At 31.1% G+C, this 61328-nt stretch overlaps 3 protein-coding genes, 1 long non-coding RNA gene and 1 pseudogene across 6 annotated transcripts; 3 read left to right on the top strand and 2 right to left on the bottom strand.

The window, feature by feature from the left end:
* Positions 1-4290: 4290 nt before the first annotated feature.
* On the bottom strand, positions 4291-6147 carry LOC115707084 (uncharacterized). Of its 2 annotated transcripts, XR_004009690.2 has the most exons (3): positions 5303-6147; positions 4772-4834; positions 4291-4632 (listed from the first exon to the last, which is right to left on the bottom strand). It is a non-coding gene; the product is annotated as an uncharacterized LOC115707084 (long non-coding RNA). The 2 variants fall into 2 exon arrangements; XR_009686872.1 differs by having other exon boundaries at positions 4772-6147.
* A 721-nt stretch (positions 6148-6868) lies between these two features.
* On the top strand, positions 6869-11654 carry LOC115711027 (rhamnogalacturonate lyase B-like). Its single transcript, XM_061112609.1, has 16 exons — positions 6869-7002; positions 7545-7635; positions 7766-7890; positions 8005-8064; positions 8162-8275; positions 8386-8505; positions 8589-8724; positions 9462-9632; positions 9726-9884; positions 9973-10079; positions 10198-10288; positions 10369-10510; positions 10594-10753; positions 10857-10973; positions 11066-11192; positions 11277-11654. Exons 1-16 carry the CDS (start codon positions 6869-6871, stop codon positions 11514-11516), a joined length of 2094 nt encoding a protein of 697 aa, XP_060968592.1. The 3' UTR covers positions 11517-11654.
* Positions 11655-15891: 4237 nt separating this feature from the next.
* Positions 15892-20314, top strand: LOC115710611 (uncharacterized). Its single transcript, XM_030638969.2, has 3 exons — positions 15892-16941; positions 19794-19844; positions 19950-20314. The coding sequence occupies exons 1-3, from the start codon at positions 16122-16124 to the stop codon at positions 19988-19990; spliced, it is 912 nt and encodes a 303-aa protein (XP_030494829.2). The 5' UTR covers positions 15892-16121; the 3' UTR covers positions 19991-20314.
* LOC115709912 (anthranilate phosphoribosyltransferase, chloroplastic) lies at positions 20183-23335 on the bottom strand. Of its 2 annotated transcripts, XM_030638168.2 has the most exons (10): positions 22707-23335; positions 22443-22586; positions 22020-22181; positions 21847-21930; positions 21495-21683; positions 21194-21284; positions 20994-21053; positions 20749-20867; positions 20529-20663; positions 20183-20436 (listed from the first exon to the last, which is right to left on the bottom strand). In XM_030638168.2, the coding sequence occupies exons 1-10, from the start codon at positions 22920-22922 to the stop codon at positions 20422-20424; spliced, it is 1215 nt and encodes a 404-aa protein (XP_030494028.2). In that variant the 5' UTR covers positions 22923-23335; the 3' UTR covers positions 20183-20421. The 2 variants fall into 2 exon arrangements, with proteins under 2 accessions (XP_030494028.2, XP_060967979.1); XM_061111996.1 differs by having other exon boundaries at positions 20183-20663; positions 22707-23334.
* Positions 23336-24223: 888 nt separating this feature from the next.
* On the top strand, positions 24224-26683 carry LOC133036117 (vesicle-associated membrane protein 722-like; annotated as a pseudogene).
* Positions 26684-61328: the final 34645 nt, after the last annotated feature.

Below are 61328 nucleotides of genomic sequence, written 5' to 3'. Positions count from 1 at the left end.
TCTTGTGCTTTGGATCCTATTTTTAAGAATTAGGCACTTTATGTGGCAATGTACTTAAGCGAATAAACCCTAAACCTTATGTTTATTCAGGTCCTCTAAAATTTTCTCAAATGTAAAATTAAGATGCGCATAAATATGAGAAAATAATAAAATAAGAGTTTCATTAATAATAACTTTATTTGTACAAATTACATAAGGGAACCAAGTCCCAAGTTCTCTACATGATCTTTGAATTTATAAGGTGGCAAGCCTTTTATCATAGGATCGACAATCATCAATTCAATGCTAATGTGTTGAATAACAACTTTATTTTCTTTAACACGTTCTCTAATAGCTAAGTACTTAATGTCGATGTGCTTGCTTCGACTTTCACTTTTGTTGTTCTTAGCCATGAAAATAGCAGTTGAATTGTCACAAAATATCTTTAACGACCTTGCTATAGAATCAACAACTCTAAGGCCTGAAATGAAACTCTTTAGCCATACACCATGTGATGTAGCCTCAAAACAAGAAACGAACTCGACCTCCATAGTAGAAGTAGCAGTCAAAGTTTCTTTGTTACTCCTCTAGGACACAGCTTCACCAACAAACATAAACACGTAACCAGATGTTGATTTACGTGAATCAATACAATTAGCGAAATCTGAATGAGTAGCCAACTACTTCTAGATTTCCAGTTCATTTAAACATCAGTTTGTAATCCTTAGTACCCTGTAGATACCTCATTACTTTCTTTGCAGCTTTCTAGTTGTCTATCCCCGGGTTACTCTGAAATCTTCCTAACACTCTGACGGAATAAGCAATGTCGGTTCTTGTGCACACCTGAGCATACATTAGGCTTCCAACAGCAAAATCATAAGGAATGTTCTTCTCTTTCAAAATTATTCTTTGGACACTGGCTCAAATTCAATTTATCACCCTTCACAATTGGAGCAATGATAGGTGAATAATCTTTCATCTGAAATCTTTCTAAACTCTATTGATGTAGGCTTCTTGAGATAAAACTAAGATACCTCGGTATCTATCTCTATGAATCTTAATACCTATGACATAGGATGCTTCACCCATGTCTTTCATCTCAAAGTTCTTTGAAAGAAATTATTTCACTTCACGTAGCATCCCTTTATCATTGGATGCAAGAAGAATATCGTCCACATATAAAACAAGAAAACAAATCTTACTCCCACTTTCCTTTAGGTATATGCATTGATCCATGATATTCTCTTCAAATCTAAAGGAAGAGATGACATATATGAAATTTTAAATACCATTAGCGGGATACTTATTTTAATCCATAGATGGACTTCTTGAGCTTGCATACCAAATCCTGACCTTCACTAGAGGAGAATCCTTCTGGTTGTTTTATGTATACCTCCTCCTCCAGATCACCATTCAGAAAAGAAGTTTTTACATCCATCTGCTCCAGCTCTAAATTAAAATGAGCAACTAATGCCAAGATGGCTCTAAGGGATTCTTTCTTTGATACAGGAGAAAAAGTCTTTGTATAGTCAATTCCTTCTTCTTGAGTGAATTCTTTAGCAACAAGTCTCGCTTTGTATCTCTCAGTGTTGTCTAACAAGTCTTTTTTAGTTTTATAGACCCATCTACATCCAATGGCTCTCACCCCATTAGGCAACTTTACAAGTTCCCAGACTTTGTTACACTTCGTAGAATTCATTTCATCATCCATGTCATTGTACCACAATTTTGATTCTCTACTGTTCATAGCTTATAAAAATATTTCTGGATAATTTCCAATTCCAACATCATCTTATAATAAATACACAACATAGCCTTTGTAAATCTTTAGTTTGACAGGTCTAGTAGATCTTCTTAAGACTTCACCAACAGGCTCTTGGGGAGCAGCAGCTGGTTCAGCAAGTTCAACAGTTGTAAGAAACTCTTGAATATCTTGATCTACTATATTATCATTACCACCTTGTGGATCTTCAATGATTGGTAATGGTTGTTCAACATCTGTTTGAACTACAGGAGTGTTGACCATTATCAATCTTGCTCTTGAGGTGGAAGGTTTTGAAGGATCTTTCTCGGGACCTAAGTCCTTTGATTGATCACTCCCACTAATCAAGGTATTTTTAAGAAATTTTGCATTCTTTGATTCCACAATTCTTGTGCTATGAGATGGACAATAAAACTTGTAACCTTTAGACTTTTTAGCGTACCCTATAAAGAATCCGCTTATGGTCCTTGGATCCAATTTCTTCTCTTGTGGATTATATATTCTGACTTCAGATGGACATCTCCAAATGCGTACATTGTTTAAACTTGATTTCCAACCTTTCTATAATTCAGAAGGAGTTTTTTGAGATTACCTTTGTTGGAACTCGGTTTAATATGTACACGGATATACTTAAAGCTTCAGTCCACAAGGATTTAGGAAAATTAGAGTTGCTACTAACATATTCTGCGCCATGTCCATTAATGTTCGGTTTTTCTTTTTTGCAACACTATTTTGCTCAGGTGTACTGGGCAAGGTGTAATGGGCAACAACCCTATTTTTATCAAGAAACTTCGCAAATGGACCAGGTGCTTGTCCATCTTTTGTGTATCTACCATAATACTCACATTCTCTATCTGATCTCACTATCTTAATTTGCTTGTTGTATTGTTTCTCTATTTCAGCTTTAAATATTTTAAAGACATCTTATGCTTCACTTTTATTGTGAAGTAAATAGATATACATGTACATCTATGAATAAGATAAAGTATTTTCAAGGATAAAAAAAATGAAATAAAGATATGCACTTTTTTTTTTTGGTTTTATATGATAATTTCCTATTGACGGGGTTTTTTCTATTTTGGGTTAAAATTATCTTAAATATACATTTATACTACCATAAGCAAAAATAAACATTTATATTGTTTATTAATTTCAAATATATTATTTTCAAAGTTTCTTATTTACAAAAATACACTTAAAAACTCCCCAAGATGCGCAAGGAGATGTGTGGCACACATGTGGCTATGTGGGCGAGTGAGACTCACACGCGAGTGAGGGACAAAGCATTCAGACTTGCCTGACGCTCACAAACTGTAGCGTCAGAACGCAGCAGTGGTTGCCACATGGCGAATTCTGACAAAATGAATTTTAACGTATAAGGCTTCTTTTCTCAGTGCAAAACAACTAAACAACAACACAAAAACAACTAGAAAACAACTTAATCATAGCATATAAATCAATTAAAGTTTATCATATTATGCAAACAAAAATAAATTTATAAGATAAAAACTTCAAAAAATACAATACTGAAATAACTTAATAGCAACGAATAAACAACACGATAACAATTTTATTTTAATATAAAAATTAATTGAGCATCAACATTTACGCCAACTTAAAAAATAAAATAAAAACAACACACAAATAAAAAAAATATATATACATTTATTTCTCTTAGTTGAACAACTAAATAACAACAAAAAAATAACTGCATAAACTCCACTACAATATGCAAATTACATAGGCATAAAAATAACTCTAAAAAAGTAAAAAACATCACTAATGTATAAAATAAAATAAACATGTGTATATATTCATTTTTATTTGGTTGAATAACTAAATAACAACAAATAAATAACTGCATAACAACTTACTATAATATGCAAGTTAAATAGGCATGAAAACAACTTCATAAATTACATAAGATCTAAGAAAAAAATACACAAATAATCTATAAAATAAATTTAAAAACAACTACATAACACTTGTACACCAACTTAAAAATATATCTACACATTAAAAAAATAAATATATACTCATTTTTCTTTTTGTTAAACAACTTAATAGCAACGAATAAACAACACAGTAATAATTCTATTTTAACATAAAAATCAATTGTACATCAACTAATATTGTATAAAATATGAAAGAAACCAACAAACAACAAAAAGTATGAACCATGAAAAACGAAAACATAAACTATTTTTCTCTTGATTGGACAATTATATATGAAAAAATAAAATAACTAGATAACAACTTCATATTAATACGTAAATTAATTAATTAACAACGCATTGCATTAACTCAAAAGAAATTCAAAAATTACTGATAAATAATTTTCAAGAAAAAAGTAAAAGAAACTACAAGATACTAGTGCATCAACTTAAAAAAATTATATACCCATAAAAAAGTAAACATATATTCATTTAATTTTTTTACGTAGTTAAACAACTAAATAACAACGAGCAGATAATTAGATAACAACCCTATTCTAATATGAAAAGTTATTAGACATCAACGTGTGGTGTTAACTAAAAACACAAATAATCTTAAAAAAATAACACAACAACAATCTTTATATATGTTTCCATGTAAAATTAAACATATATATATATAGTTTTTCTTAATTGAACAACTAAATAACAATAAATAAATAAATATATAAAAACTTCACTGTAACAGAATATTTAAATAGCATCATAAAATAACTTCAAATACACTGCTCAATCATTAATTCATGTATAGTGGCTTCAACTTTCTTAAAAGACTTTGAAACATTTTCTTGTACACTTTCAATGTTTGCAACTCACTTCATTCTACCAAAGGAATAGAAATGAACAACAAGTCTATTCTGATCAACTTTGAAGTTCATCATCACTAGAAATCAAGTCCTGCAGCAGTTAAAACAATATCAAAACAACATTAAACAAACTATAAAACAACTTTCTGCTATGATTTTTTTTTTCAAATGAATGAACAACAATCAGAGAACATTTCAAACAAGACAAATTAGAAAAACAAATTATAAACCTTGACAATATTTTTCTTTGAAAGCTTCAACTTTTCAACAACGTCAGAGGTCTTATCATGCACCTAAAAATATTAGGATGACAAAATAAATAAAACAATGAACCAATAAAAATACGATTAATAGCTATATAATACTACAATATATCATGTACCGAATAACATTAAAACAACAATATAACAACTAAAAAATAATGTAATTTATAAAATTTAATAAACATGCAACTAAAACAATTCCAATTCAAATTCAAATACAATTGATAAATGTAAGACGTAGCATAATGATCTAGTTTTTTAAAAAAACTTAAGAATCTTAGAATAAGAATCGTATAATAACTAAATTAAAATTAAAAAATGACTAATTAGAAACAGAAAAAAATGAGAAACATAAACCATTTAAGGTTGAACAATTCTTCTAACTAAATACATCAGAAAAAAAAAAAAATAAACATAACAAAAGAAGTCTTTGAAACTAGATAAAGACAACAAAAACTAATACATTAATCTTTAAAGTTGCAACCTCATCATCATTACCTCACGTTTTTTCCTGGAAAGCCTCTTCAATGGATGACTTGGTGAAACAGCAACAATAAAAAAAATTAAAAGATGAAACAACTATAAAACAACTTATAAACAACGTTAAATCAACGTAACCATTAAAATATTTAGATAAAATTTTTGATTCATAAAAAAGATAAAATATAGATCAACAAAAGTAATATCTAAACAATACCACGAAAATGCTAACTTAAAGTTGAAATAAAATTACATTTGAATGTGTCTTATTCCTTTAAGCTAGTAAAGAATTCTCTTGGGCATTTCATCAAACACCTAGCAAGTGTACTTTTATATGTATATATATATAAGAACTCAACTAACAGAATAAGAACAAAATTCCTAAAATCTGTAAGAAAAATAGAAAAATCAATAATAAATAAGCAAATAAACAACAAACTCTTATAAAAACTATCAAATCTAAACTTTTATTTTTGTAATTTTAGCAAAATGAGAAGAAGAAGAAGAAGAAGAAGAAGAAGAAGAAGAAGAAGAAGAAGAAGAAGAAGAAGAAGAAGAAGAAGATCTTACAAACATCGATTGAACGATAATGGTGGCTTGAGAAGAGGCAGATGTCGAGAAGCTACATATGGTGATTGTGCGAAGACAAGTGTGAAAGCTCGATAAGCTTGATGAGAGAGTAAGAGGAGTTGTTGAACCCAGATCTGAATGAGGTTAGATATGAGGAAGAAGAACAAAAGGTAAATATGTAATTATAAAACTTTAAAAAAGTATTAAAGAAAATTTTAAAAAGTAAAAATGTTAAAAATTAGAAAGGATAATATAAATGTTAAAAATTGGTCAAAATAGTCATTTTGTGTAAAAATTCCTAATAATAATAATAATAATAATGTACACTATACACTAACTAATCTTTAACACAAATTAATAGGTGTACGAAAAAGAGTAAAATTTCTTGAAAAAAAAAACAGTTAAATTATATATAAATTAAAAAAAGATATATTAAATTATGAATCCTAAGGCTATTTTTTTTTAAAAATAAATATATATAAATTTAAAAAAAAATATATTGAATCAAGAATCCTAAGGCTAATCCCCCAGTTTGACTAAGTCAGCAAATACTCTTAATTCCTTTAGATTTAAAAATAACTATTTTTATTTATATAATTTGATGATGAGTAAATTATCTTAATATATTCGAATTAAAAAGATAATTATATTTGTTCGAAAAAGTTTGATTAATAATTATATTTTTATTAGAAAGATAAATATTTAAAATTATCTTAATCTTAAATATCGATTTAAGCTATATAATTATAAAATTTCAACATCATAATTCAAATAAAAATAGTATTAATTAAATCCTAATCCTAATCGAATTATATATATGATTAAAATCACAGAATTTCCCACCTATATATAAACCAATGCTCGTATTCACTTCTATATCTTTCGAACCCACCAATTCTATAAGTTCTCTAAAGTCTGATTAACCTTTTTGCTCATAACTAATTTTTCTCCTCTGAGCTCTTAGTGAATTAAGTCTTAATAATAACAATAATAATCATTATTATTATTATAAGTATGGAAATCCAAAATTGGAGTAAACGAATTAGTGTGATTCTAGGTTCGTCCCTTTGTGTGATTTTTCTTTTGTGGATGCTCTTGTGTTCATCATCAACTACTTCATCACAGACCAACACCATCCGGCCTATAAGGTTATTAATTTTACAGTAATAAATTAATATCTTTATTTTTTTTTACGTAACATTTACTATTATTATTATTCCTGTAACGTTAGCTTATTCATACGTACGTACGTTAATTAATAGTTTTATTTATTTTATTCTTTATTCCAAAGTTATTTAAGTTTCCGTTATTAATATATTTTGGGATGCTTTTGCTAATTACTAAAAATAGATGTAACGATACATCTTTCTTTTCATGTTTGTGTTATCTGCATAGTTTTATTTCTAAAAAAAGAATAATAAGTTCAGCCAGTGTAATGTTAATATCATGAAATTTTTTGAAAAAAAATCCAATTACTTATCACAAAAAAATTATATATATTTATATAAAATTAGAATTATAAAATATCAAAAATATGAAGAGAGATATTGATATCTACCCATGTTTAATAAGGATTCCATCTTAGAATTTCTTTCTACATTTTCTTTACTAATTACTAACTTATGTTTATATATACATTTTCTTTACTAATTACTAACTTATGTTTATTATATGGTATTGATCATTACAGAAAAGTTTTAGAAAGCTCTATTAGAGGTAGGGAACTATTAAGTTCCTCATCAGCACCTAGGATTATTCATACTACTCAAAGACACAAAAAGGTAAATATCTTAATTTATTTGAGATTATTATGACTTCAATTTTTTTTTTTTAAAAAAAAAGTTTTAAAAAATTTGAGTTCTTTATTATTTTTTTTTTTTGTCTTGATTTTTTATTTTATGATGTATTCAGGTGATTGTCTTAGACAATGGTCTTGTACAAATCAGTTTTTCAAATCCAGGTGGTGATGTAATTGGAATTAAGTACAACAACATGAACAATCTTCTTGAACCACATAATAAATATAGTAATAGAGGGTAAGCAATAATCAATAATCAATATCGTCCTATATAGTTTTTATTATATTATGGTTCCATATGTGTAAATTTTTTTGGTTTTATTTATTTTTCTTATATTGTTATTTCATATAGGTATTGGGATATTGAGTGGGGTGAAGGCACAACCAGTGGCAAAGCTAATAATTATGACAAGTAATTTTTTTTTCCTCCTTTCTTTTTTTTAATTAGAGAATAGAAAATAATGTATAAATTTGTTCTGATATATTATTCTCTGATTTATAAATTACAGAATAGAAGGAACCCATTTTGAGATCATTGAGGCAGATGAGAATCATATTGAAATTTCATTCGTTAAAAAATGGAATGACTCCTCTCGCATATTTCCAGTAAATATGGACAAACGGTATTTATTAAAGAACATATATATATATATATATATATATATATCTATTTCTTTTAATATATATTTATAAAAGGTATAATTGTAGTTAATAAAATTTATTTATGTTGCAGATTTATAATGCTACGTAACTATTCAGGATTCTACACATATGGAATACTTGAACACCCTAAAGAAGCACCAGCTACACAAATTAGTGTTGTTAGGGCTGCTTTCAAGCTTCAAAGAAAAAAGTATATATCAATTAATATTCTAATTATATTAATTTACACAGATGATTTAATATTTTAAATTAATAATATAATATTTTGGTCAGATTTAATTACATGGCAATATCGGATGATAGGCAAAGAACTATGCCTTCAGCTTCAGATCGTACAAAGGGTAAAAGACTTGCTTATGCAGAAGCTGTAGTATTGACTCGTCCATCCAACCCTGACCTTAAAGGAGAGGTATGAAAATTATTTTATTAATCTAATTTTTCCTAAAATTATTTCTTTATTTTATTCTTATATAATTAATTAATGGGTGTGGAACAAAATTAGTTCGGATTATTTCACAAATACACAAAAATAATAAAAAAATTATAAAAATACTGTTTCATAGAATTTTATACATTTTTATGATTTTTTTTTTACAAAAAATACGGTCTTTTAAAAAAATGTGAAAAAATTACACTCTATACCCTTTTTATATTGTCCTCTTTTATTTTTACCTTCTTTTTTTAAAATCTATCATTTTTACCTCTTTTTTTAAATATTGTACCAATTTTACCCCTGTCACTTCAAGATACTCTCTATGTGACTCTCTTATGTCAGGGTATTTTGGGTACAATACATATAAAAAGAGGTATATTTCAATTAAATATAAAATTAGAGGTAAATTTGATTAATTGATTAATAAAAATGGTATTTTTCAACTTAACCCTTTAAATGTTGTATTCTTGTTAATTTATTGTTGATTTTTGTTATTTGTATGTTATTTTTTGTTGTTGTTTTGATGTTATTTAAATGATATTTTCATGTTACTTTTATATAATTTTTTTATTATTTTCGTATTGTTTTTTATAGAAAACCGTAAAAATGTAAAAAAAAATTCTTAAAATATAAATATGTAATTTTTTTACAAAAAAATATCTTATGTAATTATCTATTAGTTTATATAATAATTTGGATTTGGATTATTATAGGTTGATGATAAATATCAATACTCAAGTGATCACAAAGATATTAGGGTACATGGTTGGATTAGTTCAAATCCATCAGTGGGCTTTTGGGTAATCACACCAAGCCATGAATTTCTCACAGCTGGGCCTATGAAGCAAGAGCTCACATCTCATGTCGGCCCAACATCACTCTCTGTAAGTTTATAAGCCCAATACTTTTTTCTATAAAAATTTGTAAATATGAACAAAATAATATTAATAATGGAAAAAATATATATTAAAATGTAGGTTTTCTTGAGTTGTCACTATGTTGGAAAGGATCTAATGGTAAAACTTGAGAAAGGAGAGACATGGAAAAAAGTTTATGGCCCCATTTCAATTTTTCTTAATTCTGCCTCAAACAACCCTAATCCTGAATCCTCATTATGGAATCATGCTAAAGCACAGGTATGTATATATATACATACACACCTATTTTATTAGTGATTGTATCTATATAAACCTATAATTGAACCTACATTTTAATGTTTATCAGGCAGAAGAGGAAGTTGCCAAATGGCCATATAGCTTCATAAATTCCAAGGACTATCCCCTTTCTGATCAAAGAGGAAGTGTTATAGGTCAATTGTTTGTTAAGGATAGGTACATATTTTTTCAATCTCTACTACTAATATATAATCTAAATATTTGTAATATTCTTGTGTATGTATCAGTAATCAGTATCACTTACCCTTTTTTTTTGTCCCTTTTCTTTTTTTAGGTACTTGAACAAAAATAACATACATGCCAAATTTGCTTATGTGGGATTAGCTGCACCTGGAAATGCTGGTTCATGGCAATGGGAAAATAAGGTATATACTTATTAATGGATTTTCACTAGTGATATTATTAATTGCACTTGAATTAATAACTAATGTGCATAATATTTTAGGGGTACCAATTTTGGAGTCAAGCAGATGAGAAAGGAAATTTCATCATAAAAAATGTTCGACCCGGCAATTACAATTTATATGCTTGGGTCCCTGGTGTTATAGGAGACTATGTCTACTACAAAACAATTACTATTCAGCCAGGTATTTAATAATATTAATATATAAACTACTTTTTAATTGTCTAGTCAATTTTGTTATTAATGTGAAAAAATCAATTAATGCAGGGAGCAAAATAAATTTAAATAATCTACTTTATCAACCTCCAAGAAATGGACCTACCCTTTGGGAAATTGGCATTCCTGACCGAACAGCTTCAGAATTTTACGTGCCACACCCATTGTCTAATGTCACTAATAGACTCTTCATCGATAAAGAAAGTCATAGGTACGTAAACTTATTTTAAGAATAATTATTATACATATATTTATATATATAATATATTTGCATTATAATTAACTTTGCTGTGGAATTATTACAATAAATATAGGTTCAGGCAATATGGTTTGTGGGATCGTTATACTGATTTATATCCAGAAAAAGATCTCGAATACACTGTTGGCGTGAATGATTATCGAAAAGATTGGTTCTTTGCTCATGTCAATAGGTACCTATTATTCATCATATCATCATTAATTATAATAAATTTAATTTGGTAATAAACACACTTGGTAATAATATTGTATATCTTGGTAATAGAAAACTAGAAAATGGGACATACCGACAAACGACATGGCAAGTGAAATTCAACCTTGAAAATGTGGTGCAATCCAAAAGCTACACTCTTCAATTAGCATTAGCTTCAGCAAGTGCTTCAGACTTACAGGTCAGTATTAATTAATTAAAAAATATATGTTATATATATATTATTTAATAATGAAATTAATTTATATGTATATTATTTGTTTAGGTTCGAATGAACGAGCGTAATACGTATAGTCCCATATTCTCAACACATTTATTAGGGAGAGATAATTCGATAGCAAGACATGGAATTCATGGGACATATTGGATGTTCAGCATTAATATCTCTGGCTATTGGCTCCGTCAAGGACAAAATATACTTTATTTGACTTCATCAAGAGCTTTAGGTCCTTTTGGAGGAGTACTCTATGATTATCTTCGATTCGAAGCCCCATCTCAAACATAATTATTTCACTATTTAATTAATTATAATTGCTCATGATGAATAAGTTTAATATTATATAACTTCTATTGTGTATTTAGTACATTGAACAATAATGGCAAATTACCATAATGATAATTTATCAGCTGTGGTATAAAAATTTTGTATCTTCAGTGTATTTTACTTCTTTGAATTATTCTGACATTTGTAAAAGTGAAATTTCATATTTTATAATTACTAAATTATTATTTAATGAATTAATTAATTAAATATATTCTTGTTATAATTAATTAAATTACCATACTCATGAATTTTTCAGTGGTATATTAATTCCTTATTTTAATTTATCAATTATTATTTAATTAATCATATTAAGGAATAATAAAGATACTGAAATTATTCTATAGACTGAGAATTTGTAATTCTACAGACCAAAAAACTTGTAAAGAACCCTAGTTTAGGAAAATAAAAACACAATCAATTAATTAAAGTGTTTATAAGTGGTATCAACAATTCTTGCCTATGTGGTCATGCCCTGAGATAAGATATCTTAAAAATATAAAGTTTTTAATTTATGCATAAATAGACTCTCTCTTATCATCATATGCCACAAGCTTAATTTATTTTACCTTAATAAATTAACATTATTGAAAGTTTATGTATTAATTTGAACTCTCTTCGAGTATTTATTTCACTTGATTTATGACTTCATCTGATTGAACCACTTTCTCTCCAAAGCTTATACTTTTATTTTTCTCCTTTGTTGACTTGTTTAAAGTCTCAATAGGGCCGTCTTAAGGTGATGAGAGGCCTAGGGCGAAATTAGAAACGAGACCTTTTATTTTAATAAAAATTAAAAAATAAATCTTAATTAAATTTTGACACAATATTAGTTTTAATTCTTTTATCTCTATGTAATTTATCTCTATGTAATAAATATTTTTTTGCAACGTAAGCTAACTCGATCAAAGTAATATTTAATTACTAAGAACATCTATATTGAAGTGTTATATATTTTAGCACATTTGAAAAAAAAAATTATTTAAATTATATATATTTAAAAAAAAATAATAAATATAAATCTTATTTATTATTAATATTTTAAAATTAAAAGTACTTTAATATATTTTTTGATACAATCTAATATAAATATTTAAGTTATAATATTATTATTTATCACAAATACTTAAAAGTATAAAAAGTAGTGAGGGAAGGATCAAACCTTTAACCTCAAGTCCAATAAAAGCTCCACTTACCATTTGTGCTACATGTTTTTCATATAATTTATTGAGTTAAATATTTATATATTATACGCTTTTATATGTATATATATTAATTTTAATTTTTTCGGGGCCTCCAAAATTGTGGGGCCTGGTGCCGAGCCCCGGCTGCCCCACCCTCTGGCCGGCCCTGAGTCTCAAAACAATAGCAAAGACATAAAAATAGATGTAGAGTCAAACATACTCTCTCTTATACAAAACAAATTAAGACACCCTTTCTAGAAAATATGAATAAAATACCAAAAAAAATGAAAGAGATAAGAAATCTAACTGCCAATGTGAGTATTTATCGACAATATACTCATATTGGACAACTCATACACAGACTCAATCATCCACAACCCCTGGAAAATTTTCCTAAATGAATTCTTCAATCAACCCAGAGTTTCCTTTTCTACACATAGTGTCATGCATTGCTATGGAAAGTTTCCTTCTTTAAAAATAAAAAGCTTACATTTGGATTTTTTCCAATTAATACCTAATCATAGTTAGTTTTTCAACATAAAATCAGAATAAAATAAGAGAATTGAAAAGAAAAAGAAAATCATAATTAAATTGATTTTATAGCAATATTAAAGATTTAAAATATTGTCAAACTTCTCATAAATAGAATAATTTCACATATCTTAATCTTTTAATATATAAATTAATTAAAATACAATATATGATCAGATTCACGATGATACACGACTAGAAAGGACAACATACACTACAAAAAATTTTACTTAATTTTAATCACAATGAAACTTGTGACTAAAAGTAAAAAAATTGTAACTAATTATAAATCATATTCATTCCTTTATTGTGACTAAAAAGTCTGTGGATAAAAGTATTAGTCGCAAAAATTACAATTTGTTGTGACTAAATGTATTTTAGTCATAATATTTGTTATGACTAAAACTAAATAAGTGACAATTTGTATCTAAATACTATATTTTAATCACAAATAATATTTTGTTGTGACTAAAAATCATATTTAGTCACAAAAAATTATGCTGTGATTAAAATATTGTCACTAAAAGTAGCAGTTTTTTGTAGTGATACAAGATCACATAATAAATCACATCAATTTAGTCAAACTTTCCCAAAATAAAAAAGTTAGACAACTATTATTCATTTATTATATAAAAAAATATGTATATATATACAACCGAATATAATATAAAATATTTTTATTTATAAAATATACTAAAAGTAAAATTAACAATTTTGCCATTACATTTTGATTAATAAAATATTTTATAAGAAAACTAACAAGAAAAAATCATGCTAAATAAGAGTTAGACACAAATATAAAGTGTACAGAAATACATAAATATTGATTCATCTAATAATTGACTGAAAATGAGTATACAAATGTGCACTCGTCAATAGGCTTAAGATGAATCTTGTCTCTTTAACGATATCTACACTAGAAATATTCTTGAGTGCCTTAACAAGTTTAGTGCCTTCAATTTACATCTTGAATCTTATATTATAAGTTATTTTAGTTGTTTCACGTAACCAAATCAATATTTGCCATTTTGGGCTTATGCAAAACATATAATATTCTTCTTCTAGTTAACTGGGTGTATCATGCGAGATGATCTCTCCTAGGTTGTGCTTTATCACTCCTTTATTTATGAAGAAAAAATATTACTCTTTTATCTGAGATGATCTTTGAGTATTTTACTCTATTGCTGGTCGCTTTAACTGTAGCGGTACTTCGCTATTAACCAGCATTCTCCTAAATGTACACATTAGATCTAGATTCTTCAATTGGCGAGTGGAACCATTAGCTCATTAATTGTGGAATTTAATACATGTTTATTATTTATTGTTCGAAATATGGATATAACAATTGCATCCTAAAAAGTACTTTTAATTTATTAAGAGAACTTTTTACTCATTACCTTAGAGAATCTACTGTCCTTTATGCGTATTGAATATCCCTTTATTTTGGTGATTTTATTTTTCCTAGAAAACTTCTGAGAGCAGTCCCTTCATCTGTTCTTTGAAGTCCATCACTATTTATCAATAACCATTATTAATCAAACAATGTTCAATTAGTCTCTTATAAGGAGGTTTTATTTTTCATTTTATTTACTTCATCCTCTTTCTTAATCAAAGCCCTTACCCATTAAGAAAATTTTTGTGGCCTTACTGAATTTTCTTTAGGTTTATTGTATGCCCTCATTATTTTTGTTATATTTTCTTCGATTCATCGCCATCATTTTCTACATACCAAATTCTTAGTATATATCGTAGGTTCTCAATGAGAAATTCATCAATTATTGTTCATCTAAAAAAACTAGTATGTATTGGAATTCTCTAAACACAATTTTGTAACTGAGATCGCGCTACATACATATACATATAGTACATTCTTTTTTGTCTATGAAAATTTACCTAAACACAATTTTTGAAAGTACCATACCAAAAAGCCTCTAGCTCTTCTTCTTCTTCTTCTTCTTCTATTTTGTTGTTTTATGGTTGTTTTATAAAAATACAGTATTTTTGTAAAAATATTTATGTGATACTAAAATTGTAAACTTTTACTTAAAATTCAATATTTTTATAAAAATACTTATTAATATTATTTGTTTGAAAATATTTAAATTTATAGTTTTGCGTATCATATATCGAGCTCCCTAAAATGGGAAAGTTGTACATTTATTTTTATATAAGTATCGGAAAGTTGTACATGTTAATTTATCATGTGAGTCAAATAATTAAATGGTTATTTGCTCCAAATAATATACACAAATTTCATCCAATTTCCTTTTTTTTTTTTAAAAAAAAAAAAAGCCTTCCAATTTCTTTATGCAAGAAGCTTTATTGGTTACTGATGTGTCAGCATCATTTATGATCTAGCTATAGCTACTTATGTATTGTGTTACTTATTTATTTAATTTTATTGAAAAAAAAACCCCACTTAATGATCATTAGTATCTGAAAAATATCATTGCATGCAATTTTCTTATCAACTCTGCTTTTTTTTTTTTCAAAAAGCAATTAAAGTAACAAGTATTTCAAAAAAAAAGCCACTCTCAGTCATCTTTAACAACAAAATAATTCCCCCACCTACAAAAAAGAGAAAGAAACCCCTTATTCAATTCAATTCAATTCAATCTCATATTCTTCAACATTACATGTGAATAAAGTCACTCCCAAATCATCACCTTTAATTTAAAAAAAAAAAAAAAACATCTATATTTTTCTCACTCAAACTACCATAAGCAAGGTATCAATATCAGCACTACTACCTCCCAACACAACACTTTTTCTATCTCCCCTTTCTCATTACACAACCAAATTTTCCTTCCCAACCAAACACCAAATTTCTCATCTCTCTCTTACACACACATCCATGATCAATTTTCTTATTTTGATCATACTCTCACCAATATTACTATGTGTTCCACTAATTTCAGGTGATAACAACCAATCAAATTCATGTAGATCATATTGTGGTAACATAACAATAGATTACCCGTTTTCACTCAAAAATGGATGCGGGCACCCGGGTTACCGAGATCTCTTATTTTGCATGAATGACGTACTTATGTACCACATAAGTTCCGGATCCTACCGGGTCTTGGATATTGACTATGCTTACCAAGCCCTTACCCTCCACGATCCACACATGTCCACATGTGATGACATCGTGCTCGGGGGTAGGGGCAATGGCTTTGCAGTCGAGTCGTGGCGGGCACCGTACATGACACCGGCCGCAGACAACGTGTTCATGCTTATCGGTTGCTCCGCCCGATCGCCGCTCTTTCAAGGGTTTCCGGGTAAACATTTGCCATGTAGGAATGTTTCGGGTATGAGTTGTGAGGAGTATTACGGGTGCCCGGCATGGGATATGGTGGGCCATAAGCGTATGGGCTCAATGTTTGGGTCCGGCCCACCTGAATGCTGTGCATTGTCGTTTGAGGCTATTAAGGCCATTAATCTGAGTAAGTTAGAGTGTGAAGGGTATAGCAGTGCTTATAGTCTGGCCCCATTGAGAGTTGAGGGGCCCAATGAATGGTTTTATGGGATACGTGTGAAGTACTCTGTTCACGGCAATGATGAGTTTTGTAGAGCGTGTGAGGCGACTGGTGGCACGTGCGGATACGGTTCAGACGGCATTAGGCAGATTTGCATGTGTGGGAGCACAAATTCAACCTCAAATTGCGACTCTGGTAAGCTGAGTTATTGTCGTTTTCTTAAGGCCCAGTTTGTCTCAGCCCACAAAGCTTTCCAGCCCATGCTTAATCTAATATTGACGAATTTACCTTTTTTTTTTTGGGCTATTTACAAAAATATGGGAAAATAAAGATAAGTTTTGATATATATGGCATAAAAATTTAATTACACTAAATATGGCATTTTTTTAAAAAACTTACAAATATGGGAAAAAGTCTTGAGTAATGCCATAAAAAACTTAAAATTTGTGTTTCTTTTTATTTATTTTTTCTTTTTTAAAAAAATAAAATACTAAAATAAATAAAAAATGATCTCAACTATAGATATTATTTTTTTTACAGAAATTAAACTTGTTTTTTTTTTTATTTAAACTACTATTTTTTTTCTTTGTTTTTTTGTTAAGAACTAATTATTTCATTAAAAGCAATAGAAAAAAAAAACCAGTTTCATCAACATCATCCTGAAGAAAAAACAATATAAAAAATTATAATCTAAAGATAATATAAACTTTAAAAATCAATTTCATCAACATTGAAATAAACTATTAATTTCATTAAAAGAATAAAAAAAATAATTTCATTATGTTATTAGAATTTTTTTTCAAGTTACTTTTTTATTATTTTGTTTCTAGGTTGGAAACTTACACTTATATTTTGTTATTAAATTATTGGTAGGCATTATGTGTTGTTTTGATTATATTTGTGATTAGTATGTTTTTTTGTATATTTGTGTGTGTGTATGTTTTTATTTGATTGTCTGATGAAACTGATTTCAATTAACTTTATTATTAACATTTGTATTTTGTTATGATTTTTTATAACGTCAAAACTGGTTTCACATGTCGAAACTGGTTTCACATGTTTTAACTATTCTGTAATGGGGTTGCTCAATTTTTATGATATTATTATATATTTTTTCGTTTGTATAAAACCAGTTTTATTATTGTATGATATTTGAACAACAATTTTTATTTTATTTTAATTAATCAGTTTCTGACATACATATTATTTTATTATTTTCATAACTGGTTTTTTTAAGTAATTAATTTTTTTTTATTGTTGTTCATAATTGAGTTTTATTCAATTTTTTATTAATTTATCTCAAGAAACTGGTTTTTATTTGTTTGTTTTTATTTTGGCTGTTTTACTAACTGGTTTTTCACATTCCACTATTTTTTTGTTATTCTTTTATGGTTTTTATTGCACTTTTGTCTCTTTAATTTTCTTTGTTTCTTTTTTTTCTCTTTGATTTTAATTTGTGATTCTCTTTGTTATATTTGCTGCATATTGTATGTTTAAATTAACTCTAATTTTTTAGCAAGCAAATAAAAAATTAAATGTCAAAATAAAGAATGAAGTTAGAAGTTTGATTATTAGGTATTGATATAAATTTTATATGTTCGAAACTGGTTTTTAAATTTAGTATCGTTAATTTGTAAAAGTTTAGTTATTAGGCATTGTGTATTTTTTATTATGTTATTGTTGAAACTATTTTTTTTTTTTTTGCCTTTTTTAATGAAATAATTCGTTTATTTTAATATTGATGAAACTGGTTTTTAAAGTTAGTATCGTCTTTAGATTGTAATTTTTTTCATTATCTTGTTGATGAAACTATTTTTTGTATTCTTTAAATGAAATTATTAGTTTCTTTCAATGTTGATGAAACTAGTTTTTAAAGTTTGGATTCTTTTTAGATTATGATTTTTTATATTTTTTTTTTCAGGATGATACTGATGAAACTGGTTTTTTTTTCTGCTGTTTTTAATGGAATAATTAGTTTTTAACAAAAAAAAACGAATAGTAGTTTAAATAAAAAAACAAGTTTAATTTTTGTAAAAAAAAATGAAATATAAAAATGTATACTTATTATATATTAAGAGAAAAAAATTAGGTTGAGAAAAAAATTGAAAAAAAAAAAGAGAGAGACAAAGAGAAATTAGAAAAAAAAAATAGAGAGAGATAAGCGAAAGAAAGAAAAAAAAAGTAGCAACTGACTTAAAAGTTGAAAAGAAAAAAGAGAGCCAAAATTGACTAAAAAATATATAAAAAAGACAAAAAAAAAAACTTTTTGAAGTTTCAATAAGTAAAAAAGAAAAAAAAATTAATAAAAGTATAAAAGTAAAATGTTCTTGTCAAATTAAAAATGTAATGTTTGAAAAAAAATGTAGTATTTGGTGTAAATTTTTCAAATAAAAAGAAACCCTAAAATGTAAGTGTAAAATAAATTAAAAAAATGAATAAAACTAATTAAGCTAAAAACAAAAACATAAAATATGGGATTGGATAATAAGTTTATAAAAATATGGCATATCAAATACCATAAAAAACTTAAATGTGAAAAAATGCCATAGAAAAGTGGCAAACCTAAAAATGCCATATTTTTCTAACTTTGTTATGAAATCCCATATTTCATGTAATTTTCACTTTTTTTTTTGTTTATCAAAAAATAATAGGTTAAGTAGGATTTTTTTCCTTTAATATGTATGAAATCATGCTCTCTGAACTTTTAAGGTTGTTAAAAATACCCCATGAACTATTAAGATTGTTGAATTTAAGGATTTTTGTCCAATTTTAATAAAAAAATTCAGGGAGCATGTTTTAGTATATGTCAAAGTTCGAAGAGCATGATTTGGTAGATATCAAAATCTGAGAAACATGCTTTAGTACATAAACAATCGCCAAAATAGTAAAATTGAATGAAATTAGATAAAAATCTTTCAATCTAACAATCTCAATAATTCTTGGGACATAATTTGATACATGTTAAAATTTTGGAAGAAAAAATCCTAATTAACTAAAATAATATTATGTATAATGACTAATGAGTGACCTATTATTTATATTTACAGTGAAACCATCTTCAAGTAAAAGGTTATACACTGTGGCAGACACATTTGCAGGTATATTTATTCCATCCCACTGCCCATTTGTCAATTTATTGCCCACAAAATAATATTAATATATATTTATTGTATTAACAACTGTGTTTTTAAAATTGTTTTCAGGATTTCTAATGAGTTTGCTAGCATGGATGACAATCATGTAAATGTCAGCAATAAAAATGTATGTGTGCAGTGTGCACTTAGGAATGTATGGGTGAGATAACAACTTTCCTTTTACATTCATACAATGCCTAAATTTTTCATAAAAGAGAGTTTTGAGTTGATACATATGATGGCTTTATTTTCAAAGCCAATTTGTTGAGTAACATTTTCTATTAGTATTAGAATCTATAATATAAAGAGTGAACTACTTTCAGTCATATATCATTTATTCAATCGAACTAATAATTCTGTACTAATGTTTCTTACAAGCATTTATTTCAATGAAAATAAAAAGACCAAAAACATAGGTTTAGTTTTATTGAGTACTTAATATATTCCCACAGCAGCCGCCTTAATTGATTTCTTTCAATTCCTCAACTCCAAAAAAGGGACACTTGAACAGATTTCAGGCACCATTTACACACTTGACTACTTAGTTTCTCATTTTCTGCAACAACAGAACAAGACATGATAATGAAATTGATTGTGTTACTTTAAGAAAACTACAGCTGTTAAATCATAGCATATGATTTCACTCACATTGGAAACATCTATCCACCGATGGAGTGTCTTGATCGCTTTGCCTGATAGTTGAGTCTCGCGAGCCAGGATGATCCCTTCGGCCAAAGAGTTCACATGGCCACTTACCAAGAGAGCAGCTGCTGCATTTAAAATCTGATCCAATGTTTTTGGCATGAATTGTGTACTAAAAAAACTAAAGAAACTGGTGCTTTGTCATAAGAATTAAGGAGATACTTACAAATGCATCTGCAATTGAGCTTTTCTCTCCTGACAATACACGCTTTAGTGCCTCAGCGTTATACTCTGGGCCTCCCCCTCGCAAGTCATCCAGGGTACACCGAGGCATCCCATAATCCACTGCATAATCAATGATTTGTTAGCAGATTGAAGAAGCAATGTAACATCCTGAAATTCCATGGCGCCTAAACGAAATATTTCCTTCGGAAAAGAAACAAAATTAAAAAGTAGGGAAAAGTTTCTCACATGGATCAAATGAGAACTTCTCAATCTTTTCTGGTGTAACATCAAGGATTAACCCAGGTCCTGTGTCAAATAACTTATGAGTAACTGAAGAATATGTAGGTTGGAACTTGTAAATAAAAATTTTAGCCAATGGAAGCTAAGACTTTCTAACTACTAGATACACGTAGTCTGACATACAAAAAAAAAAACCAGATCTTTACCAAGGGGGCTCATCTCATCCAAGCCCTCTGAGTGAACAACTAATGCCCGTTTCATGCCAAATCGCTGCAATGCTTTAGCCATCTTCAAGACCTATTTGATGAAGTGTTTGAAGATAATGCTCGTCAAAGAATAGCATAATAAGATTTACAAGCAAAAGCACGCTCGGAACAAATGCCTAACAGCACTTTCCAACACTCCTTCTTACCACTAGATAACCTTGGGGTTGCATATATAGGCCTAAGTTCAACAAAGCAAGTAGAAATAAAGTTTAAAATTATTAAAATATGACAAAACACTTACCAAATCTTCTGTGTAGACACCCACAACGGCATAAGGTACTTTTGCTGGGTTCAACATAGGGCCCAATATATTAAATACAGTTTTTACTTTTAGTTTTTTCCTGACAGAGCGTACAAGCTTCATCGCTGGATGATATGTTGGAGCCATCATAAATCCAATGCCTGCTTCTTTGACACAGCTTGAAACTCCCTTTTAATAGGAGATAAATTGAATTATATAATAATTAGTTTAGTTACAATCTTACAAGATGAGAAGCTGCTGTTAACAAAGACATTGACAAATTTGAAATTGGTTTAGCATCTTATTAATCTACCAGTTTAGTCATCCGATACAGAAAATATTAGGCACCAACCTTAGGCTCCAGGTCAATAACTACCCCCAACTCTTCTAATACATCGGCACTTCCACATGCTGAAGAACTTGAACGATTTCCTTGCTTAAAGGGAAAAATAAAATCAAGTTAGCTCTAACAATCTAGTGAGATCTAACACATTCATGTAAAGCGATCAATAAAATAGATTTCACCTTTGCAATTTTGGCACCACAAGCTGCAGCAAGTATTGAAGCCCCGGTCGAAATGTTGACTGTGTTTGCTCCATCACCACCTGTTCCAACAATGTCCACTGCATCATCTAAGCCCTTTACCTCCAAACTATGCTTCATCATCGCCCTCGCAAGCCCAACAATCTGTTTAACCACTACAATCCATAAGTCATTTTATCCCTTAACCACCCCCCCCCCCCCCCCCAAAAAAAAAAAAAAAAAAATCCTCTCCAGGGAACCTACAGCTTAGCAGGATTTCTCTGAATTAAACAACTGCATTGATAACACTTCATTCTATCCAAACAACATAGGAATCAAACCTTCAATAGCCTAAAAACATGGCTGGACAAAACTAAGTAATCTAGTATAAACAAATGCACATCGATGTAAATGAAAGAACCTTACTTCCTCGAAAGTCTCTCCTTTGGCTCTCAGTAGTACCAGAAAAGCACTAATCAAAGTCTCATCGGCACCATTCAGCAAAAAATCCAGTGACGATTCAGCCTCTGACTCTGATAAATCCACACGATTTATCAATGATTCAATCAACTGCCAAAACCCATCAAAGTATTGATTCAAACCCATTTAAGTGATCACCCAAATATCATTGTCCACATTAAATAAAAACCTAATTTTTATTTTTTTTCAAAAAATAAAATCATTTCGTACCTCATTGAAGGATGATTTGGGTGGGGTTGAATTTTCAAGAACAATGGGCAGAGCACTAACCACCGAACTAGCTCCATCATTCAAGCTTCTTCGGCTTCCATGGAAATGCAATGATGTGGCGAATAAACGGCTTCTAGACTGGTTCTGGTGCTCAAGCTTAGTGGAGCCAGCCGATGAAGACAGACCAAGTAGATACTGGTGTGTGCACAGTGCCATGATTGTCAAAGTTCCCACCCCAAAAAAACAATAGAGAAAAAATAAAATAAAAGATTATTCCAACTTTGAACAAACAACTGGAACAGTGTATGGATTTGATTTATAGAACAAAGGTTTAGGACCCAAAATAGTGAAGTGTAGGTGTTTGGGTGGGACGAGAAATCTCCTAATCAATTTTTATCCATTACTGGCATCATCATTCTTAAATTTCTTTTATTATTTTATTTTTAGCCAAAATCTACATTTGGGACATGAGTGAGTGGATTCCGGATCACATTTTCGTATCTTCCCGGTGTAGGTTTCAACGGTCCCCTCATTCAACAGCCAAAGCATAGGACTTTTCTTTTTTTTTTTTTTTACTTTTCTTTTGAAGTCGTTAGCCAGGTGCCTCTATTAGCCAATACAGTACTGTACTCTTTTTAGGGGGTATGTCATATATGCACTTTGGAATTTATTATATTATTATTATTTTACTTTTTTTTTGAAAAGATGCACTTTGGAATTGGATGATTGCAATTTGAAAAAGAGTTCAGCTTCAGCATAAGTTAGGAAGAGTGGTAGAGTAGTCTACTTTTCGGTATCGGTAACGTCCACACTTTAATTCAAATAAATAAATAATTAAATTTTATTATTATTATTATTATTATTATTATTTGTTTAACATATAATATTAGACTAAAATAAATTGTGACATGTTACATATCTATATGGGAATAGTATATCTTTATATATTAAAAGTGTCTATCTAACAGCAATTCTTGGTTTAACGTTTTGTTATTTTTTATTCCGTTAACTTTAACGGAGACCCGTTTCCTTTAATTAATGTCATTCAAACCATATTGCGATTCCTCTTTCTTCTCTAACAAAACCATGCGATTTTCAATCCTAATAATTCTCCATCCCTGCAACTGTATCGTCTTTCTTCATCATTGAAGCTGATTCAGATCGTCCTAGAATGCGGTTTACTCTAGCGATGCCCTCATTCATGCGGTCTTGTCCAGCGAAGCCCTCATTCAAAATATTTAGGGCTTCATTCTCTTTGTCAAGTTGGATGAACAGAAAATTTGTAAGAGTTTGGTGATTATGCTTTTTTTTTTTCAATATATAACCACATTGAATTGCGGTACGGCTCCGCAAACGCAAATCCTGCAACTTTTTTTTTCTGCGATCTCAAATTCTGGTTTTTGAATTTGCTTGATTTTGATTTATTTTCGTTGTTTATAGGGTTAGGGTTTGTTTGTATTTTTGTTGTTGTTGGAGATGGGGCAACAGTCTTTGATTACAGCTTCGTTACTTAAAATTGTGACGGTCATACCTTCAATTACCTCGTCGAAAATGGCTTCAGTGAGTTCAAATAATGTTATATGTATGATATGAGTTGATATGTGAATTTTGTGTTTCTGAATTGAATCTTTTTATTCGAATCTGAATGTTTGTTTGTGTTATTATTATCGGATTTGATTATTTGATTAGCTTTCTTTCTTTACGATCCATGCCTGATAATCTTTGATTTGGATATAAATATATATATAAATTTAATTACGAAAGGTTCATTGGATTTCATACCATACAATTGTTTTGTATTCTTTTAAATTGAATCAATGACATTGTATGATTCTTTCAGCAAAAATGTAAAGACAAATTATGGGGTATTATTTTTATGTTATTTTTTTTTTTAAAAAAAAAAAATCTATTACCACAAACATATCTGCTAGCAATGAACGATTTGAGGGACCATATTAGATAAGTTAATTATGTTTAATCTTGAGAACGTGAAGCTTAGGAATAGCTTAGCTTGAAAGGGTCTTTTAGAGCCAGCTTTGACAATTGATGATTGTGCTAGCAATGAACCTATGTATCTGTACATATCATAAGAAATGTGGGATTGTTTCATTAGATTATTTATTGATTTTGTTTCCCAGATTTGTTTCTATAGTGTATGTCAATTAATTGACAATCTTCATGCCTATTATATTATAAGACGGTTCTAATTTTTTACCATGTTGGTTTTTGCAGCCTATTGTGTAGTTGCAGCTGAATCTGCCAGTAGACAAATTCCTATTGCTTTCTTGGAAAGAGTTAATGAGGATTTTAACAAAAGATATGGTGGAGGAAAAGCAGCCACTGTTGTTGCTCATGGCCTTAACTAGGAGTTTGGGTATTAAAATTCATCCTTCTTCCTGAAAATGTAGCATTATGTTCTACCCAACATGCTAACTTTTCAATCAATTTTGGTTTTGCAGGTCCAAGCTGAAGGAGCATATGCAGTATTGTGTGGACCATCCTGAAGAGATCAGCAAACTCTCTAAAGTTAAGGCTCAAGTGTCTAAAGTTAAGGGTGTTATGATGGAAAATATTGAGAAGGTAATAAAACAGCTCCCTATCAGTTTCATCTGACCTTAGAAAAAAGAGTGAATTGCAACCCACGAGGCACGTATAATATATATATATATATATGGAAGAGGTTGCAATGGTTACATTTTTATTGTAACCATCATGGTTACATTTTTTTAAACCATTAGATTACTATTAAATGGTTGTGATTAATTTGGAAATAAAATAAAAATAAATAATAAATAACTTGTAACCTGAAAGTAACCTAATAATTTATTTCCTTATAAAACTTTAATTAAAATTAATTATATTTTAAAATTAAATTAATTATAATTATTAATTAATTTTTTGTAGTTTATTACTATATAAGGATCTTTAAACAATTTATTTTTTTGCACTTAAATTATTTAAAATTTTATAGTAAAACTTTTTGTAATTTAAAATTATACACATATAATTTCATAATTTAAATTTTATTATACTTGTAATCTTAATTTTAAATTATTACACTTAATTATTTAATTTTTTATTTAAATATTTAAAAAGTAAAAAGTAAAATAAGTTGAAGAATTTTTTAGAAAAAAAATTGCTACACTTGTTATCGATTGACTAGCTTGAGGCCTCATACTTAGTTCATCTAATTGTAACAAAATAATTAAATAACATTTAAAAATAATTAATTATTTAAAAATTTTATTATAAAAAGAGAATTTTAATTTGAATAGAAAGAAATTTAATTTTTATAAAAAAATAAATTTGATTGTAAATATTATAATTAAATGACTTAATTGTTAAAATAATTAGAGTAAGGATTTAAATATAAATAAAAAAAATTATTTATAAATATTAATTGCTAAAGAGATTTTGTTAAAGATTAAATTAATTATTTTAAGAAAATAGTTAATTATAATTAATTAATTCTAAAAAAGGAATGTTTACCTATTAGTAACTTGCTATTACAAGTTAAAGAAAAATGTAACCATATAGTTACAATAAAAATGTAACCATTAAATAGTCACCCATATATATATACATGTATATATATAAATATTATGACAAACATAAATTACTTTTACTTTTATTAGTGCCTGGATGTAGTTCACATTGGAGCAGGTCTTGCAAATACATTGTGGTGGATGGCGACGCCCTCATTCCTATTATGTTGGTGATCAATCGGAAATAAAGAACTGTTTTGCATACGTAAAGGTTGTTTATGTCTACCTGTTTATTGACAGTTTTAATAGCTAGAATAATCATCTTTGGATGCTCACCTGGAGTAGGTGAAGAACGCAATTAGTCATATTATTTTTATTGAAAATTATTAATCATTTACATTTCTATGATATCTTGGCTGCACCAAGGAAGGATTTTTGGGGGTCAAGACATATTCTATGCCTCACTTTAATAAAACCAAATTTTGCTTAAGAGTTTTACTTTTCTTTTATTACAAAAAATCTTTTTAAATTTTTCAATACTTGACTGATAATTCAGAGTTTCATTTGTTATCTTACCAAAATTTGTAGTTGTTTTTTTCCTCTTCTTAATCTTATGGTTATTTAGATACATGATTCTAAGCATAGTAGCTACATGATATCACACTTTGCAAACATAAAGAAGTTGAAGGTATTAAATATTAGAAGTAGCACAATTATATAGCTCAACCTTTCTCCTTGGATTTTGGTGAAGATACAACAATCACACGTTTCGGTAATTTCATGATATGTTTGACATTTTATATTATTTTTATAAAAAACAGTGGTGCACAACTGGTTGATGTCATGAAATTCATAATTTAGTCTGTTGCATACATAGAAATGTATTAATCTTACAAAGGTGCAGGGGTGCAGCTACTTGCACCCTTACTTTATTTTGTTTTATTACAAAGATTTCCAATAAATTTGACCTTTCTTTTTTAAAAATGCTTTATTCCTGTTCTGTTTTTAAATTTTTAGCATCTTTTAAGGAAGAGTGGCTATTATATGTGTCTATGTGTCATGTGTATGGGGAGAAATGTGATGTCTAGATACTGATTGCACCTCTTGTATTGAACTTTGATAATTTTATAGTTCATCTCATTAGTCCACAAAGCTGGTAGACAAATTTGATATGAGTCCTCTGATTTATTTTTGTTATTATTTAATAAAGTGATTGATTGGTAAGAGTATGCAGTATATTCTAAAATAGGGGATGGGCTGAATGGCAGGTTCGGGCATTCACCAGCCCATGTAAGTCCAATTGCTTGATTATCATTCTATTCTTTTAGGTTGGTCATCACAAAGTAAGGTTTTGTTTAGTTTCACTTTTCCCTTGTTTTGATTCTTAAAACTTGATTGAATCATTCGTGTATTACTTTGACATGATAAATCTTACTAGGCATTACAGTACTTACAAAATTGACAAGTTGCTTTATATTGAGTAAAATATTAATTTCTTTTCAATTTACATGGGCCAGCGTACCCTGTATGTTGATTGGTGTAAAAGTATGTACTCCATCCATTCTTACCAAGACCAATATAAGAGAATGGTTTAATTGTTTGGGTCCCAGAGGCCTCACAGGTTAATTTTTTAAGTACCTCTGGATATCACCATTGGATCTGCTACACTAAGCAAGCTTGCGAAGTTCATCAACATAAATTAGATTGTTGAATTTTATTTTTTTCAGATTACTATTAGTTTAACTTGACATTTTGCTCAAGATCAAGTTATTTAAACGTTTAAGCAAAACCTATTAACATTCATTCTGCATTTGCTTTTCTTTTGGAGTAAGTTTCCTTTGTCTTTCAATACTTGACTGATAATTCAGTTTTGTTCTTTAGATTCCAGGATGTTGAGGATGACTGCACAGAGGCCTTCAATATGGATAATCGTTACATTAAAGCATATTCTCGGTGAGCAACAACTAGAAAAGAATTTGGAAAACTTAAAGAATGTCTTGAGGGTATGTGTATATTGTAACCAAATTTAGTTTTTGGTTCTTGAAATCAAAATTATGGCATCTAATCTATTACGTATCATTGTAATATTGATCTCTCTTCATAAATGTTTCTTTGTTAATTTTTTTGGAAAATTTTATGTGTATTATTTATTCATGACTATAACCCTTGTAGTCTTACATTACATGTTGTAGTGATGGTACTTTAATGGATGAAAACGTGGCAGAGGTAATGAAGTATAGCATGGTTGACATTACTAATAGGAGCACTTGTTACGATTGCATGATTCTCTTTTATCACTCTTGATTAGCATTAATAAGCTATATTTATTTATATCCACTTATAATTACATGACTTTTGAATACAATAATTAAGTGTGTAGCCACTTGGGGATAGCTCAAGTGGCTGGGTGTGTGAGTGTGTGAGAGATGTATAGCGGGACGGATTGAAATCCATATTATAACATTTGAATAACAATGTGTATTATAGGTTTATGTACACAATTATTACATTCTGAACAAGTTTACTTTTATAAAACATATTGTTTAATAAATAATTTACAATTTGATTTGTTACCAAATTCTTAAACAAAATTTACTAGAACTTAAATAAAACTTATATTTACGTGGTTCGCAACGTAACTTTCATCTAGTATATATATATATATATATATATTTTGACAAAGTGATTAGAATTACTCATGAATTTACGACGATGACTAATAATGAAATTGTCAGAGCGAACCACATGGGACAAAACTGTAGAGCATGTTTCGTCAAGCCATGAGCCGCTAAATTGTCAGAGCGAACCACATGGGACAAAACTGCCCTCGAACATTTAGACAATAAAGCTATAACATCTTCAAACAATGCTCATAACTCGTTGAAATACATCTTCCTGTTGTTGATGGCCGTCATCAAAGCTAACAAATCTAGATTAACTGAAAAAACATCAGAAAACCAAAGAAAATTTATAATTAAAAAATTATCAAGCTGATCAAAATCAATCAAAAACCAAAACTAAACAACTAGATCCCCTATAAAATTACGAGAACTAGCCAAAGGGAATACCCTTTGGCTAGTAACAACAACAATTAAGCCCCTTACTAAGACCCTAAAACCTAAAAAAAGATTTTGATATGTAATCTAGTAACAACAATTAAGCCCTGCAAAGCTCCCATAACTTAGGATATCAAAAAATTCCTTTGGAAATAAACAAAATAATGAAATAAGCAACGAATAATGTTTTTAATGTACTCACAATGACTAACTTTTAGGGGTTTGCTCTACACGATGTGGTTCTTCTGACAATATAACAGCACCTAATCCAACTAAGCTCCTGGTGCTCAATACCGCAAAAATTTCCGTTGAAAACTTTTATTTCTCGTGAAAACATGGAACAATTAATCATATTACCCTAAATAATTGGGGGCACAAGCTATAAAAATAAGCGCAAAAGCCTTGAAAGGCATCAAAGCCAACAAAATTGTGGCGCAACAAATCTTCACAATTTATAAAATATTAATTCGCTGACTATTTGACTAATAATAATTGCTTACAGAAAATAATAATAGAAATACATATAAAGACAATTATGACTTAATATAAAACTAAAGGGAAAAAAAAATATAATAATAATATAGTAAATTATAAAATTAATTATTAATAAAATTACTTAATTAATGGACTTAATAAATTTCAATAAATATTGTTTCAAACTACCAAATTAAAATATCATTATAAACTACATTATGTCCATATAAATTAATAAATAATTAATAAGATTATCAAATCTAATAAAACCCCTTAAAATAAGACACAAAATAAAAATCTAGTATACCTAACTTATTTATCATGTAATAAAATAATTAATTAATGCCTATATATAGAAACTGTTATATGTTTTTAAATCTTTATAACTATTAGTCGATAAAATAATTAAATTTAAATTAATAAAATAATTAAAAAAATTCAATATTATATTATTATAGCAAGAATAAATAATATATTAAATTATATTATACTAAAAAACATAAATATTATATAAAAAATAAGTAAATATAAATTAACTGTAGAATAAAATTACCACAAGTAAAAGATAAGAAAAAAACCAAAAACAAATAAAAGGAAATTATCAATTAATGTTGTTAAAGAGGAAAAAATTCAAACAATTCAAATGAAAACTAATGACATTTTTCAATCACAATAATTTTAGTAATTAAGAAAATTGCCATAATAAAATATGAATATAGTTAATATTAATAATCATCAATATCATCAATATCAATATATCAATATAAAGGAAGGTTTGAAGGAGTAGAGGTGGCAATCTATATGATCTTTTTTTCTAATCTTAGCTCTCTCAATTTTTCATATTATTTCATTAGTTTTTATTATATTTTCCTCCTTTAATGTTCTTTAATTTTTTATTTTAACATCAATTTATATATCTATATATCTATATATCTATATATCTAATATAAAGTAAAGTTTATTAGAGTTTACGTGGCAACTTAGTTGAGTTTCTTAGTCTTTTCTTTGTTTTCTCAAATTTTCACATTTAATTATATTTTAATCAATTTTTTTTAATATAAATAAATGTTGACCATTTAATGACCTAATCTTTCAATTCTCTAGCAAAAATAAATGACTTTTCATTGTTATATTTTTTTTTTATATTATTATATTAAAAGTACTTTTAATATAATGTAAGTTATAACACATTTAAACTATATGAATATATAGATATTAAAAAGAAAAAAAATAAACGTAACCTATCATATTTATTTTTCAATTTCAGTTTTTCATTAATTACTAAAACAAAAACTTTATGGTTAGTAATTGTTATTATAATATTTCAGTTTTAATTTTATGAATTTCTTTAAACTCATTGGTTTTTACTATAAATAATTGTTAGACAAAGAAGAAATGTTGTCCATGAAACTAATGTGAGTAAAAATTAATTACTTTAAGTGCTTTGAAGAAGCAAAGTAGACATATGAAGGACTAAAGTGAAGATGGAGGGTTCTTGAGTTGATGTGCAAGAAGACCAATATTGGTGTAAGAGAAGTTAAGAAATATATTATCTTTCTTTCTTAATTTTATAAAGTATTTTGATTAGTATAACCAAAATTCATAAAAAATATGTTATAGTATTTACAAAAGTTATATTGTTCCAATACCTCTCTAAAGTTTATATAATATGTTCATATATTATTTGACACTTGGTATGTTTTATATTTTTAAGAATTTGAAATTCTCTCACAAAAAAATCTTCAAAGCCCTCACTAATCTTCTTGAATCTTTTGAAAACAAAGACTTTATTTATTTCATTCATTAGCATTTTTTGATTAGTGTTTACGCTTGCATGCTTGCAAGCGTTTGTCATATTTTTTTTTTAATACTCCATTAGAAATTTTTTATTGTTGTGATTATAAATTTCTTACAAATTATAATATATTTTAGATGCAAAATAAATGACATTTAATTTTATATGAGCTTTCTAATGGAATACTCTCAAAAGATACAAGCACGATTAGACATGAAAAGTACAGACTTCCAAGCTTCGGAGACACGTTTCCAAAAAAATCCCGAAGGCAACACTGAAAATATTAAATAAATTTATATTGCAAATATTTTATATAGTTATTCGATGTTAAATTTACGTAGAAATTTCATGTGTTTATAGTAATCAATTTAGAAAAATTGTATCTATATTATTCTAATTTTTTTCTTTCAAAGTTTAATTTTTATTATAAGTATATTTCGGTAATATCTTTTAGTAAGTATTTATGTAAAAATATCAATTTAGAAAAAAAATATACAATATATAAAATATTTTAAATTTCTGTATCCATTAATATATATATATAATATTTATATAAATAAAATCACAAAAGAATATAAAGTGGCATCCTAAAATATATTTTTTTTATCTCTTTTATTAGAATTTTACTAAATTTATTTCATTTGACTCTTAGTAAAAATATTTTTCTTTTGCAAAAATTCTACAATGAATAATTATTAACTTGATTTTACCAATTAGTTATAATTTTATTTATTCATTTATTTTTTTTTTTTTTTGAGAAATTTCACTGTTATTAAAACTGGCAATCGTTTACAATAACAGAGAAAAAAGGATTTGGGATTTCACCCATCCAACAGACATCTTCATCCAACTCGAGAGCATACTTAGCTAAACCATGTGCAGCTTGGTTAGCATTTCTCTTAACATGAGAAATAGTTACTCCTGAGAAAAAGGATAAAAGACAGCTAATATCTATAATTAAATCATTAAAACTAGAAAGGTTTCGTGATGAAGAATTTAGGGCCGAAGAAACTCGCAATGCATCTGTTTCAATATGTGAAAGTGAAAGTGGCATTTGCATCACCCAATTGAGACTATGAAATAGCGCCTTGGCCTCCATCTCATCCGATCGAAAACAACCTTGAACAGGCTTGGAAAGAGCAGCGACAACATTACCAAAATGATCTCGTATAACAGCACCTATTCCCAGAATTTTCAACTCATGATTGACAGCAGCATCAACATTTAATTTTAGACCAGTAGGTGATGGTGGCAGCCATGAAGAATGTCGTGTATTATTTTGTTGCAGTCTATCTACTGGTGCATTTTCTGGTGCGAGTGAACGTGTAGAAACAGTCGCTGAAGTTACAATGCTGGCCGATCCTTGATGTTGTTTTGTTTTGCTATTAATAAACCTCTCCAAGTGTGTAACAGCAAAAGAAGCAATGGCATGGCTGGGGCGTGAGACACCTCCATGTGTAACTTTGTTTCGATTATGCCAAATTGCCCACATTGTGCAAACAAGTAATTCAAAGTCTTGTTTTGAGTGTAATGTTGATAAATGGATTAAATAATCACCATTATCCATATTGTGTGCATTTGAATGATCTATGGTGAACTTTGTTTCCCTCCAAACTTTTCTAGCAGTAGTACAATTAAACATAGCATGCCCAATTGATTCCCATGCATTGTTGCATAAAGAACATGTAGCAGAGTTAATCACCTTCCTTCGGCTAAGTGCAGTAGCAACAGGTAAAGCATTTTGCAACACTCTCCAAGCAAAAATCTTGATCTTAGATGGCAAAGTTAGATTCCAAAAATGTTTCCACCACTCAGAATGAGCTGTAGAACCACTTGATTCATGCCCTATTGCCAAATTTTCTGCTAAATGGAACCCCGAGTTGACTGTGTACATACCAGTCGTTGTATGATGCCAAATATAACGGTCATTGCTAGGAAAATAACATAAAGGAATGGAGACTATTCTATCTACATCAATCGGCTGGAAGTGTTCACAAAGAAGAGACAAGTTCCACTCTCTTTGCTCTGTTATGAAATAGGAAACGGGCAGATTTGGAGGGCCATTATAACTTACTGGTGTGAAAACATTATTACCAGGGATCCACTTGTCTTCACCAGCTAACACATTAAAACCATTCCCAATCTTATAACGTAAGCCCTCTATTAAAAGCTCACGTCCCCAATGGATTCCTTGCCAAGTGAGTGAGGGTGAGTGGCCAAGCCTTGCTTCCAAAAAAGTATTGTTGGAAAAATATCTATGCTTTAAGAGTCGGCTAAGTAGAGAATTGGGCATTTCAAATATTCTCCAAGCTTGTTTAGCAAGGAGGGCTTTATTAAAGTGTACAAAAGAGCGAAATCCCATACCCCCTTCAAATTTCGACTTACAAAGCAATTTCCAACTTTTCCAATGAATCTTTGAACCATCCTTAGTTGATCCCCACCAGAAATTGGCCATCATGGATTCCAATTGAGTGCAAAAAGTGGTTGGTAGCCGAAAACAAGACATAGCATAAGTTGGAATCGATTGAACAACGGCCTTCAGAAGAACTTCCTTACCACCAACTGAGAAGAGTTTTTCATTCCATGCATGAAGTTTCTGCCAAATACGTTCTTTAACATCGCTGAACATCTCTTTCTTATCTCGCTCGGAAAAAGCAGGTAAACCAAGGTAACGTTCATGGCAATCACTTATTGGCATACCTAGTGTTTGGTGGAAAAAATTCTGAGCTGATTGCAAGGTGTTGGGTGAAAAAGACATGACAGACTTCGCTGTGTTAAGCAATTGACCAGATGCTTCATGATAAATGTCCAAAACTTTCTTAATGGCAATTGCTGAACTGTTTGTAGCTTCACAGAAGAGGAGACTATCATCTGCAAAGAGCAGATGTGAAATGGAGGGAGCATGTCTTGTGAGCTTAAGTCCACGAAGGTTATGATTTTCCTCTTCACTATGTAGAAGTCTGGAGAGTCCTTCAGAACAAATCAAGAACAAGTACGGGGACAAAGGATCTCCTTGCCGAAGCCCCCGAGTAGGCTTAACATGTCCCACTTCTTCACCATTTAACATGAAAGAGAAACTAGTGGAGCTTAGACATCCCATGATTAAGGAAACCCATGTACTATGAAAGCCCATTTTTAGCATTACCTCTTGAATATAGAACCACTCCACTCGATCAAAAGCTTTGCTCATATCCAACTTGAGAGCCGAATAACCTCTATTTCCCCTTGTCTTATGCTTTAAATGATGTATCAATTCAAAAGCAACAAGAATATTGTCAGTTATAAGTCGATTGGAGAGAAAAGCACTTTGTGTTTCTGAAATAACAGCCGGTAAAACATCCTTAAATCTGAGAGCAAGCGCCTTAGAAATGATTTTGTATATGACATTGCACAAACTGATTGGGCGAAAATCTCCCATTCCCTTTGGTGACTTAATCTTCGGAATAAGAGTGATTAGAGACTTATTAATTGATTCCATACTACATCCCTCATTCAAAATACCAAGTACCACTTTAGTGACCACATCTCCCACAATAGACCAATAATTGTGATAGAACATTGCCGATATTCCATCGCAACCGGGGCTTTTATCTGGATTGATTGTCTTAAGTGCATTGTAGATTTCATCACTGGTGAACGGTTTAACGAGAGAGTTATTCATTTCAGCCGTGACTGAGGTTGGAATTGCAGCAAGAACATGTTGCAAAGCTTCAGTGTTAACAGTTGTTGCAGAGAACAAAGCACCAAAATAGGAAGTAATGACATCAGTCATTCCTTGTTTTGAATGAACAATGGCACCATTATCATCTGTCAATGATTTGATGGTATTGTGCTGTCTCCTTGAGGATGCATAAGCGTGAAAAAATTTAGTGTTTTGGTCTCCATTTTGCATCCAATCAACTCTCGATCGCTGCTGCCAATATGTCTCTTCTTGGGCCAACAACTCATCAAGAACTGATTCTTGATGTTTCAAATCATTCATTGCAGCAGTGGTTCGAGTAGATGTGTTATTCAGATCAGCTACCTTCTTTTGCACTTGTGAAATCTTCTTTTTAAAGTTCCCGAATTTGTGTTTATGCCACTGTTGGAGAGAATCAGCACATGAAGAAATATTCTGTAAAAAAGTTGCAGCAGCATCTCCTGCAGAAACCGGCTTCCAATGTTGCTGAATGAGATCAGTAGCTTCCTCCTCATGCAACCACAATTTCTCAAATCTGAATCGTGTTTGTCGACGAGGTTGCTGGTGCGTTGAGGAGTTTTCCAGCACTTGGACAGAAATCACTCTATGGTCAGAACCATAGTAATCTAAATGTTTAGTTGTGAATTGTTGAAAGAAATCGCCCCAAATGTCATTCACAAAGCACCAGTCTAATCTTTCCTTAATTGTGTCAACCTTAAGTCGTCCTTTGATCCAGGTGAATGGATCACCTTCAAAGGCCTGTTCATATAGGTGACAATGATCAAGAACATGTCTAAAGTTGTCCATTTGTGACTCATTACGCAAACTCCCACCTGATTTATTTGTGTTTGACAAGATTTCATTGAAGTCACCAACAACCATCCAAGGTAGAGTTGGTGCAACATCCTTTAATCTTTCTAAAAGAGTCCAAGTATGATGCCGATTATGAACAGCTGGTGCACCATAAAAAGCTGTAAAGTGCCAAGTCGGACCCATTCCACAAGCCATGTAGCAATCAAACATATTTATATTATAATTTAAAAGAGTTACATTTACATCATCCTTCCAAAGTAACATTAAACCACCACTAAGACCGACACGAGGGACTTCAAGTCCGTTATTGAAATGTAATACATTACGAAAACGAGAAATAGAATTAGGACCTAACTTAGTTTCCATAAGAAATAAAACATGTGGGGATTGCTCTTTGACAAGCAATTTAAGATGACGGAAAGCACTCGGGTTCCCCAAACCACGAGAATTCCAACTTAAGATTTTCATGGCTGATCGCGGAGCTGAAAGTCAGTCTCCGCATTGCTGTCATAAACACCAGTCGAATCCATTCCATCAATGGAAACATTCAAGTGTGGATCATTTTCTGCTGACAAAGGAGAAAACAATTGTGCTGGATTACCCCTGCATCTTTTAAGAGTTTGTCTGAGATTATTTCCTTCAGAAATTCGTTTGGGAAGCCGATTTGGTGACAAGTTCTCCTTTCCACTCTGAGGTGTAGCACTGGCAGTAGGAGTTGGCTTGGAAACAATGTATGATTGAGTTGGTAAGGGGACATTTAATTGAGTTGGCTTAGGTGGTTGCCAGGTGCGACTTGTTGGAGGATAAGTTGCATAAACATTGGGTGCCAAATCCATAACAGTTAATGGAGTAAATATCCCAGATAAATCCACTACCGATTCTGTAATCTTTGAAGAAGCAGATGAGTTGAATTTGACTGCAGTGTTGACTCGTGCATTGTTTGTTAAGGGACTGCTATGTTGAGTTTGTGCATGATTTGAAGTGGCTGAGATGACTGAAGTTGCAAGCCGTGAAGGGTGTGGACTCAGTGAAATTGCAGAGGTAGGAACTTCTGAGACAACAGGAACATCAGATTGGAGAAAGTTGTAATTCACAGAATGTTGGGGAGTTTCATTAGTAACAGCAGGAGAATTAACATCTGTGCGAGAAGATTCTCCAATAAACATAGGATTTGGAGAAGGAGAGGCTTGATTCTTCAAACTTGGAATTGCTGAAATGAAGGAATTTTTTGCCAAACGGGTAAGTAATGGCCAAGCGTTTCCCTTTGAGAAATCAGTTCGATAACGATCGTAACTTGAAATTGGAAGTGGTGCACCCTTCATAGTTGGGCGATACTCAAGATCTGGTTCAATACCATTGTCTACCTTCTCAAGATAGATCATACATTTATCAAAAGGATGTCCGATGCGCCCACATTCCATACAATATTCAGGTAGACGCTCATATCTGAATTCCACCCAAAAATCATCTTTTGCTTGCTGCAGGGAAATCATTCTTCCACGTAGAAGTGGCTTGGTGATATCGATTTTGACTCTCACTCGCAAAAAAGGCCCCCATCCTTCATTTAGCGAGTCTTCAAACACATCCACAAATTCGCCAATAATATTACCAAGAGCAACAGCCAGCCCTTTTGTCTTACTAAGAAATGGAAGCCTGTAAATTTGAACCCAAAAGGGTGTAAATTTGAGTGATTCAGGTTGTACACTTTGTCCAGGCGTGGGGGAGTGCAAGATAATGTGGTGATTCTGAAAGTGAAAAGGTTCACGAAGTAGGACTCTAGCTTTGTCCCCTGCACAGCCGAAACTTAAAGAGAACATGTCTGAAGATTCAGTAATGGTAACTGGACATCTCCCATTCCAATGTTGAGCCATTTGGTTCTTGAAAGTGGAGAGCCAAACTTTTTTGTTAGTAAGAACCTTCGCATACAACAAATGATCAGATGAAGTATGAAGATCAGGAACAACTATATCAGAGAGATCAAATATAGATCCTTCCTCTGCTGTCAATTTTAAAGGTTCTTTCATCTTTTGCCTAAAAGGATCCATGAAAATAGATGAACAGAGTAGAACAATATCCAATCCAGAGAAAACGGAAGAGAAGTTAACAACAAGAAAAAGAAAACTCCATGAAAACCAGAGAAAACCAGTTGAAAAACTGAACAAAAACCTGTGAAAACCGTTACTGAAAACTAAACTGCCGCAGAGCACTAGAAGGGCAGACGCTCACATCATCATCGTCATTTATTCATTTATTTTGAATCATATCAAATTTATTTTATTATCTAATATAGCTGTATATAATTTTAAAAAGTGGACTAATATTATTTTTAATAGTATATCTATATTATTATTTAGTAATTTATTAATTTTTAACATTTGTTTTGTCACGATTTTTAATATTTGTTCCAAAATAACAATTTTTTTTTTCATATTTTAAAAATAAAAAATATGTTTTCAATTATAACATTATTAGTTAGTTTATAATACACACATTCAAATATTATACTTCAGAATACAAGAATTGGACAACACCGCACGAAGCGCGGCTTAGTTCCTAGTTAATACTATAAAAATAGTAGACTAAAAACTAATTAAAACAATATTTATTACCAAGATTTTCTTAAACTTTTAATATCTAAAAGAGATAAAAGCCCTTTCAAAAAAAAATAATAAAATAAAAGCTAATCAACTAAAAAAATTAAATATATTGTACACTCATCAAATTTACAAAATTATATAAAAAAGGATATAAATAATTAAAATTCAAAATAAATTCAAATAAGAAAACATTAACTTATAAAAGAATAAATTATAAAATGAGACAATTAAAGTTTTTAAGAAAATATGTTTGAACAAAGGGATTTTTTCATAAATGTACAACAAAAACAAAATAATTACAAAAAATGTGCAAAAAAAATTATTTAAAAAATTTATACATTTTGAAAACTTATTACATAAAACCATACATTTTAATCATTAAATAATATAAATCATTAATGATTAAACTAATTACCATAAATAGATTCATGTAATTAATGTTCGTAATATTATTTTATAATATCTTATGCTTATGTTTATTATATTAATATTTTAAAAATTATTAATAATAAAATATGTTTATTAAAATTCAAAATAAATAATTCCGTAAATTAAAATTAATTAATTAAATAATAAATAGTTTTATAAAAATAAATAAATTAAATATTTATTTTATTAAAGAATAAATATTTATTATCTATTTTAGTATGAATTATTATAATTTAATAAGTTTTTTTTCAATAAAATACAATATAAAAATTATAAACATTAATGTATATAAATATAAATCAATGTTTAAAATTACTAAAATAAACATGACACACATAGAGTGATATAATAAACATATGTGAATATAATTATTTTGTTTATTAAATTAGTATGTTTAATAGAAAACAAAATAAACGTATATATACAAAATATTTTATATTATTAGTATGTTTATTATAATTGTAAATATAAAAATAAACATAGCCAATTTATACTATACTAAAATATAAATATATTTTCTTTCTATTGTTTCTATATATTCATTATTTTCTAATAAGTTAGTGAACGAATTTTCTATTGAAATACAATTCTTACATCAAAAAATAAATAAACAAACATAACTTTATAAACTCCAAATATTATTTAATTAGAAAAAATAAAAAGGACACAAAAAAAAAGAAGATAAACAATTTTTTTTTTTATGTATATTACTTATTTTCTAAAAAAAAATTAAAAAATAAACATGACACACATAGAGTGATATAATAAACCTATGTGAATATTATTATTTTGTTTATTAAATTAATATATTTAATTAATAGAAAATAAAATAAACACATATATACATACAAAATATTTTATATTATTGGTATGTTTATTATAATTGTAAACATAAAAATAGACATACCTAATATCTATACTATGCTAAAATAAATATATATTTTTTTTCTATTGTTTCTATTTGTTGATTATTTTCTAATGAGTTAGTGAACGAATTTATCTATTAAAAAATAATTCTTACATCAAAAAATAAATAAACAAACATAACTTTATAAACTTCAAACATTATTTAATTAGAAAAAATAAAATGTAAATTGTAGATAAGTATATATGCATATAATTTACCTAATGAACACAAAATTATTTATAGAAAAAATCAATATTGAGAATCATATATTTTACAATAAATAAAAATGTGATAATATATCAACAAAATATAAACAAAAAAATTTGCATACATTTATAACACAAATAATAATAATAAAAAAATACAAATCAAAAGAAAACACTTGTAAATAAATAAAAAACAAACTAATCTTCTTTTTATAATTTTTATAAATATAAATGTTTAAAATTTGAATATATTGTATTTAGATATAGTATGTATTTGAATAATAGTTTTATAGGGAAGAATTAAATAGTGATTTAATCTAAATACAAACTTTCAATATTTGTAATAATGGTTGATTATTAAATTATTTAAAATTATATAAAAATATAAAATAATTATTAATATATCATCATTCAATAACTATAATAATGAGTGATAATAAATCAAATAATTAAATACTTACCATTTATATATATTATATAATAAATTGAAAATAATTTTCTTCATAATAGATAAAATGTATGATTATATGAAAATAAATTATTATGCACATATATTATAATAAAATTATATAATGTATACATTAGTGTAAATTGCCCTTGAACAAATTAATTATAATAATAAATGCAAATTAAAAGAAATATGCTAGGAATTTAAACCAATCAAGAAAAGTATCATAATATATATATATATATATATATAAAAAAAATTAATAATCAAAGGTCAAAAAGAGATAATTATGGTAAAGAGATGGTTCTAAAAACCAAAATTTTAATTTTCTAAGAAAATAACAAAATATCTTAACAATAAATTATAGATAATACCCTATAATGATAAAATACTTATAATTATACAAATAATAAATCAGCCAACTAATAAACTTAGACAAGATAAGAGCAAATAATTTAATTTTTGAAAAAAATAAAAGTTAAATTAGACAATTAATAAAATTAAATATGGTAAGAAAATAAAAAATTAAATGTAGATTAAAAAATAAAATAAGAAATTAAAATTTAATATCTCAACATTTAATGTCTAACTTTTGTCTTCTCTCCAATCAACCTGTCAATGGTGCTTGGACTACCGCACTCAAACAACGCTCAGCAACTCTCTTCACTTCAACGATTACAATTGTCATACCGTATTTGCTATCATCGTCAAAATAATGCAATCAGACTGTTCGTAAAACCTCCTTCAGACGGTAAGGATGTTTGACATAGAACAAATAACAAATGATGATTAGAAATGGGCTAACCTAAAAAATACTGACAAAGAAAGAAGATCTCAACCGGCTTATTATTTGAACAACAAATTAAAATATGTACAGAATCAAAAATATCAACAGCATCATTATGATGAGCACCAGAATTTGGATCCAAATTCATAATATTTCAGAAAAACGATTAATTAAATTATCATCATATATAATCTTGAAAATAAATATAAATTTTCATATGAGATAAAAGATGAAGAAGAACCTGATAAAGTATTTAGCGCATATTATTTGAAACCGTGCATGATCTTTTTTATCAATATATAATATTGACTATACCAACCATATTGTGCAAATATCATATGAATTTCTATCATATTAATTTATATATTAATGCAATTGATTAGAATATAATACACAATAAAAAATGTGAGGAAGAAAGTGATCTTACTGTTACCGTTGTCATTAGCTTGTAAAACAATAAAAAACTAAAGTGATCTTACCGTCACCGTTATCATTGACACTAAACTGTAATCTTCTTCTTCTCCGGACATTTCCTCCAATTCCATGAATGGATTAATTAGCATATCGGGAATAGTATATATTTATTGTAGGTTATAATATATAAAATATGATATAATTAAACACACATTTTTGTAATATATGTGAGGTTACAATTTTGAAAATAGAACTCTAACCTATGTATATCTTGGTAATATGTAATTAAGAAGAATAATTACATATGGAGATTATGAAATTAAATGAGAAAGTTTTTAGATGTGAAAAACGGTTACAAAACACATCTACATCATATGAATGTGTATTGGGACATTAGTGGATGAGTTGGCACAGAGAGGAACATTGAAACTAAAAAATGAATAAGCTAGAAATTTGTTCTAGGCGACTTAGGATAAACATTTCAAAATGTTGAGCATTCAACGAGGGATGTGTCTAAACTTCACTCTAATATTTTTCACATCCACTAAATCCTCTTACACGCCTAGTAACAACCATGGGAGTGTAGGGTTTGATTTTCAAAACTTAGTATACCTACACTATAAATAGAAGTCTTTGGATTCATATTTTGACACTAAAATTCTTATCAAAAAAAGCGTATTACTAGAAATATTATATGCTTGGTAAATTTAGAAAGTTATTTTTATTTGGGAAATTTCATATTTTGTCCCTAATAAAATAACACATATCAAAATTTAGACCCATTATTTTTTGTACAAATTGATTCCACTAATTTAAAAGATTCCTAAAATAAACTCTCTCTCTCTCTCTCTCTCTCTCTCTCTCTCTCTCTCTCTCTCTCTCTCTTCACAAACTCACGAACCAAGCGACCCATCTCATCTCCGTCGACCCATCACGAACCAGGAACCAACAAAACCAGTAAAACCCAAACCCATCTCCGTCGACCCATCTCCACCACGAAACCAACAAACACAAGAACCGGCGAACCAAACCCACGAACCAGGCGAACCAGGCAAACCCAAACCGAGGTTTGTTGCTCTCAAATTCGACCCAAACCTAAGCACGAACCACCGTCGCCACCACCACCAAGTTTAGTCAAAGGTAAGGTTTTTTTTTAAAAAAAATATATATATTTTTCATAGATTTGGATGTCAATTATTACATGTTGTTGAGATTAGTAGAATTTTTGTAAATTTTGTGCTCTTTCTTGTGATAGGTTGTAGATGTTGGATATGTTTCAATGGTGTCTGTGTTTTTTACAGTGGTATCGATGAAATATCGATAGGATATCGATTTATTTGGATGTCTGTTTGTTTGTTTAAACAATGTCATCGATGCTATATAGATAGGTTATCGATATAATGTCGACCAAACATGAAAGTAGTTTGACAATTAGAATTGTCTGTATTGTTAATGTATATCGATAGGATGTCTTATGTGTGTCGAAAGGATGTCGACACACTAAATTAGTTGATTAAGTTTATTTTTTGACCTAAGATGTCGACAATTTATCGACGATATGTCGATATGTTGTCGACATTGTGATGTAGTTGCTTTTTGTGATAGTTAAGTTTGATAATGTCGACCTCATGTCGACATGATGTCGACATTGTGTCGACAATTTTGATTTGCTAGTAGATCTGATCCATTTTGTTGGAATATCGACAGCATGTCGACAATGTTATTTTTATTGCTTCCTGTAATTGTTGAGTGTGATAATATCGACCGAATGTCAACACGATGTCGACATTGTGTCGACAATTTTGTCTTGCTGAATAGGTGTGATGATATTATTGGAATATCGATAGGTTGTCGACAGGATGTCAATATTTTGTCGACAAAATTATGTAATTGTTTACTGTTTGATAATGTCGACAGAATATCGACATGATGTCGACCATTTTATAATTTTTTGACAGTAATATTGCTTTGTTATTTATTTTTTTAGATGGCTCCTAGACTCATAATTCCAACATCTGAGCATTTTACTGGTCGCATGACATATAGAGGCACCAGAACTTTTGCAAAAATTAAGTCTCGGTTTGAGGAGTACAATTTGAATAACACGGGGAAAGAAAGCCGTTTCGGTAACTTTTGGAATGTCGTACCCCTGACATTCTCCTCGGTGTTATTTCACCAACTCATGTTGCACAAGATGAAGGTTGATGTTCAGGAGGAGTTGAAAATGCGGTTTTACATTGGTCGGAAAGAGCTCAGATTCAGAGTGGTTGAGTTTGCCCTCATTACAGGCCTGGACTTATCCTCGGCGCCAACAAAAGAGGAGAAGGCTCAGCAGGTTTCTCGCTCAGGGTCAGACCGATTGATCAACAAATATTTCAACAGGTCTGATAGTGTGAAGATAGAAGCACTCCAAGATAGGTTCACAAATTGTCAGAACCCAAAAGATTTGTACAAGCTTGGCTTGTGCTTGTTTGTTGAGGCAATGCTTCTGGGTCGCGAGGCTAACGCATTGATTACTTATTTTAATGGTGTAAGATTCTTGAGTGATCGGGGTGTGCTCCGGTTTTCCACCACCGCCCACTGAGAAACAAACAGTCTTCCACATTCTGCAACACATTCGAAGAATGTCGACAGATTTAATTCATAAACAAGACAAGTGTACTGCTCCCTCGATTCACTTGTCTGTCCACCATACTACCAGATAGTCTTCCGTGTGATAGCATACATTACTTCCCAATGCGAAGGTGGTGGAAAATTGTCATCTTCCATCATCTCTGAACTCATCCAACTCCAATTGAATCCCTTAAACCACTTTAAATACATATTTAATGCTCCTCTAAACACCGACTTACATTGATTCAAATTTCTGAACAAACATCAATGTTAGTATGCATCTTTTGTATACTTTACTCAATAAGTAAACACATACTTTCTATCATGCATCACTATTAACAGTTAACACATAGTCATAGCATGATATAGATAAAATTTTACTCATGCTTTTCTAATACCACATTTTTCAATAATCATAAAAACAAACAATCAATCAACAGATAAGCGAATCAAAATTACTATACCATGAGTCGAGCTTGTCTTCACAACAAATGTACATATCCATATCCAGTCTTTAAGACCTTTAAAATCGTAGTTGCTCTGATACCATGTTGTAATGTCTTAACCCGAAGGAGACCACGTGTGTATTTATAAATTAGTTTATAATAATAAACTAACGATTTAAAGAAAATAATGATTTAATTGAAACTTAGCAAATATTTAAAATATAAAATTAATTTTGGCACTATAAAATAATTAAGGTTGGGGATCACCTTTTAAAATTTTACAAAAGGTACCATTACAATTTTACAATAAAATACTTATACTTATAATTGAAACTTAGAAAATATTTAAAATATAAAATTGATTTTGGCACTATAAAATAATTAGGGTTGGGGATCACCTTTTAACATTTTACAAAAGGTACCATTACAATTTTACAATAGAATACTTATACTTATAATTGAAACTTAGCAAATATTTTAAATATAAAATTAATTTTGGCACTATAAAATAATTAGGGTTGGGGCTCACCTTTTAAAATTTTACAAAAGGTACCATTACAATTTTACAATAAAATACTTATACTTATAATTGAAACTTTATAAATATTTAAAATATAAAATTGATTTTGGCACTATGAAATAATTAGGGTTGGGGATCACCTTTTAAAATTTTACAAAAGGTACCATTACAATTTTACAATAAAATACTTATACTTATAATTGAAACTTAAAAAATATTTGAAATATAAAATTAATTTTGGCACTATAAAATAATTAGGGTTGGGGATAACCTTTTAAAATTTTACAAAATGTACCATTACAATTTTACAATAAAATACTTATACTTATCAAAGTCGTCATAAATCAAAACCCTAACTACTTCGCATCGCTGGCTGGATAAGCTGATAAGTACATTTTTTGGGAAAAACCTCCAACTCATGGTTGACTTAGCTCGTTCCTTTCCTTACCTTCACCACAAAGCACCTGTGAGTCACAAAGACTCAGCAAGAAAAGTAAAAGCATAAACAGTAGACATCAACATGCAGAAATAATTAAATATGCTAATATAATCAAAGCCAAGTAATCATATATTCACTCCACAACCATGAAATCACACCCTAACGAGACAACCCAATGTCACTATCGTTACCTAATGAGACAATCGATAAGACAGAAACCTGACAACAGTTTTAGATTAGTGTAATGACTCTTTCTTATATTGTTGCCTAATGAGGCAACCAATAGAGTAATAAGTCTTTCTTATAGACGGTAATTACTGAATCATATATTGACATGTTATGTGGTACAATTTTACTTTTCTTACCTAAAGTCTAAATTCAAGCGTGTCGGTCAACTTGAGTGGAAAACGATCGACGATCTTGGGCCCTATGTCACAATAGCGATAAATTGAATAAATAACTTGTTAAACCCGTTATAGGTTTTAAACTCAAAATTAGAAGTTTTCTTATTGATAAATAGCATGGTAATATCCTAAATATCGATAAAATATGAAAATTAAGGCACCCAAAATCGGTCCTAACCGATTAACTAAAATCCCCATGCGGTTAACCAAAATTACAAGATTCGATTAACCAGTTCGCACCAAAGAACCAAAAATTGAGTTTTAAACTCAACTTGCCCCAAACCTAACCCAAACAAAACCCAACCTTCTAGAACAGTTTAAACTAGGGCTGAACATCGGGTGGGTTTACCGGGTTTCGGGTTGGCGGGTTTCGGGTTCACGGGTTTCGGGTTCAAAAAAATGAACCCAAACCCGGACCCGAATAGGGCACAATTTGGTGGGTTGGCGGGTTGGCGGGTTTCGGGTTGGCGGGTTTGGGTTGGTCGGGTTTACTGGGTTGGCGGGTTGACCCGGTCAACTCAATCAACTCGGTCAACTCTTTAAAAAAAAATTATTTTTTTATTATTTTTTTATTTTTTTATTTATTAAATTAAACATATATAAATATAACAATTTGTTTATATACTATTGAAGAGAAGATGCATTAATCAATCCAACCAACAAACAAACAACCTATTCATCAAATCAAATCAAAGTTCATGTTATTGTTCATGAATCATGATAAAAGTGAAAACTAAAAATATTCAAAATACATCCATATCCAATATCCATATCTAAAGTCCATAAAGTCCATAAAATAAAAATCTAAAGTCCATAAAGTCTATAGTAATGTCTCAATACTAAAAAAATGCTTATAAATGTTGCAATAGTAAAACCACTACTACTTCTACTATAGTACCAGCTTTTTTTTTTTAATTTTTTCTTTGTCTATTGTACATTTTAATTTTAATACAGAACAAAAGAAAACCAAAAGAAATATATATATATTTGTTAATTAGTACAAGAGTTCTCAACCCAAAAAAGAAAAAGACTATGGAAATTAACAATGAAATATGATAATAAAACCCCATTAAACAAAATATATAACCGTGATCAGATCATGAGCATAACCTGTAAGAAAGATAAAGACAAGAGAGAAAGAAAGGGAGAGATTGTATGGTACTACAGTCAAAATAAAACTGTTGAACTGAGAGAGTTTGAGGAGTTACCGTGGTGACTGTTGGTGCGGTGGGACTCGAGCGCGAGTGGACGGAGTCGTGGAGGAGCCGAGGAGGAGGAGTCTCCGATCTTGGAGCCAAGAGGAGGAGGAGCCGAGGTCTTCGTCGTCGATCCCTCCCCTGCGTCTTTGACTCGTCGTCGGTCGTAGCGTGGGTGGTGACTGGTGAGGATCGTGGCTGGTGGCGGGTGGCGTGGCTGGTGGCGTGGTCGTTCTCTGGCTGGGTCTGGGTGTTGTGGTGTGGCCGTGTAGTGTGCGTGGGTGTGGGTTTTTTTTAGGGTTCTGATAGTGAACGAATGTAATGTAATTGTAAAATGTAAATTTTTATTTATTTAATTATTAATTTAATATATATAGATATAAAAATAGTAATAAAAAAATAAAAAAATATATAATATATTTATATTCGGGTGGGTTGGCGGGTTGGCGGGTTCAACCCGAAACCCGGTACCCCTAAAATCTCAACCCGCCAACCCACCCGAATGGTACCGGGTTGAACCCAACCCACCCGAAACTTTTTTAAAATTTTTTTTTGGCGAGTTCACCAATTCGGGTTCGGGCGGGTTGCTCGGGTTCGGGTCAAACCCGCTCAAAATGTTCAGCCCTAGTTTAAACAACCAAATAAAGCTTATCCACCAACTCAAAAAACAAAAATATTCACAAACCTCAAATTCACCATTAAAGCTCAAGCTTTGAGTTTTAAAAACTCAAGCTTGAGGCTTTCAACACAGACAGCCACCAAACAAACTCAAATAAACCTCAATTCTAAGCTAAACAACCATTAAAATAGTTCTTAAACTGCCCAGAATTTCCAGACCAAAAATTCCATACTTCCTCCATGAAAACCTAATTTTAAGCTTGAAAATTCAAAGAAAAAGATTAAGGAAACTTACCCCCAACCTTGAGCAGCTCTTATGGTTCAATACTTGATGAAAATTAGATAAAAAATTTGATGGAAAACCTTGGTTTCCTCTGATTTTGTTTGAGCCGAAAAGAAGAGAGGATACAGGATAAAGAGATATGACTTTTGGTGTTTTAATTTTTTTATAGAATTCTAAGATTGTATTTAGGGGTGTTCATTGGATCACATTCAATGTTTTTAGGCCTATCCAGATCCAATCCAATTATATATTGGATGTTAGATTTTACCATCCGATCCGATCCATTTGATTTCAGTCATCAAATCGATCCAACATCCATTGGATGTTGGATTGGATCGGTTCTATCCGTTGGATGTATTTTTTTATATATTTATTGGTTTAATTTGGATTTATTCAATATTTTAGACTAATATTTTTTGGATCGGATCGGATCCATCCAATATTTTAGGTCCAATATGTATTGGATTAGACTGGATCCATCCAATCTAAGAAAAAAAGAGTAAAATTTTAATGTTAATTTTTATGTATACATATATATTTTACGTATAACATTATAAAATCTAATTACTAATCCAAACTAAATGAAAATACTAATTAGTTTAATTTGATGTTGGATGTATTGGAATTTTAGACACTCCATCCAATATCCGATCCGATCCAATTGGATATTCAAAAATAACATCCAATCCTATCCGATCACAATTGAATATCCAATGTTTGGCGGTCCATTGTGATTGGATCGGTCGACTGTCATTGGATTGGATCGATTTATGCACACCCCTAGTATTTATCTATTCAATTAAAACAAAAATCATACTAATAATAAAAATAAAGGATAACAATAACATAATTTATGTTAATCTACTTAACCAAAACTTGGCAAATTTATCACTTTGCCCCCAACAAACCGTTACACTAAAATAATCTCTAGGAGTAAATTAGTCATTAATAAATAACTCACTTAATTCCAAAATCCCCAATATCAAAAATAACCTCCCAGTACCACAATAATACCCATTAATACTGTTGTGACATCTCTAGCCAGTCAACCGAGTTTTCACTGTTGTCGGACCTGAAAATATTTTATTTCAAAATGTATTTTACCCACATAGTACAATAAAATTTCTGTAATTAATAAATTACGTCTAATTTTCTCATTTCATAAAATAAGTCTAATTCTTCATATTAGCTTAAGAAGATTATAATCTGACTCAATTATTCTCCTAATACTCATATTGTTTTATATTTCATTTAATATATTTTAATTAATTTTTGAGATATTACAAGAGCAATCTTGTTTATCCCTTGTACATTGTTTAGTAGACAAGATAGGCTTATCTGGTATTTTTTAGACAATTGTTTTTATTCGGTGAAGAGAGGTTATTGGAGCACTATTTCGAGCATGGGTTAGAGACATGTTTCGATCTCCTCTGGGACTTCTCGTTGGTGGAGGCTTCTTTAGAGTCTTAACCTCCGGCAAAAGATTAAAAACTTTGTTTAGATGGTAAACTTAAATTTCTTACCATCCTATGCCAATTTGACTCGTCATGGTATGAAAGTGTCTAAGATTTGTCCTATTTACTATTATTCATGCACTATAGCTTTGCCCTTCACTTAAGTCAATTCAGTTTGAATGGATTCTAAAAGGTCTTGATACTTTAAAGGATGTCTCTTGTTTTTATTAGGATTGAGCATGAAATTCAGAAAACCGAAAAAATCATTCAAACCGACCTACTGAATACCGCTAGAACCAAAATCGACAAAATCAAAAACTAAAATAAATGCTAACGACTAAAACTGCCATTAAACGATCAGTTTTTTTTAGTAATAAACTGACCGAAAAAATCAAAATCGACCGTTATACGTATATATTTATTAATTTTTTTACTTTATGTATTGTAATTATTGATAATATATAATAATTTATTATTACTTTATTAATATTAAAGTTAGAAGAATAAGATAATTAATTTTTGAATAATTAATTTGTATAGCTGTAGAATGTAGAATGATGTGCTTATAGAATAAATTTGGATCATATTTTAAAGAATGAAAAAAGTTTGATTTGGGCGGTTTAAACCGACCAAACCGAGATTCAAAACGATCAATTTTAAGATAAATTCTAGATTGATTGGTCGATTTTTAGATTGCACCACTTGAAATCAAAAATTGAATTTTGAATTTTTATATAGAAAAAAACCAACCGATACTCAGCCTTAATTTATTATGAGATGTTGTTAGGCTGCATGCATATTTTGAGTAAAAAAGAATTGTTAGAGTTCATTGTTCTTTGCTAGCACATTTGGTATAGACATAATACCTTTATTCATGACCACAAACTTTTATTGGATGCTAATGTTTGGAGTTATGAAGATGCTAATGTTGCTTAATAATATTTCTCATGTTTAGAAATTCTTTCATAGTGTATTCTTATATCATTGCAAAAAGTCTAATAATTTTATTGCTCAATCTTTAGTAGAACGAACTCTTGGTATAGACAAATTCGTTTGGTAGCCAAATCTTCTTATAAATTTATTTGTTTGGTAACACTTTTGTTTTCTAATTTTTTAATTACAAAATGAAAGTAAAATTTTTGTTTTTAAAAATTTTGTTTTTAAAAAATAAATAACTACTTTTGTTTTTCAATTTTAAAAAATAAAAAATAGAAGTGTGTTTTGTAAAGTTCATTTTTTCATTTTTATTTTTTGATTTTATTTAAGTCCGGTCTAGGTCCGGGGTCGGATTCGGGTTCGAGTCAAAGACTGGGTTCAACGCCAGGGCTGTGGGGAGGATTTGGATCCGGATCTGGTCGGAGTCTAAAATATTGATTAAGAAAAAAAAAAACTGTTTAAAAAAATATTAAAAGTGATTTTTTTTTTGTTTCTAAAATTATGATTCTTAATTAAAAAATTAAAAAAAGTAAAAACAGTTTTATAAAACATGTTTTTGAAAAATATTTTCACTTTTTCAATTTTAAAAACAGAAAATTAATTTTAAGAGTGTTACCAAACGTCACCTTAATTAAGGGGTTTTTTTTTTTTTTTTTGGTATTTTGAAATTGATTAGTTTTATCACTTGAAAGTAGTGGGAAGATATCTGTATTATGTGGACAAAGTCAAAAATTTGAAAATAGGATTTTTTTTTTTATTTTAAAAATAAAATAAACGAAAAACACAATTATTGTGAATGAGATGGGATTTTTTTTATTTTAAAAATAAAAAACACAAAAAACACAATTATTGTGAATGAGATGGATTTTTTTTTTATTTTAAAAATAAAAAACACAATTATTGTGAAGATATCTCTTACTTTCCACGCAATACATTACAACTCTCCTAACCTTACATTTAAGGCATCTCCGAAAAAAAAAACTTAGAGATGGGTTGAAAAGACTAATAAATATTTTTCAATAAATTTAGTTTTTCTAACTAGTTGGATAGGGTGTTCATTGGATCACATCTAATGGATTTGAACCCATCCAATTCAATTCAATTATTTATTAGATATTGGATTTTGTCATCCGATCCAATCCAATTGAATTGAGTCATCTAATCCGATCCGATCCAATGGATGTATTAGATTGGATCGGTTCCATCCACGAGATGCTTTAACTGGTTTTTTATTAGATTGGATTGGATCCATCCAATGAATCCAATGGATGATCCAATCCATTTTAGCCAATATTTAGGCTGATTTCATCACAAAGAAAAAAATATATGAAAAAATATAATTTAAAACCTAATAATCCAACATTGATAATAAACACTAGTTTAATCTAAATCCAACTTAGTTTTCATGATCCCATAATAAAAATATAACACAAATCTAACTTAATAAGCAAAAGTCTTAATAAACAAGTCTAATACATCAAATACAAATATTATATAAAGGGTGCGCTCTTAATGGGTATTACCCATGAATGTGTAAATTTAAAAATTTTGAGTTTTTATGCTTGATTTTTTTTATTAAAAAAATCTCTAATTTTTAAATCATATGGGCTGAGATTGTTCCATCGTTAAAAAATTAAAAAAAAAAAATTAGCAAGAAAAATAAGAAAAGAAAAAGTTAAGTTTGAGTTAAATATTTTTGTATGAGCATATTTTTAATATAGTGTAAAAAGAGATAGTTTTTGATATTTTTTTAAGGCTAATTAGTAATTTTTCCCCCAGAACTTTGACATGTAGTAAATCGTGCCCCCTGAACTTTTTTGGCCGTTAAAAATTCCCCTCGAACTATTGAGATTGTTAAATTTAAGGACTTCTGTCTAATTTCATTCAATTTTAATGTTTCAGTAATTGTTTATGTAATAAACCATGCTCCCCAAACTTTGATATCTACCAATTCATGCCCCTCAAACTTTTTTATGTAGTAAATCATGCCCCTTGAACTTTCATCCATGTTAAATTTTTTTACTAAAATTAGACAAAAGTCCTTAAATTTAACAATCTCAATAGTTTAGGGGGAATTTTTAACAGCCAAAAAAGTTCAGGGGGCACGATTTAGTACATGTCAAAGTTCAGGGAGAAAAATTACTAATTAGCCTTTTTTTTAATTAAGTAGTTAAATTAAGCATAGAAATTCAAATTTGTGATTTCATTATTTGTTATTAGATCAAAATTCGATGGTTTGATATTTTTAAAATTAATATTTATAGTTAAATTTGCTTAGTAACCATTCATGGGTAATACCCATTAAGAAGTGTTCCATTATATAAAATATTAAATCAATCACTCTCTTGAGTTTAATCTTTGATGGTCCAATTTTTTTAAGAAAACAAAATAATTAAATATATAAAATTATAAATATTAAAAATGATTGAATGGATATTGGATGATATTAGATTGGATCAGTTCGGTTATCTATTGGATCGGATGTCTCATCCAACATCCGATCCGAGCCAATTGGATTGTGTGATTGGTTTAGGATTTGAAAACTATTTTATGTTTTTGAAAATTAAAATGGTAGGGGTCCACCTAAGAATTCTTGATTGGTTGAGTGTTTTCAAAAATAAAATTTGAGTACTATTTTGAGTTTTAGGCTAAAAAATGAAAACACCATTTTTATGTTTTTTGTGTTTTCAAATCATTGAATCCAAAAACTCTCCAATTATTCTCTTACTTTTTTATTTTGAGATTCCCAACCAATCACTTATTCACTTTTTTAAAACTCAAAAACATTAAATCACACTACAACCAATCACATATTTAAAAACAAATTTTCACATACAAAATTTAAATTTTTGTTTCCAAAACACATTTTAAAAAACACAATTTTTGAATCACAAACCAATCAAACCTTTAAAATTTTCATCCGATCCGATCCAATTATGATTGGATATCCGATTCTATTAGATCGGTTGGGATTGGATTGGTGGGTTGGGATGGGATCGGATGACTTTCTGCACACCCCTATTGCACACTGCTACATGGCTCAAAAAATAGCTCGAATGCATAATGTTGCCCCTGATTTTGCCCAATATACGTGGACCAAACAGACAAGGACACGTGGATCATACAACTTAGCATTCAAACTATTTGCTAAGTCTTTATGTAATAAGGCAGCATCCGGGACATGCCTCCCGGAGAAGACATAGGGAGCCCCATACGCTCCCGGAAGCCCAAGTAACACTAAGGCATCTCCGCGAGGTGTCAGGCTTCCCCTGAGCAATCAAGTCGCATTTAATGCCGCATGGGAGGAAGCGTGTTGGGACTGCTACACGCAATAAAGTCTGACGGCACAACCCCCAATCTGCAGCTACAAAGTAATGATCATTTAAGTCTATCGACGGCTACACTGTGAAGAGTCACATCAGTCAAAAGACAATAAGGACATTCCACATAAAAGCCCTACAACACCTAGGGATTTGACCATGCATTACCCATGGTATATTCATTAGGAATGCCCAACTTTATGGATACTTACAGATACACTTGTACAATAATTCTGGGGATCACCCCACCAAAAACACTATAAATACCCCCTCAAAGCTCATTAAATGGGGTCGAGAATCTTGGGTTGCATAAGAGCAAGAAGAGTAAATACTCACCAAGAACATTCTCTGTATTTAGAAGAGTGAAACACTCACCAAATACATTCTCTGTATTAAAGACATCCATAAATAATATAGACTCGTGGACTAAGGCTCATTAACGCCCGAACCACGTAAAAATCCTTCTCTAATTTTCTTACAGCTCTATAATCTTATAATATTTTATTGGTTGCCGAAAACCTCGGTCAACATTTTAGTGCTTTCATTGAGAGCTGAAGAAAGCTTTTGCGAAAATACACTTCACTTTACAAAAATGGTGGAGACTAGAAGTACTCGTCAACCTCGCCCACTAGAAGATGCTCAAGATCCAAATGAGGAGGATGTAGCCTCAAGAGCAGCTGAGGGTTCAGAGGAAGAAGAAAGAATTCCTGATGATGACTACGAGGGAAACCTCGATGAGTATGCCTACGATGAAGGTAGCTACTCGGAGTTGGTGCTTCTCAGGCAAAAAGCTATCGATCATGAAGCCGAGATCGAAGCCCAAAAAGCACAAAACCAAAAAATGCAAGAAGTGATGCTAGCCATGTAAAAAGCCATGGAGGCGGCTGGTATTCACGTGCATCCCAAGGCAATGACTGCTGGACTCGGCAAGGAACCAGAGGAATCCTCGCCTAGCACCCAACAGCAAAAGTCTAGGGAGCCTAGCCCCATAAGGTATCCCGCCGAATGGAACCAAAAGAAAAACCCTACCTCTACCCCTGGGCGAAAGAAAAAGGCGCAGGTCCGTGAAAGGTCCGCTCGGATTTCCCTAAAGGGAAAGGTCCGCAGAGGGGCAAGCTCCAAAAAGGGAGTCTTGGCCCTCAGGATCGAGAGGACCGAAAAAGCGTTTCCGTGCACCAGGAGCCCGGAGGTAGAGGGAGAAGAGGACAGAGGTGTCCTCCCGTTGATTTGAGAAATCAAATCAATGGGAATCAAGGTGACCTCCGGGATCACCTTGACCAAAAAAGATACGGGCCTGCGGTCTCTACGGGTACGTTAAATGAAGGAATTATGGCGGAACTCGCCATACTTCGAAAAGACATTGCCCGAGTCTCCCGGAGACAAAAAGGGGATGACTCCGACTCAGACTGCGAGGACCGGGAGCCATGTGCTAAGCACATCCTGGAGGCCGAACTCCCCAAGAACTTTAAGATGCCCGAAATGGCAGCTTATACCGGGAACTCTGATCCAAGCGACCACTTGTCGCGGTTTAACCGTGTCATGACGGTCATGAGAGTCAGCAATGACGCAAAATGTCTGTGCTTCCCGCTTACTCTAAGTGGGTCCGCGGAGGAATGGTTCAAGAAGCTGGAACCAGGATCCGTGGGCTGTTGGAACAAGTTACAGACCAACTTTCGAAGACAATTTGTCGCCGCAAGAAAGGTCAACCTGGAGGTTAGTGCCTTGACTAACATCAAGCAACTGCCGACCGAGACCTTGAAAAACTATATAAAGAGGTTCCGAGAGGAAGCCTCGAAAACCAAGAAAGTTGATGACGGACAACAACTTGCCCTTCTTCAGGCAGGCAACCGTACAGGGACTCCCTTCTGGAACGAACTACAACAAGAGGGGGCTGCTAGCCTTCAGGACTTCCAGAAGAGAGTCCAAAAATATATCAACCTTGAAGAGGCCCAAATAGTGGCCTATGGAGGATACTATCCCACCGGGATGGCAGGGTACATGCCCGGAGCACCGCCCTCGGGTACTGTCTCGAGCGCAGCTCCTCCATTGAGCGGTATACAGTTCTCTGCCACTCCCGGATATAGTCAGGGCCAGGCCTTGGCGCCCGCATCATCCCATTTTGGAAATCCCTCAGGGATAAATGGACAAGCTCCCTCACACTGCGCTCCAACTGCTAGCCTGGCAGGCCCTTCTCAGGGTTCGAGGAGTTAAAGATCCTCGAAAGGTAGCACCCGGACGCAGGAGAAACATCAGAAAAGGGGGTACACTCCCCAGTACACCCAGTACATGGAGCTGACGGACTCCCAAGAGCGTGTGTACTTTGCTACTAGGCAAAATACGCACTACCGGAGACCACGTCCTTTGTACAAAGATAGCTCCCGGAGGGATCCAAGCAAAAGATGCAAGTACCACAACGACATTGGTCATAGCACCAACGAATGCAAGAATCTCAAAGACGAGATTGAAAACCTGATTCGATTGGGCCACCTCTATGAGTGGATCAAGAATAGGCTGCCTCACCTCAATCCGGGTCAGGCGACAGGGGTTGTGCCCCAGGGAACACCAGGGGGGGTGCAGCAGGAGTATTGGCTCCAGTTGCTCCCGCGAGCGATGCTCAGTACATCCCCGGTCTGCCGCCCAGACCCAACGGGAGGGTAGCCATGATCTCCGGAGGACCCCATATTCGAGGAACCACCCGCAAAGAGCTAAAGCGGTATGCTGGGGCCGTAAAGCACAATGAGGTTTGGGAGGTTACTCAACTCCCAGCTCAAAGGCCCCAGCTGATGGATCAACCCATCACATTCACGGAAGAAGACGCCAAGACGGTGCGCTTCCCTCACCATGATCCACTTGTTATCGAGACCCCCATCGCTAATAAGGTGGTGGCCAGAGTCTTGATTGACAACGGAAGCTCCGTGAATCTACTCTTCAAGGAGGCCTTCACTGCAATAGGCCTGACGGACCGAGACCTCTCACCTAGTGGCTCCCAACTCACAGGGTTTAATGGAACAACGCTTATCCCAATGGGAAAAGTAAGACTTCCAGTCACCTTGTGTCCGGACACCCCCCAGAGCACATTCAAGTACTGCACTTTTGTGGGGGTGGACTGCACGACCACTTACAACGCAATCCTCGGCCGACCGGCCTTGGTAGATTTTGGCACAGTCACGTCCATTCGGCACCTGTGCTTAAAGTTCCCTACCCAGGAAGCTGGAATCGGGACGGTGAGAGGAAACCAGGGGGAAGCAAGGCAATGTTACAATGTTGCAACCCACCTGCCCGTGCTGATGGTCCGGGAAACCATTGAGCCAGAAATGGCTGAAGAAGATGAGTTGGATCCCCGAGTGGGGTCCGAAAAAATTGTAGAACCAATAGAGGATGTCGAGGAAATATCAGTGTGTGACCTCGACTCCACCAAAGTACTCCGGCTGGGAAAGAGCCTAGATCCGGAGGAAAAAGAAAAAATAATAAAAACACTGAAGGGCGCCATCGACATTTTTGCATGGCGCCAAGAGGACATGACTGGCATAAGTCCCCACGTCATCACCCACGTCCTCAACGTCAATCTGGACATGCCACCAGTCCAACAAAAGCGGCGCCCTCTCGACTGGGTAAAAGCTGAGGCTCTAGAGAAAGAGGTGGATAAGCTTCTGACGAACAACATGATCCGCGACGTATACTATCCGGAATGGCTAGCCAATCCGGTCCTGGTGCCCAAGCCGAACGGAACTTGGGGAGTTTGTATAGATTTCACTGATCTAAACAAAACTTGTCCGAAGGACTGCTTCCCGCTACCCAGGATCGACCAGATGGTAGACGCCACTTCTGGATTCAAATTACTATCCTTCATGGACGCCTACGCCGGGTATAACCAAATAAAGATGCACACGACGGACCAAGAGTGCACTAGCTTCAGGACCGATAAAGGGGTATACTGCTACCTAGTCATGCCTTTCGGACTGAAGAACGCCGGAGCGACCTACCAAAGAATGGTCAATCGGATGTTCAAAGGCCTCTTGGGACAAAACATGGAGGTATACGTGGATGATATGCTCGTCAAGTCCAAAGCATGCAATAGCCATGCGGACGACTTAGAGGAGTATTTTGAGGTAGTCCGAAAATACGGCATGAAGCTCAACCCAAAGAAATGCACTTTTGGGGTCAAGTCAGGGAAGTTCCTGGGCTTCATCGTCAGCCAGAGGGGGATGGAGGCAAACCCAGAGAAAATCCAAGCTCTCCTGAGCATGTCATCCCCCAAAAAGCATAAAGATGTGCAGAGCCTAACCGGAAAGGTTGCTGCCTTGAGCCGTTTCATCTCACGGTCTACAGACAAGTGCATCCCCTTCTTCAACATACTGAAGAAGTGTCAAAAGTTTGAGTGGTCGGACGAGTGCGAGGAGGCATTCAAAAAGCTGAAAGAACATATGGCCAAGCCTCCCATCCTGTCAAAACCCGTTCTCGGAGAGGACCTATTCCTATATTTGGCCGTCTCCGAGCACGCGGTCAGCGCTGCCCTAGTTCGAGAAGAAGAGAAAACTCAACAACCCGTGTACTATGTTAGCAAGCGCATGATAGGAGCGGAAACAAGGTACCCCATCATCGAGAAACTGGTGTTCTGCCTCCTGATGGCCTCAAGAAAATTAAGGCCATATTTCCAAGCACATCCGATCAAGGTACTAACCAACCACCCGCTCCGGCAAGTCCTCCAAAAACCTGAAGCATCCGGAAGGCTCCTCAAGTGGGCAATGGAGTTAAGTCAGTTCGACTTACACTACGTTCCCCGAATCTCCATAAAAGGCCAAGCCTTGGCAGACTTCATTACCGAATGCAATGAAGTCGAGGCAACCGCAAATGCGTCAACACCATCAGTCCCCACATGGAGAGTATTTGTGGACGGAGCCTCCAATGAAAATGGATCCGGAGCAGGGGTGGCAATGATATCCCCGACCGGACTGCAACTCCAGGCAGCCGTACGGGTCGACTTCCCAGCTTCAAACAATGAGGCAGAATACGAGGCCTTGATAGTGGGGTTGAGGCTAGCGAAAGCCGTAGGGGCGAAAAGAGTGGAAGTCTACAGTGATTCCCAGCTGGTCGTAAATCAGATATCGGGAGAGTACCAAACACGTGGCGAGCGAATGGCTGCGTATGTAACAATAGTCCGGGAGCTGCTCCACGAGTTCACGGACTACAAAGTGGAAAGAATCCCCCGAGAAAAGAACGCTCACGCGGACTGTCTGGCTAAGTTAGCTTCAGATATCAAAATTGAAGGGCTGGGGATAGTACCAATGGAACGCTTGGCAGAGCCAAGCATCAAAGTAAAAGAGGCCATAACAACGGTTGGGCAAGAACCCAGCTGGATGGTCCTGATTAGTGGTCAAAAATATCATTTTATTGATGTTAAAGTTTAAATTAAATTAATTTTTGATTAATATTTTCATGAAATTAATATGATATATTATATAATTGAAAATATTATTTTAAATTTAGTTTATGTTCATTTTGCAGGAAAGAAAATGATTTTTGGTAAAGTTGACAAAAGGAGAAGCCCAATAGCATAAACCCATGAGAAAATCTAAGATTGATTTTATTCTCTCTAGTTTGTACAACTCAATAGCAGTTGTAAAATTGGATCACATTCAAAGAGGATTAACAATTTTGATTGGTTCCATTTCCCTATGAGTACGACATGTGGCAAGGAAGTTGGGGATTGTAATTTAATGGCCACGTTCAAGATTATCTTCTTTCTGATTTGGCTTAATCAAATTGTATATTTTCAATTTGATTAGTTGTTGCTGACAAGGAACGTCTCAAGCATGCCTCAATTGTGCACTTTAAATTTCTAATCCCAAAAATTAAGCTATTTTCAATTTAAATTTATTCAGCTTTCCTTTTTAATTCTATGCATGGATTTTATTTCACATTTGTGTCTCCAAAAACACTATATAAAGGAGACCTCTTGTACACATTTGGTGTGTAATTTTTCATTGGCAAAAACTATAGTAAATTTTAGTTTTATTTTATCTATCTCTTCTCATATTTTCTTTTTAGATTATTGTGAGAATGACTAGCATTTTTGGCTAGTTTCCTAGATAAGGTAAAGGATGATCTTATATGTGAGGTAATATTTACTTGTGTTTTGATTCACCAAGTGCTTAAAGTTTATACATTTGAGTAGTATATTTTTCTTCTTTTTTTTTATCTCTATATTAATATATTTATCTATTTAGTATTATATAGAAATAGTTATGCTTTTTCTATGTGAATATGATTAGGATAAATATACATTAATATTATAATTTTATGATTAATCTCTTATTGCATTATTACCAAACAAAAGGTATATTGTCATTCTTAGATTTTTCATAAGATTATTTTCTACAATCTTAATGTGAGAATTCTATATTACTCAAATACATTTTTTTTTTATTATATGTTCTTCAAGTTTTATCTTCCGATTAAATTATTGGGAAGTGAATAATTTAATTGTGTTATATGTGTGAATCAAAACCCAAATAAATGAGCCAAACATATAGGTGATTCTTGAAACCTTATCATTTTTTTATTATAATTTTCTACCAATTTTATTTGCTTTAAATTTATTTTCAAAATTTTCTCAAAAACCACCAACGATTTATTTACTTTTTGCGCTTAAAGTTCTACTAATCACTTTTTGATAAGATATCTCTCTGTGGACACGACCGCCCATGCTACACTACAACAACCGCTTTGTGAAGACAAGTTTGGGCGTAATCAAATTTTGGCGCCGTTGCCGGGGAGATTGAAATCAAAACTTAGTGGACTTTTCAGCCAAGAGGTAAGTCATTCTATAATGTGTATATATAACACTTGTATTTTTTTTTTTAATTATTAATTTTTCTCTTTGTGTCTAATAACTTAAAAAAAATTTGTCATATTTATTATACGCTTATATATTTATATACATATATTTTTATTTTCTCTTTTCGTTCAATTATATATGTGGTATTAGTTATATATAATATATATATTAGTCATTAATTTTTTTTTTTTTTTACATATTTTTCTTTTCTTTTCTACATTTATTGTGTTCAAATTATCATTCATTGTTAATTTTGTAATTATTTGTCATTTATTATTTTTTTTTTCTTTAGCTTTAAATTTATAGATTTCAAATTATTAGGTTTAGTCCCTTAATTTGTGTAACCTTAGGTTTTAGATTAGCTTTAATTTAGGTTCCACCTCTTTATTATTAAAAAAAAAATCATAAAATTCTAAAATAAAATTATTCATAAAACTTTATAGTATTAGGAACAAAGTGTAATGC

This window comes from Cannabis sativa, chromosome 3 (assembly GCF_029168945.1).
Source record: "Cannabis sativa cultivar Pink pepper isolate KNU-18-1 chromosome 3, ASM2916894v1, whole genome shotgun sequence".
NCBI classification, from domain to species: Eukaryota; Viridiplantae; Streptophyta; class Magnoliopsida; order Rosales; family Cannabaceae; genus Cannabis; species Cannabis sativa.
The sequence above is the reverse complement of the archived record's forward strand: the minus strand, read 5'-3'. Positions and strand labels throughout refer to the sequence as shown.

Coding starts and splice junctions, on each gene's coding strand:
- LOC115710611 (XM_030638969.2), top strand. CDS start 16,122: ATGATCAATTTTCTTATTTTGATCATACTCTCACCAATATTACTATGT. Junction 16,942..19,793: donor AACCTCAAATTGCGACTCTG/GTAAGCTGAGTT, acceptor TTATATTTACAG/TGAAACCATCTTCAAGTAAA. Junction 19,845..19,949: donor TGTGGCAGACACATTTGCAG/GTATATTTATTC, acceptor AATTGTTTTCAG/GATTTCTAATGAGTTTGCTA.
- LOC115709912 (XM_061111996.1), bottom strand. CDS start 22,922: ATGGCACTGTGCACACACCAGTATCTACTTGGTCTGTCTTCATCGGCT. Junction 22,587..22,706: donor CCAAATCATCCTTCAATGAG/GTACGAAATGAT, acceptor GGGTTTTGGCAG/TTGATTGAATCATTGATAAA. Junction 21,684..21,846: donor TTATTGACCTGGAGCCTAAG/GTTGGTGCCTAA, acceptor TCCTATTAAAAG/GGAGTTTCAAGCTGTGTCAA.
- LOC115711027 (XM_061112609.1), top strand. CDS start 6,869: ATGGAAATCCAAAATTGGAGTAAACGAATTAGTGTGATTCTAGGTTCG. Junction 8,065..8,161: donor AAAGCTAATAATTATGACAA/GTAATTTTTTTT, acceptor TATAAATTACAG/AATAGAAGGAACCCATTTTG. Junction 10,974..11,065: donor TTCTTTGCTCATGTCAATAG/GTACCTATTATT, acceptor TCTTGGTAATAG/AAAACTAGAAAATGGGACAT.